Source organism: Lagopus muta, chromosome 13 (assembly GCF_023343835.1).
Source record: "Lagopus muta isolate bLagMut1 chromosome 13, bLagMut1 primary, whole genome shotgun sequence".
NCBI lineage: Eukaryota > Metazoa > Chordata > Aves > Galliformes > Phasianidae > Lagopus > Lagopus muta.
In genome coordinates this window covers 3,420,737-3,490,212 of record NC_064445.1, presented here as the reverse complement: position 1 = coordinate 3,490,212, position 69,476 = coordinate 3,420,737, and the positions used below count along the sequence as shown (strand labels likewise).

The 69,476-nt window shown below is 48.0% G+C and overlaps 3 protein-coding genes across 30 annotated transcripts in view; all 3 read left to right on the top strand.

The window, feature by feature from the left end:
- The window catches only part of MBNL3 (muscleblind like splicing regulator 3), an 89,564-nt gene extending 55,767 nt beyond the window's left edge, over positions 1-33,797 (top strand). For 16 of the 22 annotated variants that reach the window (XM_048959130.1, XM_048959113.1, XM_048959124.1 and 13 more), the window contains 7 exons: positions 7,900-8,100; positions 9,485-9,721; positions 17,369-17,519; positions 19,814-19,849; positions 22,064-22,158; positions 23,564-23,637; positions 26,051-33,797. In XM_048959130.1, the coding sequence (XP_048815087.1) occupies positions 7,900-8,100; positions 9,485-9,721; positions 17,369-17,519; positions 19,814-19,849; positions 22,064-22,158; positions 23,564-23,620 (777 nt within the window). In that variant the 3' untranslated portion in view covers positions 23,621-23,637; positions 26,051-33,797. The remainder of the gene's footprint in view (positions 1-7,899; positions 8,101-9,484; positions 9,722-17,368; positions 17,520-19,813; positions 19,850-22,063; positions 22,159-23,563; positions 23,638-26,050) is intronic. The other 6 variants (XM_048959125.1, XR_007379598.1, XM_048959127.1 and 3 more) reach the window with 6 other exon arrangements.
- Positions 33,798-43,451: 9,654 nt separating this feature from the next.
- RAP2C (RAP2C, member of RAS oncogene family) lies at positions 43,452-52,606 on the top strand. Its single transcript, XM_048959581.1, has 3 exons — positions 43,452-44,022; positions 45,681-46,000; positions 50,088-52,606. The coding sequence occupies exons 1-2, from the start codon at positions 43,750-43,752 to the stop codon at positions 45,957-45,959; spliced, it is 552 nt and encodes a 183-aa protein (XP_048815538.1). The 5' UTR covers positions 43,452-43,749; the 3' UTR covers positions 45,960-46,000; positions 50,088-52,606.
- Positions 52,607-52,942: 336 nt separating this feature from the next.
- On the top strand, positions 52,943-67,714 carry FRMD7 (FERM domain containing 7). 7 transcript variants are annotated; one of them, XM_048959575.1, is made up of 12 exons: positions 53,736-54,152; positions 61,194-61,298; positions 61,594-61,636; positions 62,772-62,805; positions 63,457-63,554; positions 63,641-63,755; positions 63,870-64,017; positions 65,050-65,145; positions 65,233-65,396; positions 65,485-65,553; positions 65,632-65,707; positions 65,824-67,714. In XM_048959575.1, exons 1-12 carry the CDS (start codon positions 54,093-54,095, stop codon positions 66,862-66,864), a joined length of 2,049 nt encoding a protein of 682 aa, XP_048815532.1. In that variant the 5' UTR covers positions 53,736-54,092; the 3' UTR covers positions 66,865-67,714. The 7 variants fall into 7 exon arrangements, with proteins under 7 accessions (XP_048815535.1, XP_048815532.1, XP_048815531.1 ...); XM_048959574.1 differs by having other exon boundaries at positions 62,727-62,805; XM_048959580.1 differs by lacking the exon at positions 53,736-54,152 and adding an exon at positions 56,415-58,775.
- The last annotated feature ends 1,762 nt before the right edge of the window (positions 67,715-69,476 follow it).

The following is a 69,476-nucleotide window of genomic DNA, read 5'->3' as shown; positions in this document are numbered from 1 at the left end:
AAGAAGGGAAACCTGTGGGAAATAGCTGTTTGCAGAGCAGTTTGGAGAAGCCTTCACTGCCTGTCCCTACTGTGGACACGTTGGTTAAAGCAGGTTTTCAGGCTGGAGAACCACGTTATGCCAGGGAGAGGATGGCTTATGTCTGCTGAGTGTTGGTCTGTCAGTATATCTTAAGAAAATGCCAGAGGTTTTGAAGTAGCTCTTCATCACTGACATCAATAAGCTGTACGTTTTTAACTGTGAGCCTAATTAGGAATTTTCCATTTCAGTCACGGGTGAATGTCTTTCCTGGGGCAATGTGTGCTTGATGTGCCGTTGCTGGGTGAGGCTCCTTGGGCTGTGCCATGCAGGAGGTCTGACTAGATCCTGAGATACACTCTTCTAGCCTCTAAGTCTATGAAGCAGTGCTTGGCTTCCTGGTGCCTCACCTCCAAAGCCCCCAGATGGGGGCAGTGCTGATAATTCTTCCCGTTTCAAAGATGGGAAAGTGAGGCAGAAGAGAAAATGAGCTGTCTGTTGGTTGCTCTGAGTCCTGAATCTGCTGTCTTTGCACCTCTTCTAGTGGAGTTTGCTTTTCACTGAAGTAAGTGTGCAAAGGAAGGAAATCCTGGATTGCCACAAAATGGTAGCGCTGGTTTCCTAGCCCTGTATCGAAAGCAAACCTTTCCTGTTTGGGGTTTTCCTCTGTGGGGAATTCACAGTGGTTCTTTGGCTGGCTATTCAAAATACCTTTGGGATTTCCTCTTTGGAAAGTTCCCATCTTCCCACTTTGCAATCTTGCAGATCCAGTTCTCTCCTACTGCAGTTTCACTGCTGCTTTTTAAATTGCCTCTGAGACTGAATCTGTTGGTTTGTCTGGTTAGTGCTCTCATTTAAGAGGTAACCTTATCTGATGAGAAAGGCCCCTGGTTTCTAAATTGTGCCATGAGGGAGACATGGGGAAAGAAGAAAAATAAGAATTGGTTCTGCGATGACTGTTCGCTTCCTGCTTTCCCAGAGCTCGGAATAAATGAGCTCTCGTTGTAATGCCTGCTGCCTGGCTTGTTCCACACCAATTTCAGGACAGACAAGAGATGGCCCTTTCACCTGCTCTTGATTTCCCAAAGATGCTGCCGGCAGAAGCAGTCTGAGAGTGTTTTTTCTCTTTAAATGGGAAGGGTGGAGCCTCCTCTCAGCTCCACGTGAAATTCTTCAAAGCAGAAAGCATTATCTCAGATGCAGCAGTGGAACAAATTCCATGTGATCAGAAAGCTGATCAACGGTACGCCTGCTTAATTGGGATACCTGCCGGAGATGAGATTTGGAGCAGCATGTTTAATAGCTCCAAACAAAAGCTGAATGCCCTGACTTTTTAAAGCGCATTTTCACCAGAAAAAATATGTGTAAAATAGTGCTTAATGTTGCAACTTCTCATCATTCTTCCTGAAATGGCATTGGATGTGTCCATTTATGAGCATATATCTTAACTTGCACCACTGCTGACATCCAGCAAGAGCTAATCTCCCTGCTGAACTAATAGCCAGGACCCTGATAATGCCAGCTTAATGAAGGCTTGCTCTGAGAAGAATTGTCCCAGGTGTGCTGCCTGCTGCTCACAGAAACCTACCAGGTGTGAATTAATGCTAGCATGAAGCTGTTTCACTGAAGTCTCAGGTTTGCCCTGTGATGTTGCTGTTAACCATCCGTGCAAAGCTGAGAATCACGCAGATGTTTGATGCCCATCATGCAGTTTTAAACAGAATGCTTCATACAGCACTTCAAAACAAGTCAGGCAAGGACACAGAACAGTGTTTGCTCTGTTTTTGTCTTAAGGGAGCCTTGAGGAGATCGTGTAGGTCCTAAAAAGGAGAGCTCTGTATTAAAACGTCAACTTTCAGAAGGCCAAATTCACCTTAGCTGCTGGCTTGGGCTGAGCTGTGCTGGGGGCTTTCCAGGATGATTTTTCTCTGTCTCTGTTGAAGACCAAGTAGAAATCTTAAAGGTGAATAGAGCTGGGCTCTGGCATCGGTATGGAAGGCCACTTGAGTCAGTGTTGAGTTTTGTTTCCCAGACACAGTCACTTTGAGTCCTTTGTGCACCAAAGCAAGCCTCCCAAAAAGCGATGCACCCTGGGCCTGATTCCCCACCCTCTGCTTTGTGTTTTACCCCTTTGCAGCAATATGAGGCTGGTTTTTGGTGCTGGCCACGGAGCTGCTTGGCACTGACTGCTGTGTGGACCCAGCAGTGCTCTGCTGTGGTTGCAAGGCACTGCCATGCTGGCACTGTGTGAGCAGGTGGCTGGGTGAAGCACTGCAGTGCTGACACACCTGCCTCCACCACTGGGAAGCTGTTTCTCTGAATTCTCTTTGCTTTCAAGCCCTTCATCTTTTCTTTCCTGTCAAGCACTTTGCTCAGTCACCTGTGCTCCTGAACATAACTAGGCCAGCACTTAATCCATCCTGGTGCTGCAGGTCTCTACTGCTGCCCCACGGTGCTGAGGAAGGAGATAAAGTACAGTGACAAGGTTGGAATAAGTGAAGGAGACTGGAGCTGGTATTTTGGGTGCATGCTTGTTCCATGCAGCAAAAATCTGATCCTCTGGATCCATAGTCACATTAGGAATGGGTAAACACAGGTATCTTTGCCCACCTGGGAGCTGGTATCCCTCAGCAGTCACTGTAGTGAGGTGTTCACACCAGACTTCTATGCAGCAGCAACTCAAAAAGGAGATGCTTTTTGAGCCAGGAGCGTCTTGGTGGTCTGACTGGTGCTAACAGGTAGCTGGGCTTTGGCCAGTGGGGTTCACTGCAACGTGCTCAGCCTTCATGCTAAAGGGATTGTCTTGCAGCAAGTCTCATGCAGTTGCATTGCATGGGAACACCAGCTTTTGCTTTTTCTGAACAGTACCACTTGTGACCGATATTGATCAGTCCTCAGCCTTGTCAGTACAAGATCTTTATCTTCTATATTTCTATCACTAGACTGTAATAAAAGCTACTGCTGTATTTTGTGTGTTTCCTTGTGCAGCTTCTTAGCCGCTCCTGTCCTCCAGGCCAACAGCACCTCTGTATCCACACCATCTCTCATTTTCAGGCTTTCTCTTTTTAGGGTCTGAGGTAACTCAGCATCAACACTTCCTGCCTGAGGCAGCGTTTGGGCTGTGCTCAACAAAACACAGCCGCTCCCCTCTTTCCTCTGCACACCCACTCTGTGTTTCTGCTGCAGCTTCAGCATGATTTCTGTTAGGCAAATTGAATGCAACTTCTGGTTTGTTAACAAAATCAGCTGTTCCAGGTAACGTGTCACGGTGGTGACAAATGGCTCTGCCTTGGACAGCCCCTTCTCTGTGCTCACACTGTCACCCAGCCATCTCTGTGCTCTGGGAAATGCCCACATCTGATAAATGTCTGCTGCAGACAGAGCTGCCTAAGTCCTTGGCAGGCATTCCTCCTTGAGATATGGTCTTACAAAAAGCCATTTGGGCTTTTTACATTCTTGCAAACATTTTAATAATCAGTAAACCAGTCTTGTGAGCTGCTGCTGGTTTGAGCCCCTCTGCCTCTATGCTGTGAGCTGTTTCCCTCTGCTCAGAAGTTAGTGGTAGTATTTGCATATGTTAAGATTATTAAAAAACAGTCGGTGAGGAAACCTGTCCCTGCATTTGCTGAATATACAAGATCTCTAAGGGGTGCAGCAAGTGAAAGTGATGTTTTCCATTAGGTTGTTTTGCCCCAGAGCATACCAGTCCAGGTTCCTAAGTCTGACATGCTTGAAGTTTCCAGGGAAAAGTATCATCCAGGTTTCCAGAGATAGATCTGGTAGTGATCCCTAATTCTGCTGCAGCTGGCCTGTGTGCTCCTAGGGGCTTCCCTCTGTCCTCAGCCAGCCTGGGGACCTGTAGTTTTCACACCTGCCTGCTCTGAAGGTGATCATCTGTGCTCCCAGTGATTAAAAGCAGCCTATTACGCAGGTCTCTTTGAACCTTCTTAATACTGTCCAAGCTGGCTGCTGCCTGTATTGTAGCAATGCGGTTCAGACCTCGCAGTGCTCCAGCAGCAGGCAGGCTGGTGGCTGTGCTGGTGGTGCCTGGCAGCTCAAGGAGCCTGAGGCTGTCCCAGCATTCCATCCTCCTCCATTGCACATGTGTTTGTGGCTGTCTGTCCCAGTCTCTTTACTCCTCCAAGGTGATCTGCTCAATTTAAACTGAGTATGAAATGAGGGTGGCAGTTTGCAGCTTCTGATAATCCTTAAGGCAAGCCACATGTTTTTGCTGTTCCCACAGAGGCAGAGCTTTTGTCCTGCTGTTCAAGAGCTTGGCCACAGTGCTTCATTAGCAGTAACGACTTCAGTGATTTGGAATTGCATTGTTGGGTTTTGCATCAAAACTTGACCTTACCAGCCCTCTGTCCAGAGCCCGCAGCATGTTTGCCTGTCTGCTGATAAGAAGGCTTTTTGTTAGAGCATGCAGTCAAAATATTGATCTCTCCAACGAATCTCCTGGCCAAATGCAATCACAAGAGGTGGTTGGGAGGCACCCTGAGGAAAGTGCTGTTTGGAGTAGAAATTACAGTTGTGTTCTGGCTGCGAGGAAGAAACTTGCTTGTATTCCCTTGGGACAGGCCTGGCAAGGGGGACCTGCACAGATGTAAAGGGAGGGAAGATTTGGCTGGCACTGTCTTTATTACTGGTACTGATGCATGAGCCAGGCTGGATTTCCCAAACCAAGACAGACAGTCAGGGTTGGCAGTGAGCACAGCCCATCTTTTTCCCTCATCAGCCTCAGTAAATACAGATCTCCCCGATGCCAGCTTGCAAAGGAGTCGTTCTCAGTGCATTTGATATGCTTCAGACTTGAAAACAGCGCTTTGAGGTTTAATGCATTGAGTGAGGTCTGCTGGTTCTTCGGTTGTTTGTCTGGGTTTTCGTACAGCCGTCCTCCAGCTAAGCTTTGCCTCTGCTCTCATGAGTTTCCTGGAAGCAGGAGCCTTGGACTGGATTCAGGCTCTTCTGTGAATCCAAGGTTTCTGGGAAGAGCTGCTGGCAGCTGTGGCCTGATGAGGTCTGGGATGGAGCATGTGGGTCTCTGGGTGGTGGTGCCTGCATGAACCCTGGGTTTCTAATTGCTGCCCCTGGGCAGGGTGTGGAGCAGAGCTGTAGCATTCAGTCAGCAGCATCAGGTACTGCTGTTCAGGCAGAAGGAATAAATGGTTATGAAACCTTGGGAATGCTGCAGCAGATGCCAGGCAGGGCATGGAGATTGGTGGATGACTAGTGCCAGCTAGAAAGCAAAAGCCATCCTGCTCCTTCAAGCGTCCCTCTGCAGGTCCCAGAGCCAAGAAGAGATTGAACTCCAACTCCTCTTCAGGGACATCTTTCCTTCATTTGCTTTAGTTAAGGTTCCTGTTCATCAGCTTGTGCTACTTGCTCCCACTGAGGAACTACTCTTGGTAGTATGGCCTTTAAGACAGGGACAGTGTTTCACAGTGCAGGACCTGTTTCCCAGTTGTATGCTGACATAATCTCTTCAGGAACATTTCAAATACACTCCTACAGGTTTCTGGTGAGTTCATCCAGTGTGAGGGGTTGCAAACCCCCAGCTTTTCTCCACAAGTTCTCCAGCATCTTCTACTGGGGCAGTGGGATGAGAGCCTCTCCAACCATCCATGCTGCTCTGCTGGGATAACTGGGATTCCTGCTGTACTAGGTGCTGGAAATGCAATGGCTAGATTTGCCCACGTATTTGTGCATGGCACACATACTGCAATGTTAGAGTTGTTGTGGACGCGTAAAAGAAGTGCTGGCAGCATGTGTCAGGCCTCGGCACAGCCCTGCAAAGACTGTCCAGGCTGAAGAAGATCCTCAAAATAGAATTAACAGTTTGAACGATGACAGAAGTTCAGCAGATGTCACTGTAATTACTAGTACTCATACAAAAGAAAATAGTCTTAATGGATGCTGCCTTCTCACTGAAGTGTTCAGGGAGTCACAGTGTTTGAAGATCCTTAAAGAGCTTTTCTACCTGCAGAAGGTGTAACGTGTCCGTGAGCCAACGAGTACCAAAAGAGAGAGCAAAATGATTTAATAGAGGGCTATAGACTGAAGGATCTCTGGGTTTAATAGTCAAAATCTCCTATCAGCTGAAGCGGGGTTTGGATCAGGCTCAAAAGAAGGAAAATTGGAAATCCCTCCTAGAGGATTATTTGGTTCACTGCACTTAAAGCACCAAAGTCCACTGATTCAGCAGGCTGTGTCTTGTCATTGTGGAGGAGAAAGTGTATGCTGGATGTGGCCTGTCCCCTTTCCCATCAGCTCAGGTGCTGTTACTATCCCTCTGACCCTAAGAAGAGGGCATCATTAAGCTGGAGATAGGTTAGGACAGCTTAGCTGTTGTTGCTGTGGGCTGCTTTATTCCAGATCACAGCTAGCAAGGTGTTTCCTAGTGTATCAAATTACTGGGGTGAGGATGCTGTCAAGAAACAAACTATTCATGTGCAGTTTCCTACAGAAAGCCATGAGATTCGAAGTACAAAAATAAAAGCTAGGAAGGGGTGATGTGAGTGGCCAAAGAACTGCCTAAGGGCTCTTTGTAAGCACACTTGTGTTTCTTGCTGAGCAGAGGCTCTAGCTGCTGAGGGCAGTGTCATATGTGCCAGCGAATGTGAGCAAGCTTTAACTGTAACCCAGAGTTTCCAGCGGAACAGGTGACAGAAGGAAAAATAAAAAGGGCTGCGAGTCACAGGTTACTTTCCCTGAGGGCTTGTCAAGCTGCTGTTACAGGAGTAGAACTGCTTCCTTGCAGGCTTCGGCCATCTGGGAGGAAAGGAGGGTGTTTGATGTCACCTGGTGCTTTAAGGTTTCACAGGCTCTTTGATTAGGGGCTGTTCTTAGGCTTAACATTCTGTCGCTACTTAGGAGTTCAGTTTAGGAGTTTGCTTATCCAGAAAGAATGAAATTCTAATAAACTGTAGCTGCTGAAGAAGTTCAGGCAGGGGAAGCTGGTCGGCCCACCTGTGTTCTTCACTGCTCTTCCTGCAGGGCCTGCCTAAGGCAATTCAAGTTTCAAAAGCAGTCCAGGTCTTCGTGGTCTGCTCTTCTGTCCCTCCTGGGAACATCACTCCTCACAGGATGGATGGGGTCCTGAGTGTGGTACTGACCTACCTGAACATCATCTGGCACACTCTGTCCATGTCTCTTTCAAGCCAGAGAGCTGTCTGCTCTTGCAAATCTGTGAGGTCTAGCATATTGTGTTACTGGGTGTTCTCTTGTCTCCATTCCCATGGAAAACAGGCTCAGGGTGTTTCTGCAAAATGGCTTCTGCCTGGAGGACGTTGACAGTCCTGAACAAATTCCTCAGTGTGCAGGATGCTAGACCTTGAAGGGCACCAGAGCAGAAATGCTTCTCATGACTCTAAATCATCCAATTTGTCTACCCGAGCCAGACTGTCCATGGTAACATGAAGCACAGTGCAAGTTGGTAGTAAATTCAACCATGAAGCTAACTGTGGTACGTGCTTCTAGATCCTGAAGCTTCCATTTACCTTGAGGTCTCTGTACAGCATTGCAGTGTAGACATGCAAAAGCTGAGGCGTTTCTTTGGGAGTGAGAAGTCTGTTTAATTTGAACCTGCCTTAATTGCTGGCATGAAATCCTTAATTGTGTCATTAAACTATAAAGATCATCAATATACTTTGATCTGACAAATAAAGATGCCTTATGTTCAGGATGAGTCATGAATTTGTGACTCAGGAGAAACGAATGGATCGCAAGTAAATGGCAATAAATGAATAGATTGAAGAGCACAGAGTTTTAATGTTGCTTATCGATTTGCTTAAAAGGATTGAAGTGCTGTAAGGCTTTGACTGGGTAATCCAAGACAGGGCTCTTTGACTAATATTTTGTTTCTCCTTTTTCTATGCACAGACAACATTTCCTGTGACTCCATCGCTTGCAACAAGCCCCACAATGGCTTTTAGTCCCTACCTGAGTCACGTTTCTCCTGGGATGGGCTTGGTTCCTGCGGAGCTTTTACCAAATACTCCTGTCCTGGTTTCTGGAAATCCAACTGTTACGGTACCAGGAAGCTCTGCTGGGCAGAAACTGATGCGTACGGACAAACTGGAGGTATTTGGATGTCTGTTTTCATACTGCTAAAGGGAATGAGCAGGGTGCATTGGCCCAACTGCTGCACTCTGCCACAATGATCTGGTGCAGCGCAGTGCAGAGTTGCAGTTCTGTCACAGGGCTGCTGCTCTCTGCTGGAGCAGACTCATGTGGGGACTTTGAAATCACTGGAAATACAAAATAAATAAAAGCAAGCAGATAGTCTGCCCTTTCACCGAGTTGAGTGGGAGATGTTTTGGAATGAGAACAGTAGGGTGGAAGGAACAGACACTTCTGTTGTCTTGAGATAAGCTTGCTAAGTTCTTACAGAAGGCCGCAAGCCTTGGACTGTTGGGGCTGCTGAGTGTGAGGCACTGGAAGCACATTCCCCCACCAGGATTGCTATGGCACTTGCTGGGCATGCTGGGACCTAGCATTCAAGGAGTGTAAATGTCTTTCAGACCCTTGGTAGAAGCTCTGCAGGAAATAAGGGCTGAGGACTTGAATTCAGAGACTCCTGCAGGTGTAAATTATAACACTGGAAGACAGTGGAAAAGGGTATAATTTGAAACCAGATTGTTTTGTGTTACGTGCTTCTTACTGCTTTGCTGATTGCTTCCATTCTCACGTGATGTCTTACCTTTCCCTGCACAGTCTGATGGTGTATGTGATTTACACCACTGACTATGGGCATAATAATTTTTCTTAGTTCCTTCATACCTTCAGACAAGGAAGCTCCATTTTGTGAAACTTTTTTTCTCTGCTTTTGATGCTTCAGTGCTTGTAATGTATGAGGAGCTGCAAGATATTTTTAAAGCCAGCAGTTTGGGCAGCACCTTAGAATGGATGGCAGTGTAATTAAATGCACTGTCATGTAACCCTAAGGTCAGAGGTTTATTATGGAGGGCAGTGAGACTATTTGCATGCAAGAGGCTCCTCATTTAAGAATAAGTACCTGTTGTGAATACAGCAGCTTGCAGCATGGAGAATTAAAAGTCCTACCCAAGAGTGTGCTCTGTAAAAGAGGCATAATCCCCCTGAGACATAAAATTATTAAAATCTAAGCTTTAGAGACAGGGGAAGGATACTGAGATCTATACATACTGGCAAAATACCATTGACTTACCAGATTTGGGATTCAGGTCACTTTCCATTTCACACAGATTCTGTGCTTTCCTTGCACTTGCATTACTGTGGTAATTGACCTTGGTAACACTGGGTTTCCCTCATCCTGAGCCAGTTGTGAGTGGCACCAGTTGCCCTGTGACTGCGTAAGTGGTGCCCAAATTCAGCATGGATCTAGAATATGCGTGTCATTTAATGCAGCCACCCAAACTCATATGCAGTGCTGAGAACACTGAAGAGTAGCACGATGTCTTTTTCAACAATGTGACTTTCTTCTAAGGTTTGTCGAGAGTTTCAGCGTGGAAATTGCACACGTGGTGAGAACGACTGCCGCTACGCTCACCCTATAGATATTGCGATGATAGACACAAATGAAAACACTGTTACAGTTTGCATGGATTACATCAAAGGTCGATGCTCTAGGGAGAAATGCAAGTACTTTCATCCCCCTGCACACCTGCAAGCCAAAATCAAGGCAGCTCAACATCAGGTGAACCAGACAGCTGCAGCTGCAATGGTAAGTAGAGCTCTTATCAAGCTGTATTTCGATTGCTAAGAGATTTTATTTGTGCCATGTGTGTCATTTGTGGAAAAGTAGATTATTTTGTAAATGGCTGATTGGAGAGCTGAGAGCATGTGCAGTGTGAATCCCACCTCTCCATCCTTTGTATGCACGTGCTGTAGCATGAAGCACTGAGTGATGCAGCGCAGCTCAGCAGTTAGGGACGCAGTGGCAAACCTTGTTACTTTCTGACACTACATCATGAGGTGACATGCGTCATGAAAGCAAGCTGAGCTGCACACAAAACAAACACCTTCCTAGCTAAGTCACAGGTGTCAGTTCAGCTTCTTCAGCACTTGATGAAAGGACAGAATGCTCATCTCGTAATAAATCCTTTACAGGGAAAACCTGGCTCCTTGAAGTCAGTAGCAAAATTTCCACTTACTTCAGAGCAAACAAGATATCAGTTGTTCTAGTCTAGCAAACAGAGGAAACTCATGCCTGTTACCTTTGTCAAGGCTTAGTGAAATGACAATTCTCCAGTCAAGGAGGGCTTCTGACCCTTTTGATTCTCTGGTAAGGATGGTCCCACTTGCACTTTAATTTGCAGTGTGATTTCTAATACCTAGAATTATGAAAACAACTCACGGGAAACTTAGCAGGATGGATGAGATTCCTAGATGGAGTAAATGTTGTTCTATTGACTGCACTTTAATGGCATCTATGTATTCTAGTTGGAAATTTGCATCCGACATTGTGTTATGAAAATCTAATTGTAGTGTTTAAATTGTCCAGAGTGGGGACAGTATTGTCATGATAAATGTTTCTTGTGCCCTCATGGCAAAGATGGCCACCAGCATCCTGGGCTGCGTTAGGAAGAGCAGTGTCAGCAAATCAAGGGAGAGGTGGATCCTTCTCTTCTGAATTCTGCTGAGGCCACAGCTGGAGTGCTGTGTCATTGCTGGGCTCCCCGGTGCCAGACAGACGTGGATGTACTGGAGTGAGTCCAGCAAAGGGCTGTTTAGATGATGAAGAGCTTGGAGCATCTGACACACATGGTGAAATTGAGGCTGAGAGAGCTGGGACTGTTCAGCCTAAGGAAGAAGAGACCCAGGGGGATTGTACCCATATGTAAGATGTATAAATTCCTGATGGGAAAGTAAAGAAGATAGAGGCAGACAGCGCTCAGTGAAAGGACAAGAGGCAGTGGGCACAAATTGAAGTACAGGGAAAAAACCAACTTCAACTGTGAGGGGTTTTCAATGACCAGAATAGGTCACTCTGTCCTTGGAGATACTCAAACCTGTGTGGATGCAGTCCTGAGCGAGGCACCCTGGCTGCCCCTGCTTTGAGCTGGTGGTTGGACCTCCCAGCCTCTTCTGTTCTGTGATTACTTGAATAACTAATCTGAAGAAGGTTCGTGCCCCCTGTATGATTTAGCAGTAAGGCTACTAAAAGTGTTCTGAATAAGACAGTAAATGAGGTTGGGTTTCATTCACGGCAAAACAGAACACAAAAAAAGGGAAGGATTACAGAAATTAAACAGCTGCCTTCCTGGCAACTTCAGTATTACCTGGAATGTAATTTGAAGAACCAATTTATGCTGCAATATTTCTCTGTCCTGCATGGTTTATGTGCTGTATTTCTTACTGTTTCTGGTATGTTGAAACAACAGGCAAGGTCTGTTGAAAAAGGACCTTGTGACATGAAACCCTTGTGTTTTTTGCAATTGCCATTTTGCTTTTTCACTAATTATCCAGGACACTGCTACTTAACCAAAGCCAATGCATGTTTTATTCATGCTGCTGGCTTCTCTTAAAAACGTAATTAACCTTATTTGTATGCTGTTAACTAGAACCTTTAAAATATTTATTGATGGCTTGTTGCATCACCCTTGCCACCAAAACAGCTTACATTATTCATCGACTTCTCAAGGTTTGATGCATTTGCTATACCTGTTGAGGAATAAGATCTTATTCAAGGGAAAACTGGTACCCAGTCTCCTTAGGTAAAAACAAAGAAAGAAAAGAAACCATGCCAGACAAATGGGTGTAATAAGTCCTCCTAAAACAGGTCTGGACTGATTTCAAATCCAGATTCAGCAGACGTTTCTGAAGGACGCAGTCCTGCGGTGACTTGACACGCGAGCAGTAGCTTCACTCACAGCTGCTTGGCTGCAGTCTGTGCAGCGCAGCTGAATGAATTGGGTCAGGCTCAGTCCCTGCTTTGGGATCACACTTCTGTAGTGCCTGAGCATGCTTTACCTCTTCTTGCCACCAGCCCTCGTGCTGACCTCTGTGCAGAGCTGCAGGGTTGGGGCTGGTCCCCGTGCCCATCTGCCTGCAGTTAATCCCTGAGCTGTAGTGACAGTACTCTAGTGCACACACTGCTGATACTTCTGTAGTTTTGAGGTGTACTGAGGCTAAAAGCTGACTAGCCACTAGGCCAGGTAGTCACCTAGGCACCCCATGTTGTGCATGCCTCGTCTTTTTAATATATTGTGTAATGCATTCATTTTATTTTTTTTTTCTCTTCGCCTCCCCAAACTCTTCTCTCTTGACACACCTCTGCTCGCTGTTTTGTTACTGTGCTTGACCCCCCCCCCCCCTCCCTGGCCCATTGCCATCATGTGCTCGCTGCCTGCTAATTAAGACTCAACCAGCTGTCAGATCACTGAAGCGACCGCTGGAGGCAACCTTTGACCTGGTACTTGGACCTTTCACCTTCTCGCTTTGCACGTAACCATCTGCATGAAAGCCTTCCTCGCTTATCTGTCGTGGTAGTGCCTGGGAGACTGCCCATCCCACCAGGAATGTTGGTGTCCCTTCAGACATGCCGTCCTGCATCCCCACGCCACCCGTTAACCTACTGAGCTTTTCCTCTTGAAGCTGCCTTTTGGAATTGCTCAGTATTCCTGGGGGCTTTTCTGTTGCAGCTTGGGGTTTTCAGGTGGTTTTCCAACTGCAGCAGCAGTCTGCCTCTTTGTGATACACTAGGTCAGAAGCCTGCTAAGACAATTCCCTCCCATTCACCTCCATGCGAGGGATTAACTATGTCCTGAAAATATCTCGTGTCCCTCAGATGTAAGGAGAAAGGGAACAGTGAACACAGAGGGTTGTTGCTCTCCATTCCCAGTGTTGGGAAGCAGAAGTGTCAGTGGGATGAATGCTCCCTCCAGTGCCAGTGAATGTATGGTCAGGCCAGAGAGGCTGCTTTTCCCAGAATGAGGATGTTTCTTTAAGCTCTTGGGGCAAATTTAAATGAAAAAAGATAACTGCATTGAGTTTGGCCAGAGGCAAAACCCCTGGGGCAACTCAGCAAGACTGGTGTTGTGTGTTGTTTGTTGTTGTTGTTTTTTAAGTAGTCCACAGGCTTTCCTGTTGGAGCTTTAGACAGCAGCATGAGGAAGTCTTGTTAGGGACCAGCTTCCGCCAGCAGGCTGGAATTATACCCTGCCTGACACCAAATGACTGACATAACAGTGCCTGACACAATAGCCTCCCGTGCTCACTGCTGGTACAGCACAGCCCCAAAGCCCACAGGCAGTGACCCATGCGGTGCCTGGCTGCCCTCTGGGGAGCCACCCCTCCAACAGGACTCCATCTGGCTGATGTTGGGAAAACTCTGTAGCTCTCCTGCCCTTCTGACCTTCTCGATGAACAAAACCTGATCAGATAAGTGATTTTTAATAGTCTTCCTGCCTTGGAACATCTGAATGCTTTCAGCCACATTGTTGGAATATGTCACCTCCTCTGAACCTTTTGTGGAAGCTGTGCTGGAGAACAATTTATGGTACTGATAAGAGCATACGTAGTCTTCAGAGGAAACTGCTTGGATTGACTCTGCTGCTTGCCAGGGAATGGGTGCAACCTCTGCCCTCTTTCAAAGCATTCTGTGTGTTGTGACTTGGGCTGAAACAGCAAGTCAGGTACAGACCCAGCCCTCCCGGCTAAGTGCAGAGGAGGGAAAGTGTGAGGGAAAGTGTGATCTGCTCCCAGGAGATACTGATCAGAAGGGAACTTGGAGGAGCAATTAAATTGTTTGTTGCAAAGATTTAATCCAGTTCCTGCCTTGCAAAAAATGTTATTAACCTGCACGTGGGAAATCTTGACTTAGGCATGCATTGCATTTTTGTCTGTCATTCATGGCAAAGGATTTATTTCTATGCCATGCAGAGAAGGGACTGAAATCTTTATGTTCAGATGCTCCAATTCCAGCAGGAATGTCGCTTTCCCAGCCCAAAAAGAAGGGACTGCCTGGCATTTTTTTAGTGGGAATTGTTCACTGGGATCAGTGTGGGTTATCACATGGGTACCAAGCAGAAGAAATTAACCCTTTCACCAGAGCACATGGTATGATCATGTTGCAAGGGTTGCTTACCCCTGTGCACACAGAAAAGGCTACTGTCCACTCTCAAAGGTTACTGCTACTTCTGTCATGACTGAAGTTTGTCCAGGGTGAAAAGGCAAGCAGCAGGATGAGGTAAAGTTATGAAGTTCTGTACTGCACTGATCTAGCTCCTGTCCTGCAGGAGGAAGGCACTGCTACAGAATTCAGCAAGGTCAAAAAGTGTTGAGGAGCCTCCTATTGCCTTTTGTAGGTTCCACAGGACACATCTGGGGAATTCCTTTGGAACCAGGACATGGTGCCAGGCAGAAATGTATCCCCACAAGCTGTTAGATTTCTGCATAATGGTCCCGAGACCATTAAAGAAATGCTGTCCCGTTTCACATGCAACACAGTTGTTTGCTGCAGTGTCTAGATTTGGTTAGAATTTCTCTTTGCATCCAAACAGCATTGCTTTGTGCTGTACTTCATCCGTAGGGACTGCCATATGTTGCTTGGAAGCCAAAAGTAATTCCTAACCCCAAGCACTCTGGCTTTGTAGCAAACCTGGGGAATGTGTCAAACAGCAGGGCAGGTGCAGAGCCATCTCTCGCCCATCCTCAGCAATCACAGTGCTGGCCAAGCCAAGGATTAGGTAGGTGGATAGCAAGGATGTGACAGTTTGGTGGCTGGAGTTTGTGTGCAGGGCGTGCTGTGGTACGGATAACTGCCCCAGCACCAAGAATGGGAACAGGTGACCAGAAGGCTGTGTCCAGAGCCGGACCGAGATGGGCACTGCGTCCTGTTCTACAAAGCTGGCCTCCAGGCTGCTTGCTTCTCTAGAAGACTGTGGAAATGTTGCATATACTGGGGCTTTTCCAATCCAGCTCATGTGTTTGCATTTCCCAGAGGTGCTGTTCAGGCAAAAGAAATGGGATTGCCATAGCTCTTTTCTTTCCCATGCCCCCAAGGGCTTTAAAGTTAGGAGGAATGGTGATGTTAGAGGTTTAGAGGTTGGACCGTTGTGCTTTGACACCCCTTGGGCATGTTGGTGTTTGTATGCTCCCTGTAACAGTGGGCTCAAGAATTGTCCCTTGTGTAGAGAGCCAAGACATCATAGTGAAGTCCCAAAGCCTTCATCTGTTCTGCTTTTGGCACTGCCATTATGGGATGAAGGACTTTCTGGGGAAGTGACAGCCTTTGGCCAAGAAGTAAGGAGTCAGAAGTCCATTACATGCTTGGCGCAGTTGCTTTGCTATAATTAGCAATTTTTATTTTTTTCTGAGGCAGATTTTGGAAGCATCTGAAAAAGCGTGCTTTGCAATCAGGCACAGTAAGGAGCATGAATTTAAGCAGCAAGTTATTTACTGTAGATCTGTAAAACACCTCTGATGTGAGCAGAGCTACTCCAGTCTCTACAAGCTACAAATCTGTTCTGCGCCGGAGGAACATTTATGGAACTATCATTAAATAGTAGATACAGATTTAGCATAGATACCAGTGGAGGCTGCCCTAAAAATGGAAACACATCTTCACCTGAAAGACCTCATCCTGAAATGGAGATCTTAAGCAAGAGATTTTGGTGTCTGAGTGTTGGCTCATGTTTGACTGCTGTCTCTTGGTACTAGCCAGAAGAAATCTGGAAAGGTACCATGAAGTCCTAATGCTGGCACTGGCTGTCTGCTGACATTAGCAGAGGACGTGTGCATGTCTGAGGGCAGTTTTGCAAATGCAATTTCTTCTTTTATTTTTTGTGGTTTTTTAAATAATATTAAAGCCATCCAAAAGCCACTATGTGAATAGCAATAGGTTGGAGTAATATTTTGCCTGAAAGTGTCTTGCTTAACATTTCTCAGATGAGCAGTCTCCTATAGCAAATTAAATTTGAAGTGAAACCCATTTCTGAATGGTGACAAACTGTTGCAAGCTTTAGGCTGTATTCTGTTGTGCGTTGATTTTCATGACACTTTAAATGCTCTTTTCTTGTGTCCTTTCTTACAAGTACTGTGTGTTTGTAGCCTTAACCCTTCATTTGCTAAGCTTTCTCCATTACCCATCCTTCACTGTCATTTATTCGAACAAACAAAAGTACTCAGCCTGTTTTTCAGCCATTGCTTTGCTGCATGATATGGAACACAACTAGGCAGAAATGACCTGATTCTGCGTGACTTCCACGTGCGTGAAGCTGACTGACGTCAATGGCAGTGTTACGTGCAAAAGGACTGCAGGGCATAATTAAAAAGGACCCTTTTCTATCACAACGTGGAAAAAAATGTGGTTTCTGCTTGGGTACAAGGCAAAGCTGTAAATCATTAGACACATTCCTGTTTCTTAAGAACCTGACATACAACTTTGCTGTTGAGACACGCTTTGTAAATGATGAGTACCTTACTGAGAGAAGTTTCTGAGTCCAGTTAATGCTTTTTACCAAGTCTTGTCATGAAACAGGTTTGACGGGCTGGAAGAAGTGCTGTGGTGTGATAGAACAAAAAGAGCGGATTTGCCTGATAGCAAGACCCACCCAAATCTTGTTCGAACAGCAGATTTGTCAATGGCTTTTTCCACTGCTAATAATGAGCAGGAGGTATTTAACTGTTGGAGGCCTTCTAGCACTGCACTACTAGAAATTGGGAGCAAGCCCAAATCTGCTGTTTGTGAGCTGTGCAGCTGTTGCAAGCAGTGGAGAATCGGTCCTCGTTTTCACCGTGTTGTTGCTCAGCTTCTCTGAAAATGAGGGAAAGTGCGTTTTACTACGAATGTGATATTGTATGTGCCACCCACAGCTACCATTTTAACCACTGGAACAAGTGGGACATCTGCATACAAGTGTAGGCAACCACAACCGTACACATAGGTACATGTAGTCAGGTGTTGAAATAGGCAGAGGCAAGCATCCCTTATTTTTCCACGGCACTTGCAGCTTATACTGATCTTTCCATCTTTAAATAGTCACCAGTGCTTCTCTCAGCTGCTATGTTCTTGTTTAAATGCCCATTGCCTGCTTTGTGGTATCCTGTCCTGATCAGCTCTCCCCTTCCTCCTCCCCAAGCTTTTCCTCCTGTGTGCCCAGCTGAATCCTACTCCCATCTCCCATAGTGTTTCCTCTTTCTGCACTCTGCCCCTTTCTCCTGCTGTGTTTACTAACTGCTTTCCTAGAGAAGCTGTAAGCTCACCTACAACTGTCACTATGATACAGCTGCTCTTCTGTTTCCTGTCTGTTGTGTTGATACGGTTTCAGGTAACTTGCAGGCAAGACCCCTGTTATTTCTTGCATGCTTTACCAACTTTGGGTCCCTTTTTTATTCCACTTGTCTTTAATGACTCCCTTATCCACAGGCCCTGCCGCCTGGTGCACTTCAACCTTTACCAAAGAGGCCAGCACTTGAAAAAAACAATGGTGCCACCACAGTCTTTAACCCAAGCGTTTTCCACTACCAACAGGCTCTAGCCAACATGCAGTTGCAACAGCCTACGTTCATCCCCACAGGTAAGCGTCCTTGCTTTCTCCATCGTGGTTTTCTTTGTGTGACCTAGACATTGAGCTAATAAGCAGATCTGTAAGAGTCCTTAGCAAAAGAATATTAGTGTATAAAGTTTCGTGTTAAAAATCGATGGAATGTTAATGTATGTTGTTTGACTTTTTTTTCCTTCACCTAATGCAATCCAGAGCTTTTCACTTAAAAGGGCCCTTCTTAGCCTTTCCTTTCTTTTAAGCAGTCCAACTAAGAAAACTGTCTGCATGTTTCTTGAATTCATACTTCCTGGTTTTCCTTCTTATGGTTCAACTGGATAATCCCAAATTAATTCTTTGACTCTTGTGTAGCTATATTATAGGCTCATGTTAAAATATCTGGTGGACCTGTATTTAGAGCTGCCTGCTCAGTCCAAGCTGCAGGTTTCCTTCTAACCTTCTATCTCAGTGACCTACATATTCCAGCAGCCGTTTTGTTTGCAGAGGGAATGGCTCATCTTCAGTAAACACAAATTACGTAATTGCCTTTAAAGGCATATTTTTCCCTTTTGCTTGTCTTTTGACCGGTATGATAGCCTGAGATTTTTAAAAGCAATTTAACTCCCAGCTTTTATTGTACCTTTAAGGTCTCAGAGTAAAATTGAAAGATGCAGCTCAGTAATTCATACAGAAATCGAAACATTGACGTGGCAGATGTGACTGCTGCCTCGCCAATTAACCTCTGTTCGCTGCAGCCAAATGGAAAACAAAACCTGCTTAGAGTAGTAAGTACTGCAAGTGGCTGAATTGGGAACGTTTCAAGAGTTGGTAGCTTAGTTTTAGTATCATTATTTTCATTGCAGAGCATTATATGGAAACAAATGCCTGAAGCTTTTAACGTTTAACACTGTATTCATTTGCCAAGTGATATTTATAAAAATATACAAAGCTTTTCCATGAGTAGACTTAAGCATGCAGTGGACCTGGACCTCAGCCATGCCATTCTTTGGAGTCAGGAAAAGCTTTAAGAGAGCCTAGTATTGAGACTAAACTGTGTCTCAGCTGTGAACGTGATCCAGAGAGTCAAGACCTAAATTTTGTTTTCTCGTGGTCTTCATGAGAGTATTGGAGATGCTCAGAATTCAGCAGGATGTTTTCCCAGGGAAGGAGTGTCTTATATGGAGAGGAAGGGAGGGACTAAGGAGGAGTCTTGTGGCCTGCACAGTGCTTCTGGAGGGGATGGGCTGAGCTGACCTTACTGCAGCTCTTTCAGATGCCAAGTGAAATACAACTTCAGGAAACATTCACACTTTCTAGAATGCCAGGTCTGTGAGCCAGCTACACGCTTTCCTTCCCCGAGTTTGCAGTCTCCAAAGCTGACATAAAGATACATATTTCTGATGCAAGCACTGTAAATTAGCTTTCATCCAGAACTCTCATGATACTGCTGTGCACTGTCTCTCAGCAATGGGATTGTGCACAGGCTGATGCATAACAGATCTGTTTGCTGACACAGGCTCTTGTCTGAGGACATTAATGCTGATCAGAGGAGTAAATTTCCAGTCAGAGAATGAATCTCTGATGAGTTTACACATCCACATGTTTCGTTACTCATGCATCAGGCTGTAAATTTGATCTAAGCCATTGCAGTGCTCTTGGCAGCAGAGCAGAGAGGTGGCATGTAGCAGCTTACATCCTTTTGAGTGGTAGAGTTACTTTTGTTAGTGTCTGCTATTGAGTCCTTGAAGTGCCAGTTTTCCCTCTGTGATAAGCCATGATCTCTCAGCATCATGGTTTGCCATGGAGATGGGGAGATCAGGGTGAACACTGAAAATAATGTCGTCACTGCAACTGTTTCAAGTCTAAAAGAACTGCCTCTTTCAGCTTTAAACTAGAGACCTTGAATCCCAATCCCTGCTTACAGGAGTAAATTGCTTTTAGAAAGCTGGTTTTAACATGAGTGTGATGTTCCTATAAGGCAGTCTTGTCTGCTTCTGTGATTGGAAAGAAATCAATACACCTGATAATAAAAAAAAACAACAAAGCAACCGATCAGTAGAATAGATCACATCATTTAATACCAGGGTGGAAAAAGAAATTACATTTTCTACTACCCAAGAATGCAAGAATTAATTTGTTTTGCTACTATCTCTTAAAACTGAGTTTAAACTACTTATGTATCAATATGCAGAATGTTTTGCATGTGCTTAAATATTGAATGCTGCAAAGAGAATACCTGCTTTTTAGTTAAAGTGATTTCTAACACTGAAGCTTCACTAATGAAATATCCCTTTTGTTCATCTTTCCACGCTTCAATGCATGGTGCGCAGGGTCAGTTCTGTGCATGACACCCACTGCAAGCGTTGGTAGGTTTTTCTACACAAACTTCTCAACTTTTTCCTAATCTGAAAGAGACAGCAAGTCAGTATGCATCAGTGAGAACCTGGGTGGCTGAGTGGTGTGACTGTCTATCCGCTGTCTTCTTTGAGGCTTAAATGGTTGTACCCCTTTTAATTTCTGTGCAGTGCAGTGTTTCGTGTGACTAATACGAGAATCCAAGGCAATGCATTCCCACCCCTATTTAGTTCTGCTGCAGGAAGAAAAATTTGTCAACATGAATGTCTTTACAACCCATTTAAGTTGTCCAACAAAGGAATAGCAGTGGGAGAATCCTGTTGGTTTGCTATTTTTGTATCAGGTATATTAGAGTTCAGGTTTTTGGTTGTCCTGAGGACATTTTAAGAGACTGGTTTAATAAAGGCTCTGAGAAGGAACGGATCTAGAGGCAGGCCCTTTGCCAGAGCAGGGTGCCAATGGTACAGTGAGTGAAGCAGGGCTAATACTGTGGACCAGTTGAAGATTCATTTCGTTAGGGACTTTTTAGCAGCGCAGGCTCAAGGAACTGTGAACAGGGGACCAGGGATGCAATCAGGCAGCAGGGCTGAGAAGACGCTCTCTGCTTCTGCAGGGATCCAGAATGCTCAGTCTCAGGATCTGGGTCATGCTTGGAGCTTGTGTGGGTCTTTGAGGGACCCCCACCTCTATGTACAGCTGCTGGGCACAGCAGCGTGAGTGAAATCTGAGCTTTCAACCGCCAGCCAAGGTTATGCAAGTCAACAGCCATCCTGGATAGGAGTGTGCCTGCTTCGGGCAGAGTGAGAGGGGGGAGCAGGAGCCCTGGGGAGCAGTTTGGGGAAGTCTGAAAGCCAGCAGCTTTGGCAGAAACAGCTAAGCGCTCTGCTCTTGAAGCTCCCCGTCCTACAGGCTGCTTCTTCCACCTGAAGGCAACCCACTGGAGCAGGGGGCCCTGTGGGCACACAGTTACCCTGCTGCTGAACCCTGAGAGCGCTCCTGCAGGCTCCAGCTTCCAGCTCTGCTGGACTTTGCTGAATCCCACACGTGTGCTGAGATGGGCCGGGGGGGAGCACACACACAGACAGCCGGGGCTGTGGGTATTCCCGGTTGACACCCTAGGTGTGGCTCCTGGCATTCAGGTTGCCCACAGATTCACCCAGCCCCTTGGAGAAGGAGTTGCCAAGGGCTGCTGGCTCCTCCGTGCTGCCTGCTGCTCCGCTCCCAGCTCCTGCCTGGCCAGAAAGAGTTATCTCCAGGTTGGAGCGGTCCAGGGCAGCATCCTTCCCCTGCTTCCTAGATCTGCGGGTGCCCCAGAGCATCCCCTCTGGCTCCTCGCAGCTTGGAGAGGCTGCTGAGCTCCCCGCTGCCGCACTGCCCTTCTGGATGCTCTCCCGCCAGTTGTGAGCGTCGGATGCACTCTTGTGTTTCTCCTTCTTGGCCTCCTCCCCTTTCCATCCCCTCCTATCTTGCAAGGAGGGAATCCCATCAAATCCTCTAGAATTAGCACAGTGAGGAAGCACGCTGGAATCGTGGGGAGAGAGCTCGGGCTGCCAGCCATCTCCTGCAGTGCCCTCACCCCGTACTGTGCCGAAACGTCCCTGCAGCAGAGACAACAAAACATGGCAAAGGGCTGCTGCAGCTGCGGCCTAGCAGGATGGCGGCCAGACTGCAGCTGTGCCACAGGCCCCAGCCGTGCAACGCGCTGCCATGGCTCGCAGAGTTCCCCTGAGTTCCCCTGGTTCCTGGCGGGGACGGGGAGGGGAGGGAAGGGGATGAGCTTCCCAAGGCGGGCGGGAGGGTGCGCTTGCCAAAATGTCCCCAGCCAAAGGAACGTGCACTGGCTGCGTCTAACTCCCCAGGGGTGCGAGCTGACGTGGGCTTTTGCTAGCACACCCTCCTCCCCCCCCCCTTTGGAAATTTGGCCTTTGGAGTCTAATACATCATTGTTCTGCTTATAAATGTACTAAGTGTTGAGAATGTTTTGGTTTTTTCCTTAATTATAATTGTAATTGGCTTTTCCCCTTCTCTCTTGTTTATTTTTTTTCCCAACGCTGTCTTGCTTTGCACTGTGATTGCATGCCGCGCCCCGATGTGTCCTTCATGACGATGTCACATGGCTTGTTGCTGTGATTCCTGCCACGCCCCCAAATCCACCACATGTTGCCATGGTTACATAAAAACGCTCCACCCTCCCGTATGTCGCTTCCATGGTTCCCTTCCGAAAGTGCCCATGATGCACGGTGCTACGCCCACCACTGTGTCTGCAGCAACAACTCCTGCCACCAGCGTCCCCTTCGCTGCAACAGCTACCGCCAATCAGGTTTGGCCCTTTCAATGGCTTTCTTTCACGTGTGTTCAGATCTGGAGGACCGGGGCGAGGGCTCCCAGTCCCGCCCGGCTCGGTGCAGGCTCGGGCGCGCAGAGGCAGCGCAGTTTGTCTGGGGATCGGTGAGGGGGCACCGGCTGGAACCGCTGCGGCGGCAGCGTAGGGATGGGCGACTGGCAGGGCACGGCCCCGCAGCTCTGGGTGCTTCGCTGCCTTCTCCAAAGTGCCCCGGGACTCAGAACTCGGGCTGCAAAACTCCTCTGTTGCACTTGGACCTGCAGCACTTCTGCTTTCAGTCTCAAGCAGAAATACCACCCCGAGCATCCTTCCCTGTGGTATTTTGGCATGTCCTCTCCCGGCTGGAAAGTGGAAGTGGAAACACAAAGCGGCCTCCCCCCATATTGCGAAATTGGACTCTAAAAACAGCTCTAAAAACCAACCAAACAAAAAAAAAAACGGGGTTGAGGCGATGAAGTCTGAAGCTTATTTACACCAGTAATGTCACCCATCCCTACAGAAATGACTCTGGATGTGCAGTACGTGCCGTTGCAGCACTGCCATAAGTGTCCAGGACTCCATGCATGTCTGCCGAGCCATAACTCTTTCCAAAACTTTCCTCTGAAGATACTGAGTTGTGATGGCTGCTTCTGCACCCGTCCCGAACTGTATACGCACAACCTGTCCTAGTGATGCTTCCTGACAATTTGGTGTGCCACAACTTTTTCCACTGAGGCCAGAGAAGTGTCAAGTGCTTCCCCCCGACTCCCCAAAACAAGTTGTAACTTTCTTAGTTCTTCGTCGTGCTCAGGTTTAGAGCTATTGCAGAGAAAATGGGGCATCGCTTTGTTCAGTAGGATGCTGTTAGCCATGCTGAATGTCGTTATGATCTCAGGGCGTTTCCTGCAGTCTTTTGTTAGGTTATAAAGCTTTCAGGAGAAGTTTTACCCGTGTTAAGTCCTCGGCAGTGCTTTGCTGCTTGCAGTAGGTATTGCTGTTCTTTCTCCATGCTGTGTTGTAGTTGTCAGGTAGAGAAGGTCTTACTCATACTCGTATTGGTCATGAGAAGAAAGCAGAAATTTCTGTGCAGTGTTGCTCTGTGGCTGTATGAGTCTGGACAAAGCTATGCTCCTTATGTCTCAGCCAGCTAATTTCAGAGCATTTGTCTTACTTGTAGTCCATGGAGCTAAAATCCCAGTACGATCACCTCATAGTCCACGAGGCATCAGTAGTGATGCAGCTATGTCGTACTTAATGTGTGGCGAAGTAAAGACAACTTGGGAGTGGATCCTGTTTTATAAGACGCTGATGTATTTGCTAACCTGAAACTGAAGACAGAATGAAGAGACGGATTTCAAAGCAATGTTTTAATGTGTTGTGTTCTTTGTTTTCTTTGCTGTAGATATCCCAGTTATCAGTAGATGAACTGAGTAGCAGCATGTTTGTTTCACAGATGTAGAAGTTCCCGATAGAACAGTAAGTTGCTTTTCAGTATTTCTCTTTACAGTGGATTGCTTTGTTACAAGGGTGCTGCGTCCCCCAAAAGGGGCTGCTTTGGGCAGTGGGTCTCAGCCTGCGGGACCCCGGTGGCTCTGCTCTCTACCAAGTTAACAGCAATTCAGCAGCTGCAGCACAGATACAGACCAGCCCTGTGGCTTACAACAAGCAGTGTTCTGTTGTGTCTAAAATAGCTGTTTTGTGTGGTTTGCAGCCTCCCTTTCTTGCATCCCCCTGAGTCTGACAGTTATGTTTGCAAGTTGCTCTTGCTCTGCACAGCTCCCAGCAGCCTGCAGGTGCCTCAGGGGTTCATGCTATTGCTGGTAAAGACTGCTCTGGTAATGAGTCAGCTGAAAAGGTGAAACTTGTGTTTTGCTGTTAGTGGTGTATTCCTTTTCCTGAGGTAAGCAGGACTGGGTCATCCTCAGCTGCTGTGCATCAGCAGGACAGGCTGGGGTTGGGCAGAGATCTGTTAACCACAGTGGAGCATGGCCCGTGGTGCTTTTCTTCACAGGTCCACAAGCAGCATAGCCTTCATGACACATGCAGATCCTGGGCTGCTGGGCTTTTATGACTGACAATAATGAAGTTTATCCTTTCCTTTGAATTACAGAGCATTTTGCAGCCTTAGCAGCAGTGTTATTTTTTCCATTTCTTCTATTTGTAAGAGTTAGCTAATATTCATGAGAGAGAATCCCTTGAGGATTTTAGTTCATCACTTTATTTTTCACCCCAGGAGATGAACGAGCAGTTCAGCCCCTTCAACAAGAATTCACCAGATTTTCCCAACGCGGGCCGCAGATATGCAACCCATTTCTTCTTTAGATCCTGTATTACAAGCAAGTACTTAAATGCTGGAAATTAATTTGGCAAGCCATTCTCTAATTATATCTTTAGCAGCTGACAGAAGTCACTCGTGTCAGTGGTGTCCCTTATCTCTGGTGACCTACATAAGCTGTCGTACGTATAAACTGCCTGCTGACGGTGGCCGTGGAGCCCAGTTAGTGTAGGTGAGCAATGAGGTATCTGTGTCAGTGAAAACATTCTGTGCTGTGCAGTACATTGCTCTCCTAAACAACAGACAGACGTGACACCTGACATGTTCCACGATTTCCATAACACATGCAAAACAGTCTGTTCCACCCGATAAGGAGATCATTTGCATTGGAAGAACCTCATTACTGAACTCTTTGAGATTGATTTCTCTATTTATTTCAGGAAATTTCTTTTTTTTCTGGATTCTTTTCGCTTCTGTGTGTGTGCTTAAACTCACACTGACAGTTACTAATGATTTCAGAGTAGGAAAGGAAATTCCATGAAATAGCTTCATTTAGCAAACAGTGAGCATGGTACAGTCTGTCGAGTCAGCCATGCTTTTAAGGACAGTGAAAACCCTTGCCTGAAAGAAGTAGGGTCAAACACTTTATATTGGGTTGGATCTCCTGTGGACCAGCCTACTGGGCTTGCACCAGACAAGCAGCCTGTTCTTCACCAGGGAGCTGTGACCACATGCCTGACCAGATGCACTCTGCCAGATGTGCTTGTCCTCTCACCACCTTGCAGCTATGGGACATAGCTCTTTTCTACCAGTCTGTAAATGTGATTGATTTCTTCCAGTGTCCCCAGTGCTCGCAGGCCCACTAGTGACCATTCCCACACAGGAGCCTTTGTATTTGGATCCTGTTTCATGCAGCCACCCGAGCATGTGAAGTTGTCCGTGTGCTCCTGGTTTTTTGCCAGATAAGGATCTTAGTTGGCATTCTGCAGTGCCAGAAGGTGAATTCCCAAAGCTGCTGTGAGTGGGAGTTTGGTAATAGAATCTGCTGTGGCAGATGTTTTTCTCCACGGTTGACCAGGTCCTGGTAGCCAGGCCGGCTAGCCTAGCACTTTGCAGGGAGGATTTTCACAAGTACATCCCAGGAGAGGAGATTTTCTCCCAGAGGAGGGCCGCCTGAGCACAAGGTTTTTGTGTCTGATTCACCTCTGGCTCTCTGGGGTTAGATTTTAATGTAAGTATCTTCACAGTGAACAGGAGGCAGCAGCAGTCAGGGATTCCTCTGGCCCTCTCATCAGCCGCTCTCTACCTGCCATCTTGTCTCACCAACAAGATCGTTATTCTCCCACCTTCCCATTCCACAAATTGTTTTGCCAGCATGTGTGAAGCATGCTGGAAATGGAAAGCCTTAAGTGCTGATTAAAGAGGATGCCAAGTGTGTTATTAGCAATTTCACCCTATGTCAGAAAATTAAGGGAATAAACCATTTTCTCTCCACGACGTGCTAATAGCAACCTCAGAGGCGATGCGGTGAGGATGCAGATGCATCTTAATAGAATGACTTCTACAGAAAAAAATATCTGACGTCTCACTCTCTGTTTTCTCTTTCCCTTGCAGCAGACCATGTTGAAATTCTGAACCATAAAATTATGGAGCACCAGGACTTCTTGGTGGGAAGCTGCGCATGGCCTTTCTGTATATATCCCCTCTTCCCTTCTATCGTTCTTTACCACCTCTACAGTAAGCCTGTTGCAGCCTACATGTTAACCAAAAACTGATCAATGGGAATGTCAAAAAAAAGAAAAAAAAAGAAAAAAAAGAAAAAAAAAAAGCACTATAGAAACAATTAACAAACAGCGCTCTGTTATATGAGATATACAAGTAGAAAATTATAATAGACTTTTATAACACATTACTTTAACACACTTAATCATTTTATGACTACCATCCTGATAAGTGCATCTGCACAGCGGACTGTTGGTTTACTGTATACTATCGATGGATAAATGTTTGTCTTGTTTTTAAAGTGTTATCTTACTGTTTTGTTTACATCATAGTCTATTGATTTGTTTTAAAGTGTACATCATTATCAAGTATACTCAATACCATTTTTTCATTATTGTTATGTCTTAAGTTTTCATATACTGTAGGTTTTATGGAGTTTTGTTTGTTTTTCACTAAAAATGTTATCGTGGGAAACAGGAATTATGTGCTTGAAAAACACGACGCAGGAATGTTCTGCCCTTGTCTGGATATTGCTGTTCATGTCAGCTGTTTGTGTTAAAGGCTCCTTTTATCGTTTAAAATTTGCCTTCAGATAGTCTCCAAATTTTTAGTACCAATGATGTGCAAGGCCAGCTGTGATTTCAGTCCACTTCAGAGTATTTCTTTAAATGGAGTGAGCTGATTCTGGAAACTGGAGGGGAAAAAACAAAAGAGAAAGACAAAAACCCACTCTCAGTTAAGGGGATAGGAAAGATTTGGTCAGAATTTCTGCAGTTCTGTTGTATGTTGAAGTGCATTCTCAGCTGCAAATGGCGCACAATCTTTCTTGATGTTCTCGTGCTGCAGTGGAAAGCAATAGGTGGATGAGTGAGATGTTTTCCTTTGGGCGTTTGCATTGGAGAGGAACAACTGCCAACTGTTAGCTACAAAGCTGGATTAGGCCCATCATCGTGGCTTGGCCCCAGCTGGGTAATCCTGTGCCCATGAGCATCTCTTCACTGAGCCTGCTGAAACATCTCAGCCTGAAATCTGGTGACCCTTCCTGAAATTCTGTCAGCGTGCACCAGTTCTTTAATCACATTGACCATGACTTGGTGATTTTTCCCCTAATTTCTGGCCCTATAAAGCAAACACAGCATAATAAACCAGGAGAAATTCTACCGTACATAAACATCCATTTTTATCATGTTCCTAGAGGTTGGTGGATGTGGTCTGGCACCTTCTACTTGATGAAGACCAATGTTTGTCACACAACAAGGGCTAGTTCTCAATACCTCCTTGTCATGCGCATGAATAAAGCAGCTCCTTGCCCACACACGCACCCTGGGCAGCACTGCCTGGTGTTGTGCTGCCTTGCTGAACGATCTGGCTACACAGAATACGTTTTAATTTGAGAATGCAGCTAAATTTGTCCCTGTCACAGCTCTACTGCTGTACTATTGCTGGCATCATGGAAGAGATGGATTTGATCCCTCGACTTCATAGAAGTATGAAGTGCTAGGAGAAAGAGAATCATTTTTAAAGCCAGGGGATGGGCGAATTGTTAGTGTCCTGCTGCCCTGAGCTTGCAGTGATTTTGTGGGGTGCCAAGAAGATTCCTTTTTTTTCTTTCCTTAATCTTGGGTAGAGAATGTCCTCTGTGGCTGCAGATGTACTAATAGCCATGCATCTGCGTGGACCACAAGGGACAAAGGGGCAGGCTGGGCACAACAGGTATGGCCCAGGACAGGCTGCAACCACCTGTGTGTGGAGATGCATTCATAGCAAGCACCTTTGAAGAGTCCGGTTCAGAAAAGCCTCAAGCCAGAAGGAATCTTCCCATTCATTTCAGCAGGCTTTGAACCTAACCCTAAAAGAGGGGAGAAACCCACGCAGCCCCAACCCTCAGCCATGCACCTCATGTTCTGGCAGTCCCTCGTGTCCATGAATGCTTCCCAGCCGCCAGCATTCAAAAGCAGGCAGTGTTGCCTGCAATTAGTGGCTGTCATTTATGTTGGCTACCGCCTACCTGTTCTTTTAACCACTGAGTTTCTGTTTCCCAAAACCATAACATTGTTAGTGGAAAAAGTGGATTTGAGTACTTCCTGTTTGAAATTATTTGTGTATCAAAATGGGTTTTGCACAACCTGTGCCAGTGCCTCAACAAAGAACAGAGCTGATCTTCTTAAGCCAGAAAGGATGCATTCAAGCTTGTATGGCTTTATGAGTTAAAGGAGGTTGGAACTTTTTCAGTGCTAAATGGATTTTTGTATATCTTGACACTTTGATGTAACCTCCTATTTTATTTATCTACTTAAACATCTGGCATAGATGTGCATAGAATGTAAACCTAGAATACAGCTGTTTTCACGTCACATTTAAAGCACTGAAAAAAGAAAAGCGTTTAAGGATTATTTTTTATTAAAGAGGTCCGATGAGGGATGTTCAGGGTAGTTATATTAGGTGCCACAACAGTTTTTATATTGCTGGCAAATTTAGCGTTAATTTGTAAATGAGTTTAAGGAAAGAAAAGCTTGAAGCACTAAACTTCACCAAATTCAAAACAATCTCGGCAAAAATGCCATTTGAGGTAGCACTATTGAAACTAGTTGTGCAATGACTTGCTCTAATTTTCTTTGTTCAAGAAAGAAAAAAAATGAAAAAAGAAAAAAAAAAAAAAACCAGTCGCCAGACTATAAATTTCCTAAATAGACTCTTACAAAGTCACCGAGCTCGTTAGTGACTCTAAACAAATGTCATAAAAGCATGAATATCATCCTTTATTTGACAAGAGATGTATGTAAGTTTGTTTAAATCAATATAATTTTAGTGACATTTTTATAAGCTTCCCACTTTCCATGAACCTATATTTTTTATTTATCCAAAGTGATTTCTCTTTGTCCATTTCTCTCAGCCTTATGCAAACAATATGCAAGAAATGCTGAAACTTGGATAAAACGGGTCATGCAGAGGGAAAATGAAAGCTGAGATTGATCATTTTCACGCAAAAGGTTGTTAGTAGTTTCAATAAAAGTACTACTACTAAACTGTAACATAAGCAGACAATAAAAGAGGGATTTAAAATAAAACGGATTCATAAAACTATTAAGATTATTTTTGTTAAATGCAGTGTTGTTAGTAATTCGGAACACGATTTCACAATCAATGTTGTTGGTTTGGTTTTTTTTTTGGTTTCTTTCTGTTTTTTGGGTTTTTTTTTAGTTGCAAGTTTCTAGCTGATGATGTTTTTGACTTTGTATTTTTGCATCGTGATGTCCTACAAACCATTCCCTCCCAGGGCAGCCCACGCCGGCCCCCCGCTCCTGGATGCTGTGTGGAGCGGCCTGGCCGTGCTCCCAGCATCCCGAAGGCAAGGCCGCACAGCCGCTCAGCCCCGCTGCCGGCGCCTCCCGGCCCGCTGGGCAGCCGCAGCTGTGGGAGGAGCATCGGGGCGGCAGCGGAGCTGGCTGTGAGCCTGCGCTGGGTGCCGGTGGGACGAGGAGCCGCGTGTGTCGGATGAGGAATCTGCTCCAGCCTCGTGGGCCCCTTGCTGGCGCCGCAGGGCAGCTCTGGGACACGCAGTGAGTGAGAAACTGGATCCTCGTTGGGTTTTGGTTCTGATCCCTTGTACATTTCACACGCGCGAGAACGGAAGAAGGTGAAATCTATGAGGAAAATCTAATTTCCCATTCCTGTTGAATGGATTTAGTTTGATATTGACCTGATTTTACCACGTGCCTGTTGAAGGCCTTAGAGTATATACTGTATGTTAAAGACTGTAATAACTTTCATAGTTGCTAGCCTAATCCCAATGTAAATACAGCTCCAACACATTGTTACTGGGCTACAACGCATTAACCCGCGTCATGTATTTCCATTTCTTTACCATTAGTTCGTAAGGTTTTTCACTATTGCTTTTTTGATACCTTTAGTAACGAATGAATTTAATTTTGAAGGAGAGCTAGAGAAAGTTGAAAGCTTTTCATACATCCGTTCAGCCCGTTTAGTTCTCTTCTAAACCAACACTGAAGCATGGTAAGGTGTAGAACGCAGTCCATAACTTGTCTGTATAGTTTACAGTTTAAGAACAAAATTAACTTTGTATGTAACTCCTACAATGATAGATTCATTGTTAACTAATTATATTAAGTTGTTGTTGCTATGGCAACAAAACTACAACATGGCTACCTTTGTATACGTTATTTGTGAGATTTTCACATGTAAATTAAAAGTGATGTGTAACAGTATGAGCTTGTGAAAGGTACAGTTCGATACTGTCAGATAAAGAGATGACTGAATATTTTTAAAATCCCAAAGTCCCATGTGAACGCTGAATCGGTGTCTCTACGTCACTTTTTCAGTCGAGAAGTTTACAACACATGGATTTAGAGTCAGGTTTTATAGCTTGTAGAAAATTGTTGTGTGGCAAGGGTTATTCCACAGTATTTTAACTCCGACAGCACGACGGGCTGCGTGGGGACGTAGTGATGGTCGTTCCTTCATTTCACACTCACCGCCATTGTGGGAATTCCGAACCCATCCCTCTCAGTACTGTAGCTCTGCTTGCAGTTTTCTGTTGGGTTTGCTTTTTTTGTTTTTAAATTCTTTTTTTTCTTTTATTTTTCCTGAAATTGAACACTCGTGTGATTATGTTACGATCAGGGCTAAATGATGAAAAAACGTGTAACTATTTTAATACTAATTTATATCAGCAAAAACTGTACATAAGAAAAAGAAAAATATTGTGGAATGACCCCGTAACAGTGTTGAAGATACCAATATGCTGCAGTTAAACTGATTCAGTTAGTGTACGAATGTGTGAGACACACCTTTTTTGCACTTATGTACATAGTCCACGAAAGAAATCCTTGGAACTTATTTTGAATATAAAAAAAAAAAAGTCTGTAATAATACAGGAAAAGTTTGTAAAAGAGATAGGTATTACTAAGGCTTTGAAAAGGAGGAGTTTTTTGCTATAAAACTTATCTGAAAGCATGATGTTGCTTTGCTGTTGTAAAAGCTTTGTAGTTTGCCATAGCTTATTATACAGCAGACTGATACCAGGTCAGCTCCAACCTGCAGCACGGAGAAATGGGAAACAGTGCTTAATGAATTAGTAAGGTCACTAGCAAAGATTTTGTTTTGAATCAGCCTGCATTTCCACACACAGCCGAGGTCATGTTTGTGGTGCTTTGTGTTCTCAGTGAGTCCCATTGGGGCCGATACGGCGGCGGTGGCACACAGCCATTCTGCCCAGCGCCTCGTCCCTGTTTCTGTCTGGAAGTGTTTCTCTGTTGTAGGTGACTGTTGTTGAGGTGCTTGAAATCCCAGAGAGGGTTTGAACCGTTGCCGTTTGCTGGGTTTTGTGTGGTTTTGTGTTTTCTCACCGTTACGGGCCAAGCCAACTAAACGGAGCAGCTGAAAAGCAGTGGAGGGCTGGGAGTTGTTTCAGATGGGCTTGGGATGGATTGGGACTTTCCCCTCCAGTGCCACTGTTTTAGTGCTCTTCTGAGAGAGTGAGAGGGCCTGGCAGCAGAGCGTGGTGCAGCTGTGGGCTGGGTGCTGGGTGCTGGGCAGGGAAGGCGGTGCCGCTGTGCTGGGTGGCAGCACGGTGCCTCTGGCTGGGTGCAGCCCTGCTGCCCTGCCATGCAAAGGGAGCACAGCCCTGTCCCCAGCCAGGGAGGCACCGTGCTTCCAGGAGCTGCTGGCCATGTGCTCCCACACAGCCCCGGCTTCCCCTGCTTCTCCAGGGCTGCCAGGCTGCACGGAGGTGGTGGGAATCCTGGGCAAAGCCCTGTGCCCATGCAGGACCAGGAGATGCTCTCATACGCAAGCTAGGTTGTCTGCATGTTGCTTTCCCAAATGGAATGTTAGCTGTGACAGAGAAAACAGAAGATGAATGATGTAGAATATCCGTTCTCTGCAGCAGATTGCTGATTCCCAGCAATCTGGGTCCCCAGGCTCTTGATTCCCTTCCCACTCCTGCTCTGTTGCTTGCACCGCAATGCTCTGCAGCACTGAGGGAGGTGTGGGGAAGCTGGGAGGCCTGCATCGAGCTGCTTATTTTTTGATCAGAGCTAGTACTTTTGTTGCAACCTCACCCCTCAGATTCGCTTTGGTAAGGCCCCCATGTCCCTCTATCCCTCCCCTGCCCATCCTAGTGCTCTGGGCACTGCTGCTGGCCTCCCAGAGATTGCTCCCTTCACGTTGTCCATGAATGTCCCCTGCCCAGCCCATAATTCACCACGTGATCCATTGAAACGCACGCTTTGCTGAATCAGAGCCTTAGCATCATGTGGTCCCAGCGTCTGTAAGGGGAAAAAAAAAATCAGATGTTGTCTCTTTCCGTGTGCGTTACAATAATGTCGATTTTAATATGAAATAATCAGCAAATTCTGGCCACTGTGCTCTTAAAGCTTCCCTTTACTGTAATCAATTTTTGTAATCAAGCTCCTCATTTCTAGGATTACAAGAAAAAAACTGTTTTGCACTATGTGAAATGAATCCGAGACGGTAAACTTCTTTTGCTTGGGGATACGAAAACGATCACAACAACAACACTGCTAAAATCTTTGCTAGTGATCTCTACTGACATCTCTATATCAAAAATAACTCTGCCTCTCAGACGAGATAATTAAACATGCAAAAATAACACAACTGTTAAATAACACAAAGTTCTTTTTCCAAACACACAACAGAGAGAATTACCTGACACTGAATTACAAGGTTCCAGTTCCTTATTACTGTACACAGATGCTATTTGATAGTGGTGGAAGCCAAATGATTTTGTTGCCATGGCTTTTGTATCCTAGCAGATGAGGGGATGATAAGACCATTCTTAGATTGGGTTATGGGATTTATTCGCTTTGTTTTGTTTTTCCTTTTCCGATTAGCTTTCTTTTAATTCTGTTTCTATTTTACATCATGAAAATGAGACGAAACTCCCCGTGCTCCTGATCATGTCACCTGACAGCAGGTCGCTTTCTTCTTCCGTAGAAGTAGAGAATTGTACTCTAGGCAATCACAGAAATCAGAGAATGTTCTCCAAAATGGTCGACTTCTAATTTAGGTCTATACAAACACTTATACCGTACTGTGTGAAGTAGATATTTGAAGCAATTCTTCTTTTCATAGGCATTTCTGGTACAAGAGAAACATTAGGTATCAATTTAATGGTATAGTTTAGCATATATACAAACAACTACAGTTAGCCCTGTGGCATTGTAAGAAACAACATACCATCAGATTCAGGCAGGCATAGGCTATTGCAGTGGTTCAGTTCCATAACACGATAGTTCATTCCCTCAACTGCTACCAACAGGGTGTACGCTTGGAAGTTCTTTTTCTTTTTGCCACGTTATATTGCTGTAGTGCCTGTATGTGCTTTAGAGATGTGCATAATGCTACTCATTTTAGTATGTTACTTCTATATTGTTATTGTTTATTTTTTTGATCTTTTAATAAAGTGTATAAAATTCTTGGTTATGTTTTTTATGGATCCATATCTACGCATTAATAGGAGTTGAAGAACTTTTCGAGTTCTGGTTTATTAGTCCCGATCTTTAAAGGTTCCGATGTAAAAAATAATGACGAATGGATTTGATTCAATGTTATATCTTAAAGTGTAGAACAACAGAATAAATTTCTTTCCAGAAAATACCTTCAGTATTTTGAATTCTGTAGTCGGTGCCTCCTCTTTCCTGGATGCATCGGGCCTGTCCTATTGAAGTTACTAACGCAAGAAAGAAGTTTGTATTTTAGAAAAATAAAAGCAAAACTTTGCAGATGCTGCCTGCTGGTTTCTCTTGTGCCTCAGCCCCTCTGAGCCACGTGTGGTGTGCTGTGTTTGCTTCGTGTTTGCCCACGCTTCCCTTCTAACCCTGTCTGTCTGAGATCAGGGAGATCACAGCTGCGTGTTTGAAGGTAACCGGGAAGAAGGAACTGAATGTAATCCTTTTGTGCAGCTCTTGTAGCACAGTGATCTGTGTCCGTTTTTCTCTTTCAGCAGTTGTGTCAGGTACCATTTTGAACGTCCCAGTGCAGTAACACAGCAGTCATCTCCCTTTGGCAGTGCTGGGTTCCCAGAGTCTCCTCCAAGTGCTCTGCTGGGTGCTGTGCTGCCTGTGGGGCAGTCTGGCTGTTCTCTTGGCAGAGGTGCTGCTTGCTGACCCCCTCTGCTTGTTTGTCCCTTCTGAACGCTGAGCAGAGCTCAAGGTGAGAGCGTTGTTCGGTGGTGCCTTTGCTCTGTGGTCACCACCTGCCTGCTGGCAGCACTGCTGGAAGGGAGCTTTTAGCCCAGCCCTGGCTCCGTGACACCACGTGCTTCCTGGAAATATTAATCTCCGTGTGCCTGGGGTCCCCTCTGCAAGCTCGGTGCCATCGGGGTCATGTCCTCCTGTGCTGCTCAGCAGGAGCTGCTCCGCACCCACTGCAAGGGCCTCTTCCTCAGCCACCATCCAACGCAGCCTCAGCCTTGGCCAGGGATGGCACCAGGTGTGGGACGGGGCTGCAGGGCTGCTGTGTGGCTGTGAGCTCTGCCCTGCACCAGCAGGTTTCACACACGCTGGTTGGGCCTGGCTGGAGGCACTGAGCTCTGCAGAGAGGCTTTGGCAGGATGGGCGCTCAGCAGCAGCAGGAGGTGTCAGGAATTCCCTGAGGATGCAGAAAACATCTTTCAAATCTGTCCTATTTTGGCCTCAGCACCCAGGCTGCTGCAAGACCTGAAATTATGGCAGTCAAGATGTGTGCAACAGGAGGTTGCAGTGCCAACACGAGGCAGTGCAGCCATGGATTGTTGGCCATTTGGTTCCTTGGCTGACTGAATGAGATCCAAAGCAGGTTTGTTGCAGCTCCTGGGCAGTGTGTGTGTGTGCAGGCCCAGCCTGGGACAGCATCTGGTGTCCTGCATCATAGCATGGGAGAGCAAAGCGTTCCTGCATTTCACATGCAACATGCATGCTGCCTGGACAACAAGGATCTCCATTCCCAAAGGTGTTCAAGAATCCAGGGAAAGGTAGGAGCTTCCAAACGAACATTAGGCTCCTGGTCTGTTGGGGCAGTGCTCCCCATTGCCTTTAGTAGGACATGCTGTTGACTTTGAGAGAAGGCATACTGAGACTGGGACAAATTATATAACTGTTCCTTTTTCATCAGCCTGTTTCCCTGTCTTCTCTTTGCAGGTTAATTGAGACTATTTGTGTGTCAGGGCCACGCAGGTTTTTTTCTATAAATGCCTCCTTCCTAAACTGATGGCACAGTTAAATGTCTGAATTGTTTCTGAAAGCAAAGAAGAAGGGGGAAAACCGAAATGTCTAAGCAGTGATTGTTTTGGTGTTCCAGTAATGGTGTGGGACCCTTTCCTAATGTTTTCTGTTTTCATTCCCAACTTTCCTCTGCTTTTCTTTTGCTGCTTGCCAACACTTTCCAGTCAGAGAAGCTCAGGACTTCGGGCTGAAAAACCTTGCTGGGTGTATGGTCCCATCTGTCAGAGAGGGTGATGCATCCACAGCTCTTCAAGGAGCCCAAACATCTCATCTCAGGGCTCCCAGCCCTGCAGGAGGGAGCTGCACTGCTGCACTGCAGCCTGGCTGGGGAAGGCACATCGTGCGCATTGTGCCTCCTGCTGACAGCAGCCCAGCACAGCTCGTCCCTGCCAGCTCAGGTACAGCAGCGCTGGGATTTGGGATGGGAAGGAGGGAGAAGGAGGCCAGGAGAAGAGAGCAGGCGGTGCTCCTTGCTGGTGAGCCCTGCTCAAGATTGTCTTCAGCTAGGACAGCGCTTTATGGATGGAGTTGGATTAAAGAACACAAGCACATCATCCATGATGCTGTATTTATGGCAGATGTCATTTGGAAATATAGCAGCACCCAGCCTATCTGTCTTCCTCTCCGCTGGGGCATGTTTGTGTGGGAAAGCCAAGTTTAATAAAAATCTCCATTTAGTTCTTTGGCTGTCAAAGCTTCAGTGGGAAACATGGGGAAAATAGTTATTTGTCAGGGTTTGCTCCATATTCAGATGAGCCTCTGTGGTCCAAAGGCAGACAGTTCTTACTCAATCTGGACTTAGTGCTGGATAAATAGATCACTTTGATCTATTTGTTAGAAGGAAGAGGAGGACGGAGAAAGAAACATTTGGCTAATCCCCAGTGAGTTGTGGATTTAAAATATCCTCTCCAGTAAAAGCAGCCAGTTAACCCTTCCACTCAGAGCAAGCTGCAGCCCAACAAACAGCCCCATGCTCTCAATTTTACACTGATTTTATGCAGTGATTGCTGTCACTGAACCAGTTTGTCCCTTCTAGCCCACGTGGGTTCCTCCCTGGAGAGCATCTCCCCAAAAGCCGATCCTTGTGAAAGGTCCAGAAAGGCTCTGGGCTGTGTGAGGGCAGGGGGACGTTCCTGGAGAAAGAAAGAGGTCCAAAGGCCGTGTGGATGGGCTTGGATAAGCGGGTGCTCCTTCAGGCTGGGCAGGATTGGGCTGGGAGATCTTTGCTGCAAATACCTTTGCCCTTTTCTCCTCGCTGTGCCTTTTGCAGGGTGTTTTCTGCTGGTCGGTGCAGCAACAGCAGCTGTCCTCTCCCTGCCGTTGCTGCTGCCCTTGTCCAGGATCTGGAGGTGTAAATCCAGCCCGGAGTGATGGCACAGTGGCTGCCGCAGTGAGGAGCACTGCTGCCATGCAGGAGGGTACAGTGCTGCACCGAGGATTTCTTCAGAGCCACACCTGGGTTGCGCAGAGGTATTTCTGCTTCGCTCCATGGTGCATGTGAATTATTTGCTCGTAAATGTTGTCTGCGCCGTCCCAAAGGAGCTGCTCCTGCCTTCCTGTCCTCTGTAGCCACCGTGTTCTTGAATCCTGTGTTTATAATCAATGCAGCTACTGCTTTAATGCTGTATGCCACCATAATTCAGCTGATCTCAGTGGTGTGGTTTCTGCTGCAGCGCCTTTGTGCAGGCAGCGGCTCTGGCTGGCCCAGGCTCCCCTGCTATGTGCCATGTCCCTGCAGCTGCCCTCTTTCTGCCCCACATCTGCAGTGCCTGGAAGGGCTCCCATTGTGAGCAGCTCCTGGCAAAAGCCCTGAGATGCAGGGAGGGATCAGCATTTGTGCCCCCCCTCCCCCAGGGCAGCAGTTGGACCCTTCCCTCAGCCAGACCAGGGCTCAGGGGCTTGCTTTGTGCCAGGGCATTTGCCACTGCCCCACTGGCCCCAGGCCCTGCTCCATCACCTCTTCTACTTTCTTCCCTCTGTTTGATAGGAAGCATCTCTGTTTCCTCTGTGACCTCAGGTTGTGAGGTCTGTACCTCTGCCCTCTGTACCAATGCCAAAGCAGCACCTCTCCCTCCTCAGGGAGAATGGGGCAGGCTGGGGGACTTGGAGTGGCAAGGGAATGGCAATGACAGCTCAGGACTCAGGGCTCATCCAGGAAAGACCAGCCCTGCTCACACCATATTAGAGCATCCCAGCTGCCAAGGGCACTCCTGCTCCATGCAGCTGCAGAGGCTGCTGTGAGTATTTAATTGATTGCATCATTCAAATGGGGTCACCCAGCTTGTGTCAAAGCCTGGAGTGGGGAATTTAAGAGCCTGCCTAGAGCAGGGCAGCTAATTGCAGGGGCTGACCCCTTGTAAAGCAGCGGGCCCCGTGCACATCACTCTGTGCCCCTTGTTCCTGCTCAGCTAAGCTGAACAAGAGGCAGCAGCCCCCACCTGGCCATGCTTCAGGCTGCCTCTCACGGTGAGGATGAGTCCTTGGAAGATTTTTTCATTCCCACTCTCAGGGTGGGGCTGTGGCTGGGTTTGGACAGCATGGGCAGTGCTGGGGGGAAAGTGGACTGCAATCACCCTCCCATGCTCTTGCCCCTCTGCCAGCTTTGCTCAATTATGGGAAATCCTTTAAGCTTTTGCATTAGTGCTGTATTTAGGTCTCAACTGTATTAAGACTTGGTACAGGGGAAGCAGAGTCAGATTTCTCACTTAATATAGAATGTTTTAAAGGTGTTTGTCATTATGGCCCCACTGCTGCCAGCCCGGTGGCTGGGGCACAGTGGGTACTGCAGGAGGGGAAGGTGCTTGCTGCCTCCTCGGCTGACTGTGTCTGGCTCTGGCAGAGCCAGCCTTCCTCTCTCCCTCCCTTCTGCAAGGCTGGCGGGCTGGCAGGAGGCCCATCCTGCTGGCAATAAATGTGTCATCAGGATGCAAGCAGAGATAATGAGTCACGAACACCCACCACTAGGCAGCCCAGTCCTGGCACAGGGCTGCAAGGCAGGAGCAGAGGGAACAGGGCTGCTCCAGCCCACACTGCTTCTTCCAACCTTTGTGCTGCGGTGATCAGGCAGGAAGGATTTCCTCTTTGCAGCATTATAGATCTGCACCACGACGACACAAAACGAGGGCCTGCTGTGAGGCTCCTGGCAGTGCTGTCCTGGGGCTGGGGAGGCAGCTCTACTTCCCTTGTGCAGTGTGGAGACGTGGCAGCTCCCCAGTATCCTTCCTGCAGGTGCCACCTCAGCCCTACCTGCTGTGAGTAGACAGCTAGGCAAGGATGGGACCATGTGTCCCACATGTGCAAGTGGCTGGGTCAGCTCAGGGCATGATGGCAGCAGCAGCAGAAGCCTCCCAGGCTCCCATGCTCACTAGGCTGGGCTTTTTTGCAAGAAGAGCAGGCGACAAGTTGTGCCTGCAAAAGCAACCTCAGCATGCTCCCAAAACTTCCCCAGACTCCTCAGAGATGGACCAAGCCCAGGGCAGAGAAGCTTTGATGGAAGCTTGATGGAAGCTTTGGTTTTCCATCCACTTAGGAGGCACACAGGGACAAACTCCCTTCACCCCATCTCACTGACCACCAACTTCAGCCAGGTTGCAGAGTTTGGGCAACAAGGCATGGGTGGATAATGGCACCAAACTCAAAGCAAAGCTGCTAACTGCCTTTTATCCGCCTCTAATCACTACTGGAGCTGCTGCCGCTCTTGGTGTGATGTCCATTCCCACTGGCTGCAAAGTACTGGATAATAGAGGATAATTTTCTTCCCAGGGAACATGCAAGAATTTATGTCAAACAGGTGTAATGTGCAAAGAACTCATGTTTAAATAATCAGAGCATGGTGGCAGAGCAAGGTATGAAGTCATGAGACAGAGAGATTAGAAAACCTTCACAGAAAAAAAATAAAAAGAGAGAGAGGGACTTGCAAAATTTTAAGAGAATGAGGAAGAATTTAACATGGGATTAACTGGGGAAAAAAAATAGGGAAATGAAAAGCAGGAGATAAGAGTTGGCGATGAGGCAGGTGCCACATCAAGGAGAGCTTTCAGTCCATGGACAAGGATGAGCCTCAGTGCTCTCCCTCAACATCTCAGATCTGCATCCCCAAACCACTTGGGGCACAGGGCTGGACTAGCAGATGGACCCCACTGGGACAAGGGAAATGCGAGTGTTTTGGGGCAGGAGTGGGGGCTCAGACTCAGCAGGGACAGGGGTTCAAGATCTGCACCTGCTTCCAGGTCTGCTGCAACACCAGGCAGAGACAAGAGCATCCTTTCCCTGGTGCCTGGGCTCACCTGGGGGCTGCCTACACACTGCCCATGGGCCCCTGGCCACAGCTGTTTTCCTACAGGGCTTTGTGTGTCCACCTGCAGGGCCAGACAGGGTCAGACTGCTGGCTTTTATCCCCAAAATGAACCTGAGCAAGTTCACAAAGCACAGAACACAAGACTCATGACCATGGGTGATTACCACAGAGACCCAGCGAGCCCTCAGCTGCACAGCTTTTCCCATTGAGCCTATTGATGGTCCCTGCTGCTCTTCAGCCCTGGCTGACAAATATTAACTCCATTTTTTAAGTCAAGAAATGAGTTGTTTTGCAACTCCATCCCATTTGAATTCTCCAATGAGGCTTCAAGGAGCTTCCTCGTTTTTGAGCCCAGGGCTCCAGGCCAGGCTCTTGATAGCAGCAGGGCTCTGAGGCCAGGGCTCCCAACCCCACGCCTGGTGCCACCAGCTCTCCAGCAATTGCTGTCAAGGCATTGTACAGCTCCTGGATGTTGCCTGGCTTGTCTCCAGGCAGGCAGGTGCAGCTTCCAGGGGAGCTGACAGTTTTGGCAAGGAGGAGCTCTGCGCCATCGCCCTCCCATGGCAGGAAGGCTGATAAAATGTCTCATAATGAGATTGCCGTGTTCTCACTTTGCAGGCAGTTTTGTTAGCTTTTGCAAATGCAGTCTGGGGAGAATCTCTGTCTGTCCAGACATTGCTTGCAGCTCTGCCAATACACTTAGAATTGTAGAATCATATTAGCCTGCATTGGAAGGGACCCACAAGGATTATCTAGCCCCATGTCTGGCCCCACAAAGGCCACCCAAAATTCAAGCCCCACATCTGAGAGCATTGTGCAAACACTTCTCAAATTCCAGCAACTCAGTGCCACCACCACTTCCTTTGGGAGCCTGTTCCACGTCTGACCATCCTCTCACCAAAGAATACCCAACCTGAACCTCCTCCCTCTCTTGGGATTGCATGAAGAAGAAATGCTGCTTCTTCACGAGGACGGGAGGATGGGAAAGAAGAGCTTACATCCCAGCCTCCGCCCTCCAGAGAGCCACACGCAGTGTGCTGACCCAGAGACATGCACAAGAACTCTCTGCTCACTCTGTTGCACGTGCACATCCTCAGCTGTGGCTGCAAAAAGTGGTGAGTGTGAAGAAGAGTGCACAGGGATGGGGCATGGCACGCAGTGCTTTCACAGATCCCCATTTGGGGTGAATTTTAGGTTTTATTCTCCCCCTGAAATGGGAATAAACTGGAGAGTATCACTCTAATTGATTGTTAGCTGCTTCATTCTGCTATTGCATTTCATGCACAAGTTTGCACACTGCTGCAGCATTTGAATTGTAATTGCTGAGGGAATATGATTAAAAAGGGAAACCCGTGGAATTTTGAAAGAACTCTTCTCTTAGGTGTCAGTTTTAAATTGCCTTATTTTCACAAGTCTTCAGTATATCTTGACAGCATGTTTACCTTCCTCCACCTTTCTTTTCAGTTAGGGTTTAAAACAACAGGTTTGGTTTATTTGTTCGTTGTTACCTTCAGGCTTTTGAGCCTTAGAGAGGCGTATTTTCAGCTTTACTCCATGACAGCACTGGCTGGAAGCCTCTATGTATGCAGAAAGAGAGAGGCTGTCACATGCGTTGGTGATTTGCCATGGGAAAGTTTGAGGCCATTTCCATCCCATCAGGTTTGGGGACGTTGGTGGAAGCTGGTGTCATTGAGAGCGAGCTGTGCTGGTATCACAAGATATGTGAGGTTCTGGGGAGGTGAGCAGCACTGGGATTGTCCTCCCCAGAAATTCCAGTTACCTTCTTGTACCAGCTGTAACTCAGTGCATCCCCAGAATCAGTAACTGCTTCGGAGGAATCTTTTTAGGTGCAAGCAAAGTAATAGGCTTGAGCACCCCAGCAGAAACAAGAAATTTCAGAGAAAAGTCCTCAGAACTTGCCTCTGAGTCATCTCCACGTTGGCAGGAGAAACTGGCAAAGAACAAAAGTGTCTCTGCAGGTAGTGCTGCTGCGAAGGCCCAGAATTAAGAGGCTCAGCCAGGTGAACACCTCCAGCCCCCAAGACACCTCACTGCACTCTGAAGGAGCTGAAACAGAAAGCTGTTTTTGTGATTACGGGGTTGGTGAAGAAATAACATAAAATGTCTTAAGCTTGTCTATATTCACACATACTATGTACTCGGCTAGTGTGTAACTTAGGTGAAATCCTGGCCATCTCTGCTGGAGCAGCCTCCACTCAGTCACCTGCTGCAGACTCGCTGGCAATGGCCTGCTGCAGAGCTTGGGCAGAGGCAATGAGTCACAGCCACCTCTGCTCGGTAACTGCAGCCTGCAGAGGCAGCAGCAGCAGTCGGTGCACTGCTCACGCTTTGTCTGGTGAGGAAGTAGCTGTACCCCTACCAGCAGAGCTGCTCCCTCCCTCCAGAGCCTGGGCTGCTCCTCTCTGGGCTTCAGGACAGGGCAGGGCTCTTCAGCACTGCACAGGAGCCGCCTCTCACCTTCGTGAGATGGGGATTGCAATTAGTCCTGGCCCTTTGCTTGTGCCATCTGTCTGCTCCCCGAACATCCCTGCAGGATCTGTGTCTTAGCAGGTTAATTTAATAACTGCCTGCTTTATTGTTGCTGGCCGCGGGCACGGCACGGAGCAGCTGAGTACATCAACAGCACAGACCAGGAATCAAACGCTGCCCAGATGCTCATTTAGGAGGTTTGTTTTGCCGAGGGAGCACAAACCCTCCCATGGGATGAGCACTGCATCGTTCTCCTTGGCAAGAGATGGGTAAACAGCAATGGAGATGAAACCAGGTCACAGACCCAGGGCGTGCTACACCTCAGAGGTACGGCGAGGTGAGGACAGCATGGGGGCAGCTGAAAGGTGTTGTTGGCTGGAGGTGAGCGCGTGGCACGGGGCTTGGCCATTGACAGAAGCAGCAGCCGTTCCCATCTGGAGCATCAGCAGCAATTTCTGTGGCTGCAGACCACGGCAGCACACAGCCCAGTGAGACAGCCGTGTGCTGATGTAGGGAACGACTGCCCTGTGACCTCCACCTCCTGCACAGACACCATAAAGCACCAAGTGCTGGGAGCTGGGAAGGAAATCTGACAGACCCCAAACTGATCTCCATTAACAGGACCTGCAGGAAGAACCCAAGCCGTGCCGGCCGTCGCTTTGTGCCGGCCGCTTTGTGCCGCCCAGCTGCGCTCTTTGCCCCCAGCCCCGCTTCCTGCTCATTCCTCCACCCATCGCACAAAGGCCCGGCAGCGCCACAAAGCCGCGCGCACAAGGAACCAAAGCGGCCGTGTAATCTCATTATTGTAACCCTCATCCTCCCTTTCCCCTTTTCTCCCTCCCCCATTTGTCGCCGATTAGAACCGGCCGGCAGCTTTCAGCCGGTGAACAAATAACGCTATTTATGCACACGGCCGGGCTGCCTCCCGGGCTGGGCGCGAAGCTCCCCCGCTGACCCCCGGCGCCCGCAGCCCAGCGGGAGCCGCAGCCGAGCACAGAACGCAGCGCCCCAGGCCGAAAACCTCCGCGCTGCGGCCGAGGGGCGGCGCGGCGCCACAGCGACCGCGCGCGCGGCCCCGGGCGGCCCCGCCCACGAGGCGAAGCCCGGCCCCGAGCGCCCCGCCGCCATCTTGGGGCGGTGCCGCGGTGCCGCACGCGAAGCGGTCCCCCGGGCGGAGAGCGAGGCGCCTCGGTGCCGCACCCAAACCCGTCCCCTTCGGCGCGGCGACGTCAGACGCAGAAGGGCGGTGCGCGCGCGGCCGGAAGTGACCCGCACAGAGCGGCGGGGAGGGGCGCGCTTCCGGTGCCGCAGCGTAACCCTTCCGGGCGGGGCTGGCCGCTGCCGGGCGGTTCCCGCGGCGCGATGGAGTGAGGCGCGGCGGTAAGCGGCGGGCCCTGGCCGCAGCGCGCAGCACCGGGCCCTAACGGCCGTCTCTCCTCCTCGGGCCGGCGCGGGAGCGACGGGGCCTCGCCCTTCTCCTCAGGCGGGCCGGGGCTATGCGAGGGCCGCGCTGCCGCCTGCCCTAGGCCCGGGCCCGGCGGGGGAGCGGCGAGCGGGGCCCGATGCGGGAGTACAAGGTGGTGGTGCTGGGCAGCGGGGGGGTGGGGAAGTCCGCCCTGACGGTGCAGTTCGTCACCGGGACCTTCATCGAGAAGTACGACCCGACCATCGAGGACTTCTACCGCAAAGAGATCGAGGTGGACTCGTCCCCCTCGGTGCTGGAGATCCTGGACACGGCGGGCACCGAGCAGTTCGCCTCCATGCGCGACCTCTATATCAAAAACGGGCAGGGCTTCATCCTCGTCTACAGCCTGGTCAATCAGCAGTCCTTCCAGGTAAGCGGGCCGGGGCTCTGCAGGAAGCGTGGGCTCGGCCTTCCTCTGAGGGCCGAAGTGAGCACGGCCGGGGCCCCGCGCTGTGCGGGTGCCGGTCGGGGTGCCTGCGTTGTGGAGGCCCACGCAGCGCTGGAGAACAATGACCCGCTCCCACTTCCCTGTTAGAAACATGTTGGCAGTCCCCTTTTGTGAGAAGATCACTCGATATTAAAACCAACGCTTCCTCTTTTTTTTTTTTCCCCCTCTTCTTAAAAGGAGTTTTTTTTTTTTTTTTCGGTTTCTTTTGAAGAGAAAATTATTGCTCTTCGGTTAAGACTTGCTAAATCAGCTGCTGTTTTCCGCCCCCTCCCCCCAGAATCTCGTTCCTGTCCAGCATGAGCTCGGTGCTCTGGAACACTGGGTGGTGTGCTGAAGAGAAGTCGTATGGGATAACGTGTGGCTCTGGATCTCTTTCCTACTATTAAAACTCTCTAGAAATGGAAGCGTCTCAGCCAGCACCTGGGCTAAGCTGCCTGGAGGATCGAGGCTTTATTTGAAGGGAAACATTCGTTTAGCAGCGCTGCATACAATGCAGGGATTTGCATCTGCTGTGTTGGCTTTGGGTTTGGAACTGGGCGTTTTCCAGCTGCTTGGAGAAACCTCGCACACCCCCACTGAAGCAGAACGTCTGCTTCTACTGAGGGCTCAGTTTTACCTTAACAGAGGGTTCCGTGTAGCTGAATACAAGCTGCAGATGTGCTCCCTTTGGAAAACAAGGGCGTTGGGATGCTTCTCCCTTTATTTTCACATATTTTGGGGACTGCTGACTCCCCATTATTCAAGCAATGGCCATACAGTTAGCAATCCACCCTGTTAATAATTAGTTATTCTTATCTGTTTACAGCATGTTTACTGCAAAGCCTGTAGGTGTAAACCACTCTGCAGGTCTTTTACACAGTACTGACTTCAGACACTTAATTGCTTTGTCTCAGAACTATGCAAGAATTTGCAGAACTTAGTGGCTGGCACTGATAGTGACTTAAAACAGTCAGGGGACAGGGGAGGCTGACTCAGACTTGAAAGTGTAAACTCCTGATGTTAGCTCAGGCTTGAATAAATGCGTCTCTAGGTAATGCAATCTTCTTGCAGCATCTAATTTGGTTACTTACAAGTGATTTAAACGTGTTCACAATGAATTATTTTAAGCCTTCCACAAGTGAGAAGGCTATTTAAATTATTGGCTTTCTCGAGCTGCAAACTGAACACAAACAGCCTCATGGGTTGTGTGGTGGTGTGATATTGCTCATGTTACAGGTTTGCTGTCATCAGACCTGAGACCATTTGTTTTAGAAAACTGAAATCAACCTTTCCAAAGCAGCTGCACTGTGTCTTCCTCCAGCTGAACTGAAAGGCTATCTGAGATTTATGTTTGTATGGTTATGTTTGATAAAATGTAAGAATAGCTGGTGTGTAAAATTAGAAAAAAACCAAACATTATTAAAGGTGGGTGTAGAACTTGTTGTGAGTTCTAGTTCCACATGGGTATGAGTGTAATAAAGCTTTGAAACGTTTTCAGTGTTCAGTAGCATGTGATGTTGGTTAAACGTGCTCCTGTAGTGGTTATACAATGATTTCATGTGATTGCTTGCACTCACTAACTGCTTGGATTGTTTGATCAGGACATCAAGCCGATGAGGGACCAGATTGTCCGGGTGAAGAGATACGAGAAAGTCCCTCTGATCCTAGTGGGGAATAAAGTGGATCTGGAGTCGGAGAGAGAGGTCTTGTCTGCAGAAGGCAGAGCTCTGGCTCAGGAGTGGGGCTGTCCCTTCATGGAGACGTCAGCCAAGAGCAAAACAATGGTGGATGAACTGTTTGCTGAGATCGTCAGGCAAATGAACTATGCCTCCCTGCCTGAAAAACAAGATCAGTGTTGTACAACTTGCATCGTCCAGTGAGAGAAGTTAAGGAAAACCTCAGTCATGGCCATACAGAGCAGGTTGGTTGAACAGCTGTAACTAACTGAAGCGTAGAAGCATACTGTTTAAACGTGATAAAATGTGCCAAGGAGTCCGAAACCAAGTAGTGTAGCTTTGGAGGTAGTTTTCCTCTGGAAGAGCTGGAGGTTCGTGGGTTCCGTTGCACGTAATTACTTGAGTCACACAGACTTCTTGCCTTACTGCACTATTGGTGGTTCAGGGAACGCTGCCCTTGCTTGTAGCAATTTTGTAGTGCAGCAGAGTTCATCATCTCACCTCCACCTGCTTTGACTGTCAGCACTGTATTGGACATTATTGTATCCTTAATGATGTTTTTCTGATGTTTCATTGTGTTTGGTATCGGAATTATTTTCAAGTTAATGTGAGTTACCTTGGACTTGAATAGCATTATATTTGCCAAGCTTCCCACTAATTGTACCGAGAAGACTTGGAGCTTGCTTTTAAAAAAAACAAAGCTGTACAGAAACTGAATGTACTTAGAGGACATTTCTGTCTTATCAGTGGAATAAGTTTAAGAGAGCTACCCTGAGCTGTGAGGAGTGGCTAGAAGCCCACATGTACTTGTCAAGGACACGTACAAAGTGTTCTTCATCTAAAGACTCCTGAGCAGAGAATACTGTTGATAAAATGGCCTCCCAAGGCCTGACTCTGCTTTCCCAGTGACTCATAAGAGGTGTGGCAAGAGTGCAGTGTTCAGAAGGGACCCTGAAGTCAAGCTTCACTGGTCTTGGGTATTGCTTCCAGTCTTCTGCAAGGCCCTTTGCCCCCAAGGTCATCTTCCTGTACCACACCTTGCCTTTCACCCAGCTGTGTAAGAGGCTCTGCACCTGCCATGCAAGCAGCAGCAGTGTTATTCCTGCACAAGGTGCTTCTGTGACCCCCTCCTGTTTTCCTCGTTGCTGCTGTGGGTGTGGTTTCAGTACCAGCTCAAACCCCTGCTTTGGAAGAGGCCCTTTCTGTGCAGCCAGCTGGTCTGTGACAGACCCACAGTTGTTGTTTGCAGAGTCAGATGCGACAGACTTGATGTAATCTGTAAGGGCAAGTGCAGAGATGAAGGAGGACTTGAAAACGCAAGGGAAAGAACTGCCTCACTTGACAGCTACACTGATTAAAGCTTAAATTCTGACTGCTGTGTTAGTAACTCCAGTCAAAGGAGCTTCTTATGTCTGAGTGACAAGAGTGAAAACAGGTTATTACTGGAGGCTTTGGACTATGTATCCTCTTTAATCTTGAGCGTAAGGTCAGAGAGTGAAGTCTCAAAGCTTGTCTTTGAGATTGTTATCAAGTGCTTTGTGGATGTAAAATTTTAGGTACTCATGGCCCTGGTACTGTCATACTAAAGATAGCATGGTATTTTATCTCCAGTGCTGTGGAGTAAGGAAGGGCTGCTGTCACCATATAAGACGTGTTCAGGTTCAAGGTTTGCTTGGCTGAAAGGTGAGCAAACTGTACTGGAGCAGAGAAAAATAGAAATGAATGCTGCAGGGTTAATATCTTGGACCACTCGTAGTAATGCAGTTTCAGCAGGTTCTAGGACAGTTTCACAAATAAAAGCATCTCTTATGATACTGGGCCAGAAGTTACAGCAATCTGTTGAGTTACCAGTGGTTTATCTTGTGCAGATTGCTGTCTTCAGCCCTGACAGAACAAGGCCTGTCATCCATGAAATTTGTACTGCCAGAGTTGGTTACTTCTAAGAGGAGCCTCTGAGTAATCCAGCCAGTTTGGAACATGACTTCAGATATGAAAGTGGTAGGGAACAGAGCCGTGTGTGATCCCTTTGAATCCTTCTAAGTTATGCCGAATCAGGATGAGTTTTCTAAGCAGAGCATGCTCTTGCTTCAGAAGAAACATCTGGGTTCTTATGTCTTTGTGGTCTCTTGAAGCACAAGATTCTGAGTTTCAGTGGTATGGCTTCTGCATTCTGCCATGCTCAAGGAGTCACGTAAAACCTTGAGCATCAAAATACTTCCTTGCTTCTGGGAGATGCTGCTCCTGTCCAATATCTCTCACTTCAGCCTCACACTTTTTGGATGTTTTCTTATTCCTGGCTCCCATTCGATCCCTTCCCTTTGATTGAATTAGGGGTAGGACCTCGTTAGCTCTGCTGCCTGGTAATAAAGGTCTCGTGTGCTCTGGTGGAGGAGAGCTGCTGATGGGGTTTTCTGATAGCTGTAATCTGCTCTCTAGGGGAAAATGTTCTTATCTGTGATCCAGGGGACAAGTACTGCTTCTCAAACATCTGCTTGAGCAGTGGCCCTTCCTCAGTAAAGTGAAACCAGGGCAGTTAAAACTGCTGTCTTAAAAAAACAACAAACCATGCGTGTGTGAAATGGAGTTGAGCTGTAGCTCCGTCCTGTCATCACCTCTGCAGTGTGTGAGCTGTCTGTGTCTGGGAGCTGCCTTTGGTGTGGACCAGTTAGTCAGCTTGGGGTAAAGTGCACAGAGACTGGCAGTGCTTCTATGTTTTTGAGAAGCTTAAGGGAGGGCTGAGAGTGTGTGTGTTGCTCCTGGTCACATCTAAGGCTGTTTCAGAATCAGTTTTAAGTAGCGGTTATCGCTTACGTCTTTCTGGTTGGTAGCTCAACCTACCTGCTGAGGTATCCACAGGACACTGTGTCGGTTCTTTAACAATATTTCTGGAGTAATATGACTTTGAGTTACTGTTCCAGGCAGCCTTTGGTGAGATGAAGGCTGGAACATGTGCATAATCAGAATAAACCACACTTCCTTTTAAAATATGTTTCCCTCCCTGTCCTGTTTCTGCAGTGGTCTTCTGTCAGCTCATTCTTGCATTCAGAGATGTGAGATTCCCAGTAGCTGCTCCCCATTGCTCAGTCCAGCCTTTCTCTTGTATTTTCAGTGTGGCAGTGTTTCATCTTTTACATCTTTGAAATACAGTGCCTGTTGTTGAAGGTCTTCTTTAGAGGCACTGAACAGGTTGAGAACACTTTTGGCTGGCCCTGGTTGGTGATTTCTGCTCCCTTCATTCATGGCTAACTGACATCAGCAAGTGCTGAAGGAAAAGTGCTCCTTAGGGATTGAACCTGAACGTATGCTGTCTTCTGTGTGTGACTGTGACACAGACAAATTTGTCTTACCAGGTTTTCTAACATCCCCCACCCCCCTTCAGCCTGCTTACAGGAGGGTAGGAACGTCCTGGGTGAGGAAGGCCAGCCTGGTGGTGCTCACTGTAGTAAATAAAGTCAAATGGCAAGATCAGAAATCTACACTGGGTGTTCCCTGATATGCAAACACATGGATGCTGAAAGAGCATTTTGAGGAAGCTGTTGCTTCTGTGATTACTGTGCCATGTGACTCTGTGCTGGCCACAGCTCTGGGTGCTGCGTGTAGGTGAAGTTTTGGGATGGATCAAATCTGGTAGGATGAAGAGCTGCCCTGTAAATGGTTTGCCTCCTGTGCTCCAAGCAAAGATGGAAGGTGTATTAAGTAGGTCTAATGCATCACTACTGAAAGCTAAATGCTGTTGGCTTTGTTTTGGTTTGAATTCTTTTCCAACAGTGCAGGGACCCTTCACATCCGTAACCCATGAACATCAGAGATACAGAAATGTCCTGGGCAGTGCTGATAAAGGTTACGTTTTTGTGCATGATGAAGAACAGCAGCACACGATGCTGCCCTGCTGTGAAGCTGAGAAACATTAAGGGCTTTTTTGGTGGTAATGTAGGGGATCAGAGTGCTGAGAACTCAGATGTCAAAGCACCTTGGTTGGCTCACCTGCCTGTTCCCAGGCCTTGTGTTCTGTGCCTTTGCTTTGCTCAGTGGTGAAGGGCCTCCGTGCCACCAATGTGAAGCCCATCATCACTCCAGAGGAGCACTGAAGTTCCCTCAGCTGTTGGACATCCTCAGAAACAGTTGAGTGTCCCTTAGGGGCAGCTGTTAGGAGGTGAATGGTTGTTACCTATTTGCCTCTTACAGTACCAGGATTAGAGGAAAAGAGCTTCAAGTGTGCCACTGTGTGTAAAGTCCTGCTTTGGAGCTTAGTTCCACGCTGTGGAAGCAGCTGAGTTTGCTTTGAATATGTACTGCATGTGATTTTCATTGCTTATTTTGTTTACATTTCAGATAAAACTCAGAGGAAACTTGCACAGATGCTGCTTTGGAGAACTTTCAGCCCAGGTTGCAGAGCTGAGCCTTGGTAAACCTGTCTCTATTACAGCACATTGCCATACATCTAAGTGCATAAGGTTGGTGGCCTCCAGGATCCACACACCTTACTCAGAATGCTTAGCATGTTTACCATAAGTTTAAAATCTGTTCTTTATCTATCAGTCCTTTTATAGCTTTCTAAGTTCATATAATGGCTAATATGCAAGAGTTCATTTTTAATATTTTAATTGATTTCTTTAATCAATTTCTGAACTTGTATTTATTAAATACTTAAACTCAGTATTACCTACTCAATGCCTTTTAAAAGAGAGTTTTAATGGAGAATAAATTGAGCCTTAAACAAATGGTTACTTCTGTATATTACCTCGCATCAGTGCTTCTTTCTCTTGGCAAAGTTTTCTCCTCCGATGCAGCCGGTCGTTCTTTGAGACTTTGTGTTTACGTGTGCCAGTGTCATGGAGAGATACTGAAGGCACCTCTGTTGTGTGGATGCAGTATCCCTTTTCTTGGCAAGTGCAGCTGTGGTGCTGCTTGTAACTGGTCTGATTGGGCAGCAGGGATCTGTTAGAACGGGGCCTGAAGTCTCCAGCTGATGTTTTTTGGGCAATCGTGGGTTTCTTAAACTCCCTTAATCAGAAAACAACCATTGTAGCATTGAAAAATGGCAGCGTTCTGTTCTGTCTACTGAGTTTCTCGACTTGCTTGTTTACATGCAGCTTCTCAATGCCTCTGGAAAGGGATAATGTGTCCTTCAGAATGGGCTGTGTGCCTGGTCGGGGCAGCTCAGCTTTGCCTGGCACAGCAAGCGACATCTGGTAGACCTCTGCACATGTAAATCTAATGCAAATAAGATCACTTTACATTTTGTAGTTCCTAATATTTGTCTTTCTGAATAATATTTTAAAGCAATATTTGTTAAAAGTTTTTCTTGCACTGTCACAAATTGCTTTTTAGGTTTGTTTGTTTGTTTTTTTTCCCAATAAACAAGTTTTAATTTTAGAGACAAGTTGGTGTAACAAGGGGAAAAGCACCAGGTTTCAGTGATACTAACTGCAAGCGTGCTTTAAACAGCCATTGCCTTCCATATTGTTTACCTGATCAACATTTTCTCTGAATACTTGAAAATCTTAACAATAACACAGGTATAAAGAGCAGAATGGAAATGTACAAAGGACAGATGAAATCGTTTTGTTCAGTTTTAGTCACACGTTGCATCCATGAGAGCTTTTTTTTTTTTAGCAGTGGTTTAAAATGTGTGATTTTTTTTTCTTTGCAGAAGTTTAATAACTGCAGCTCACCTACTGCACCAAAGTTCTAGGTTTTTAGGAGCCCAGCTTTAGTCATTTGAACATGCTTCTAGAAATGTACATTCTTGCCCTGTAATAGCTAAATACCTTGGAGAAAAGCTCCAGTGAAAGCAGTGATGGATATGTGAGGTTAAGCAGTTTCGAACTCACGAAATGTATTGTGGATGATGGCATTTGAAACAATAAAGGATCACCAGTATCTCAACATTAATGTGTTTCATTGGTAATAACAAGCTGACTTCAGCGTGTAGCAGAAATACAGATTCTGAGTCTACATTCAGCACTGAGTTTGAATCCTGATGAGAAGAGAAGAGCAGGTTTCCTGCTTGGGTATCAAAACACCTGATATTTTCTTGTGGGGTTACTTGAAATGTTGTCTGTTTGTTTTTTTTTCCCCTGTTTGTACAAACTTTATCAACAGGCTGAGGCTAATATTTAGGTTTGCACTTTAATATCAAAATTAAACCAAACCTTGTACTCAGAGTAGGGTTTTTTGTTTTTTTAAGTGGTGGTTGTTGATCTTTTTTGTAGGTTGTAAGGAAGTAATAGGAAATAAAAGTCATTCCTGAAGATCTTAGTTTTCCTTTGTCTGAGGGTGGAAAAAGTTGGTTGGTATTAATCAGTGCTTCATTCCTATGGGTAGTTATCAAAGCAGTGTTCATTTTCATGGTCCTCAGCCAAAAAAAAAAGAAAAAAAAAAAAAGAAAAAAAAAAGAGAAACTTAAAACTTGAACTAGCTTAGAGTGACAGGACTGGGAGAACGAGACATGGTTGCTTCAGCACACTTTGGGGGGAAAAAGGGACCAAAAGTTATTTTAGGCTTCCTCAATAGATTGCATGTGAAGTTGCTTATTAGATTAAGAGGCTAATAAATGAGATATGTATCGTCTTTACTATGGCATCTGTTTAGGAGTTGTTCAAATCACTGCAGTAGGGCTCTACAAATACAAATGTAACCTAACATCATGTATCTAATGTACTGTATCTTTATCAGTGATAGGTGAAATCTGGAATAACAAGTGCAAAAAAACGGAACAATTACCTATAATGCTTTGTAAAAGAGTTTTTTCCAGTAGAAATCATACTTGTCATTTTGTAAGACAACCCTACAGCCCACCTGTTTGTAACTTTTTTTAATAAAATAGATACCTGTATTACCAAACTGGCCTCAGCTGGTCTGTGTTCCATTTCTTCTGCAGTGGGCCGAACAAGCAAGTCTCTTACTTAAGTATATATATATATATATACATAGAATTATTTTTTCTGGTTTGAGCATTTATGTTTGCCTTGTCCAAATCTGTAATGGCCTTATTTTTCCATGCAGGCGGCAGTGGGGGCAGGTCCTGCTGCTGTCATCTTGCTGTGTCTCCTGGTAACCCTGTGCTGGGCTCTCCACCTCCTCCAGACGAGCACATGTGGAGCCCTGCTTCAGAGAGGCAGATTTCTCTGGGAAACCTTTCAGCTGTTTGCTGGCTGTTACCTTAAATGCTCGGTGAAGCCTTATGTTTGCTATGTGATTGAGTCATCTGGGCCCTGTAACAAGAACTGCTTCTTCCTCAGAGCTTACGGCTTGGTGCTTGACCTTCTGTATTGCTTTTGTAACTAAAGATGTCTGTTAATGTGAGATGTGTTTGGAACTTTCAAAAACAGCCTTGCTGTCTCAGCAGCACTTCTGGTTGGGTGGGCAGGCTGTCGCCTCCCAGACTTAATGCCCCTCCTCCTGTAGGACAGCGTGAGCCTTATCTTGTTGGTAGGCTTCCGCTTCCTCTCTGAGATGGGGAAATCATTTCCATCTCAAAGGAGGATGGCAGGGAGGAAGGGCAGGCTCCCATCCTCAGTCAGCCTGCAGTAAATGAGTGCTTTCTCCGGGCTGTTGTGACCGGCAACGATGTGTCAGCGGGTGCATCTGCTGACAGAGACCGCTGTGCTTTGAGATGGACCTGGCTGCTTCTCGTCTGTCTGATTTCTCTTGCAGTTAAAAAAACAATCATTGAACAGTAATGTTCCTGCTCTGTGTGGCACTGAGCTGCTGCGTTCCTGCTCAGACCTGGAGCTGTGTGTGAGTGCAGCCAGGAGGTCCCGGTGCCCTCACCTCCAGTTCGTGCAGTCATCAGGGTTGGGGGCTTTAAGGAACCAGGTAAGATTTGTGTGCAGGGCCGTTCTATCTCTAAGGTCTTGGTGCTGAGATTCAGCTCAGCTGCTGCTGCACAAAGTGTCTTTGGCAAAATAGGCGTGACAGCTTTGTGCTGCTGTAAGCTGGGTTAGAGGGCACGCAGGTGGGGCTTCCCAGGCCTTGGTTTTCACAGTTCCTGCTACCAAAGCGCCGTGCAGAAAGCTCCCCGGCCTGCTTCTCGCACAGGTTTGACCCCCGCTGTGTGTGAACGGCACTCACCCAAACCTGGAGGACAATTCTTCGCCGTCCTGCACAGCCCTGTGACACGTCAATGAATTGCTAACGAGGGCAGAGCTGGCCTTGCAGCTCCGTGTGAAGGGAGGAAGTGCCGCAGATAGCGGCGTGGGTGGGGTGCGATGCGGCCGCCGCACCTCCTGGCGGGTGTGAGCTGTTATCTGCCGTCAGCTCTGCTGTAATTACAGCTGTGAGCGAGGTGCGAGTGTCTGGTCTTCATTAAAATGAGATACGGCTTCTAAAACAATGCGCTTTCATCGGTTTGAGTTCTCCCTGCTGGCCAGTCAGCAGTCCTGCGGTGCAGAGGTGGGCATTTTGGCTGTGCATTGGGGTGGCAGCTGAGGAGGCCATGGGCAGACAGGGTTGCTCCGCTGTGCTCCACGCGGTGCGAAAGTGAAATCATTGGCTTTTATTTTACAAGTAGCCGTTTTTGGCTCTGCCCGGTCCGTAGAGCTGCAAGGAGCAGAGGTGAACTTTCAGCTGTGTATCAGCAACAGCAGCGCTGGATTCGAAGGTTAAATCCCGCTGTAGTTATTTGTTGGCTCTGTTGAGGGCAGCCTTGAGCTTATAATAGCTTTGCTGGCAGCGATGATGCAGTTTAATTACGGAATTGTAGAGAGTGAAGTGCGTTGCTCTTCTCAGGACTTGTACATTTAGTATGGAATCAACGCTTGAAATTTGCCTCTGGTCCTCTCTCAAAGCTGTGGTTCTCTTCGTGCTCTGCAAAAATCTGGAGCTATCTGCAGTAATTGGTGGGGGAGGGTCTCTTGTGATGCAGGAACCTGAACTAATCCTCACTGAAGGGACATGTGTGCTTTTAATGTTTGGTTTGTGATACGCCTGTGCTCCTTGGTGTTTGTGGCGTTCCTTAAGGGCTACCTGTCCTTTTGGGAACTGCCAGGCAGGATCGTTGTCAGCCTGGGATTCATCCTGCCACTGTGAGAGACCTTAGACACTTATTCTTAAATGCAAATTAGCAATGGCTGTGGTCACTGCGGAAAAGCAAGAAGCAATAAACTGAATTTTGGGTGAAACTGTTGGAAATGAGAGAAAGCTGTCAGGATGGCTGAAGTGCTGGGGTGATGTGCGTTTGGAGGTGATGGGGCATTTTTGAAGATAACAGTGGATGAGCATTGGCTGGATGAAGGAGCATGTGTGGTGTGCCCAGCCCTGCCTGCCTGTGCTGGGTTGCTGTGCAGGGTCTCTCCAGGTCCCCTGATGCCCTGTGTCCCTACGACCCCAGTCACCATACTGATCCTGGCACTGGTTTCCATTGGATTGAATTAGCATGGACAAGCCAAATGCACTGTGTTTAAGCTCAGAAATGCAAATGTAGCTTTAAAATAGGTTTGAATAAAGATTTTAGCTTCAGGGCTTTTCCCTGTGGTCAGGCTGTTTGGAAGTGTATTGCAGTTCGCCTTTGAGTGGCTCCTTTTGGGGAAAGTCTGTTAGTTACCTCTCCAAACAAGTGTTTTAACTACCTCAGCTGTTTGTCACCCATCAGAACGCTGAATTGTTTTTATGAAGCCAAAAAGACAAACTTAGAAAGGTTTTATGAACATCCCGTTGGAACCTTTTGCCAGTCATGGTGTGTGAAAGTTTCCTGTTCTTTAAATCATGTCTGCCTTGCAGCTAGCACGCTCTGCTGGAAGGCCCTGGAAGAGGAACCGTGGGATAGAGGATGCTTTGGATCACTACAAAAGCAGCAAGCTCCCAGCTTCAGGTGGATGCTGCTCTGCTGTCTTCTCCTTCCTGCTGTAAAGAATGACTTCCACTCAACTGCAGCTCTGAATTGAGCTGTATGCTTGGAATTTGGTGGGTCTTGATAAAGCTAGTAGAGGTCTTTAAAGGAAGGGAGCTGTAGATGAGAGGCTACCAGGGGGGAAAACATTACCAAGATGCAAGGTCGATGCCTGTGTGGTGGAGGTGGGTCTGATCCATTAGCCTGGAGGCTCCTTGTCAACACGTGTGTTTCTTTGCCTAGATGTAATCAAGGCTTACTCAACTAGAGATGATTGTCTCAAGCCAAGAGGGAAACCACATCTGTCATGAAAGTAAGCAGTATAGTTCCTTAGAAGTCCATATTTTCTTCTAGCACTCATTCTCTTCTTCAGCTGTTGGAGAGTCAATTTGACAGCTTCCTCAGCATCAGCCTTTGGCCATAGGATCATTCTTGACGATGCTCAGCAGAGGCTTCCACCATCCTGGCCTTTAATTCCCTGCTGAGCAGTTGCTGCTGCTTATGATCTCGTAACTGTATTGCCAGAGCTATGTGAGCAGAGAGCAGGCACTGCCCCGCTGTCATTCAGGTTTCTGCGGTGTAGCACCTGCATGGTGTGAGTTCCAATATGAGTTCCTAGCTGGCATCTGATGCTTTCTGCCTTGGAGCATAAGGTGGGAAGCTCTGCACGTGACTCAGAGAGCCGTACAGAACGGGTTGATGGCTTCATCTGACAGCACTGAGGAGGACAGTGTGGGCACTGTGACCTCATGGCAGTGCTGACTGCAGGTGAACCTGCACTGCTTTGCCTTGTTGGGGTCGGGCTGTGTTGGGTGGGCCTGGAAGAGTTCAGGCTTGGTGCAAACTGAGGACAGCCAAGCCAAGTCCTGGGGTTTTTCTGCTGCTACAAAAGATGTAGGGAGCTGCATCCCCCTATAGAAATGACTGAATGTCAAACAATGCCTGAGTAACAGTGCCTGAGTCTATAGAAGCATCTGTGTTCCTCTGGCTTGAGAGGCTTTGCTTTTTCTGTATAAATCGCTTTCTTGTGTCTTGGAAGTGATCTATCAAAATTAAACCTCACCAAGTACAACTGTCCTATTAAAAATGAGATACTGTCGTATTCTGAATAACAGCTGAGTAGGGCTATTTAGGATTCTTATATACCATCTGCATTTCCTTAAAGCAAATTCTGCTTTGCTTCCTGATAGTACTTCATAGAATCATAGAATCGCAAGGTTGGAAAGGACCTGCAAGATCATCTAGTCCAACCATCCTTCTTCTGTGACACGTGAAATCTGAAGGGAAAAAACCAACAAAGAGCTGGCAGTGCTTCAGTGCACGGTGGGTGGTGGTGCTGCTGTGCTCCAGTGTTCAGCCCTGCAGGCACCAAGTTTGGGAATGGGGCTCTGAGCACCTGGTGGAGCTCCGGATGCCCCTGCTCAGTGCAGGGAGTTGGACCGGATGGCCTTTAAGGTCCCTTCCAACTCCATCGATTTTGATTTAAGCCTTATTGCTACCTGCAGCATCTTGTTGTCAGCCACAGCCACGAGAGGGAGCCTGGCTGCAAGCACAGCTTTGTAGGGATAGAGAACAAAAGATAAACGGAGAGACGCTGGTTTTTCAGCGCGGTCGCAGCGCGTCTTATGAAGTGTTCCCAGGAAGTTTTGTGTTTGCAGTTAATTTCTCTATCAGCCATCTGGGATTGCAGGTGACACTGGGTGACTTTCTGTGGGAGATCAGGGGTTGTCGCTCCTCCAGGTGACTGTCATTGTGTCACGGTGTCATTGCTGTGCTGGCACCGCCCGGGGTGACGCTGCTCAGCTCTCCCTTACGCTCAGCACGGCACCTTCTGGGGAGAACTGGGGCAAACTGGAGCGAGAAGGGTTGCTGCAGTGTCACCTTCTGGTGGCAAAGCGCAGGTGGCTCATAGCTGATGATCCTGCACCTAAAGCACAGAATTGACAATGCGACCACTTCTATTTCCCAGCAATGACTTCTGAGAATAACATCAAACTATTTTGCTGATGCTGAGCTAGTGAAGTTTGATGGAAATGCAAACACATCATTATTGTGCTCAATCCATAGGGTGGTTCTGGGTCAGAAGTTTCAGGAAGGGCAGATCTTTTGGCTGAGTCGATTGAGATGTGCTCAAACCAAAATGACTTGTGGCATCAGTGAGAAATAATTGTCCTTGTTAAAGAGTTAAGGAACTTCTCTTAGTCAGGGCCAGTTGTTGGTGCTTTTCAGCCCTGTCAGACGACTGTACTCTTCTCCCAACAACAAATTGATGAGGTGTTTGTGTATAACAGCACTCACTGGCAGCCGCCTGCTGAGTTAGCCTGGAGGAAAGCCTTTCCTTTTGCTTCCTCTTTCTTCCCCTGCCCACAGGGGTCCCCAGCTGCCACCAGCAGCAATCCAGGAACTGGCAGTCCAGGAATCCTTCCCTGGAGCTGGGAAGGTCCTTGCTGGCAGGAGGTGGCTGTGCTCGCACACAGAGTCAGCACAGCAGCAGGAGGGGGTTTGCCTGGACCTCCTGTCCCAGTATTTCTCTGTATTGCAGTTATAGGGTCATGGCTCCTGTGCCCGGGATGCAACTCAGAGCTTTCAGATGGTACTGGGGATAAGGCCCAAGCTCTGCTCTGCATCCCCAAGAAGGGCTCCACAGGGTTTGGTTCAGCACGAAGCAGTATGGGGGCTCAGGTGAGCTCCCCCAGTGCTGCTGGCCGGCTGGTTGCTTGCAGTGAGGCAGAGCAAAGCACAGTGCTGCTCAGCCACTTTTGCAGCAGAACCCTTTCTCCTGACCCAGCTGTGTGACTCCTGCCCTCGCTTCGCCTTCCCATTTCTCACCAGTATCTGTAAAACTCTGTGTTACTGGCCTCTGTGCCAGCCCCATCAGCACGCAGCGTCGGCGCTCAGCCTTCTCCCATAGCAAGAGACGCACAGTTCACAGGGGGAAGAATCCTCCAGCACAGCGATGCCGTTCAGCCCTCTCTCAGGCATTCTGTGCCCTTGCTGCAGCCTCCCCTGCCCATCTGTGCGTGCAGCCCTGCACCCAGCTGTGGGGAGGATGCAGTGTGAGCGAGCAGAGGGGGCTCTCTGCCCTGCACGCCGCTCGCAGCAATAGGGCTCTGCACCCGCCTGGCTCCAGGATGCTGCATCTGAAGGTCCAGTTCCTGGATGACTCCCAGAAGATCTTTGTAGTGGACGTAAGTGTGTCTTATAGACTCTTATAGAGAAAGAGGAATGGCTTTTGCTTCTCTGGTGTTATCCTTTGGATACTGGGGAAGGTGAGGTGATGCTCTGGGCGGGGGTGGGGTGCTCTCGTTTCTCTGGCTGCTGTGTTAGCATCCAACAAGCAAAAATAAGTCTGAGAACAGCATGAAAATTGCAGCTTGAACCACACAACCTGTGGTGAGAAACGTCTGTGTGCATCTCTCCTTAGGCATCGGGATGAAAAAGACAAGTATGTGATTTTGGGAATAGCTAAGGAACAAGCTGACTGCATCTTGTTTTTACATGGCAGTGTCCCAAGGCACACTGTCACTGATAATTCACAGGTAACGAGTATCAGCTCTGAACATCCACTGCTGGAATACTTTTTGTATGTCAGACATTGATCTCAGAGGTGTTAGATTGGGGTGTGTGTGTACATGGATGACTGAAACTGAAGGTGATCGATGCCCTGTCTGTGTGCTGGAAGTGGGACTGAGCTGTTGGTTGGGCTTTGTTAATCACAGCAGCTGATTGAATGAGATAATCCAAGTGAATCTGTTCTAACCTTTACCTGCATCCATTATGGGACTGCTGTGTTTAATATTAAAGTCATTTTTTAATGTTCAGTTGCAGTTCTTAGGCTCTTGTGTTCTCTTTATAGACCACTGCTCAGTCTGGATGCGCTGTTCGGTTGCTTTGTGACAGCAATTCTGCACAAAGAGGGTTGCAAAGTAATTCCATCATTTGGGATGACACAGAGGTCGTCTGATTTGGTTTCTTTGATGCATTTTAGACCTGAGTTTTTCTTAAAAATGAGAGTGGTCACTTACAGATGTTTGCCAGGGATTCGTATTGATTAGATCAGAGCACGGTGAGAGACCATTGGAAAGATGCTGCTGTTACAATATTGCTGCATTTTATCCATCTCTGCTCTCTTTGCTCAAAACAGTCCTGTGCCTCTGCTCACTATAGTGGAACAAATAGGTTCCATTAGAGGGACTCGGAGCCATTTCCTTTTTTAGCGTGGTAGGGTCCTGGAAATCCCTTTGGGGCCCTTTGTGTGTTTCATGCTGTGTGGTTCAGATGAATGAGAACTGGATTAGAGACTTCTCCATTAGAAAGGGACCGCTTTGGGCTAAATCTTGAGCACGCATTTCGAGACACTCATCCTAAGCCCTTCCGAGTTTGGAAAGCTTTTTTCAATGGAGAGCACTTCAGTATAATGGGAGGAGAAGGACAGCAGAGAAAAAACATGGCAGGGCTGGTTACAAATCAGCCTAACACAGCGCTCCAGGGCAGGGGAAGGTATCAGTGAGTGGGTGCCTGGCTCTGGGTGAGCACAGGGCTGCTCTGCTGCTTGCAACGCTGCGAAGGAGGGCGAGCACAGCCTCTCCTTCCCACCATCCCCGCCGCTGTGCCCTGCAGCAGCCCCACAGGCAGCACCGAGGGCACATTTAGGGGACGTGGGCTGCAGCCCAGCCCTGTGCAGCAGCTGTGTGCAATGCACGCAGCCCAGCCAGCAGCTTGCTGCCCACACACGGGTGGGGAGCAACCCGCTGGGACGTGCCTGCCTTCCCCGCACGCCTGACAAAGGCCAAGGCCTTTCATGCTGGAAAATTCTAGCTTAGAAATCAACCATTATAATTGTTTTTAATTAGCCTTGCGATCTTGTAATTTCAAGGAGAACCGGGTGTGCTGCAGAGCAAATGCTGTTATTAGGCTATCACTGTGCAGCAGGCTGACAGTGCAGAGCTGGCAGCGGCTGTGACAGGTGCTCATTACTGAGCCCTGAGCCACCCACAGCACCCCCCCCCCCCCCCCCAGAACCCTGAGCTGCCCCTCTGCCGACCTGTCTGTGTTCCTGGTGTCTCTGCCCAAGTTGGTAACTTAGGAATTGAGTTTTTGCTGGTTTTTCTCTCTGCCCTGTTTAGTTTTGGTGCTTTCTGGCCTCCCGTGTCACAGCGTGGTGCTACTTCATTAGCACTTTGCTGACCCAGGGTGCAGGATCTGGTGTTGTTAATTACCACTAATTGCAGCTTATCGTGCCTAGCTATGGGGCAGCCAGGTAGTGTCTGTCTGCAGCTCCAATCCCAACAGCGGTGACTGCAACAGGTGTCCTGAGACTGAGAGATCTCTCCCGGTTTATCAAGTTCCTAAAGAAAGGTGAGAAGTGATGGGGAGAAATCTGACCTCCACGAGCCAAGCTAAGTGGCATAAAGCTGCAATTGTCCCATCCCATCTAACAAAGACATTTACTGAGTAAGGTTTTGCTGTGGCACAGTAACAAAGCAACCCACAGCCCACCTCAGCGGAAGGGAAGGGAATGAACAACTTCCCAACCTCCCTGAATCCCCCTCCCCCATGCTGTCAGCACTGCTAACCTGTTGCTTCTCCATGTATTTGCTCACCAGCAAAAGTCCTGCGGGAAGGGGCTGTTCAACCTCACCTGCAGCCACCTCAACCTGGTGGAGAAGGAATACTTTGGGCTGGAGTTCTGCACCCAGGCTGGGAACCACGTGAGTGCGTGCGCTGTGCCCACAGCATGGCAGCAGCGTCCTGCATCGGGGCACCAGGTGGAAAATGGAGGTGGGAACACCTTGAAAATGGGAGCTGCAGGTCAGAGCCAGGCTGACGAAGCCCTGGGGACAACCACAGCTTGCTCATGGGGTTTACCCATAGCCACCTGTGGCAATGCAGGATAGCCCCACACTGGCCAGTGCTCCTTTATGGCATCCCACCATGGTGCTGCTGCTTTCATTTCTGCTGGCCTCGTGCTGTTTGCTGACTTAACTCTTTGTTGTCTTGTTTCAGGTCTGGTTGGAGCCTCTAAAGCCCATAACAAAGCAGATTAAAAGTAAGTATTGCCAGAATTAGGTTCTTCTCAATCATTGTGGAGCCAGACAGCACTGCACTCTGCTGTCCTTTGTGCTTGGGGATGGGAGCTCTGCCTTCTGGCGTTTACCTGCCCTCCCTTAATGGGTTGAGGCTGGGCAGGGTTGTTTGCAAAGACACATGAACCCTTGCAGGAATGTTTCTGCAAAGTGCTAGCTGCATGTTTTAGGCTTGAGCTGTTCGTATCCCAACAGCTGGGGTGGCTGTGTGTGTGCATTGCTGTGCTGGCAGAGCAGTGGGATCGTTTTCTGAATGCCCTCCTTTCCCATCTGCAGCTCTTTGCAGCCCAGGTGCCCAGCTGTAAGGCATTCAGCACACAGTGACCCCGCTCCCTCCCATACCCAAGGCCCCACTGCTGCATGGTGATGCTGCACAGCCCGACCTGAATGCATGAGCAGTGCTAACACAGCCCCTCCTTCAGCCTGTTCCTGCCCCTGCAATGAACCAAATGATATTTGCCACAAATACACGTTGGTTAGGAGGTGGTCAAAAGCATAGAGCCTGTGTTTCTATCGGGAGTCCTGGAGCTGTCCTGCAGTGGCTCTCTTGGTGCCCACAGAGTTGGCTTCATACCTCCATATGCTTTGCCTTGGGTTTGGCTGCTTGCTCTTGCTTGTCTCACAGAACAGCTCTGCCCAGTTGGAATCCCCTGAAGCTGGTGCATCCCAAGGGCTCAAAGGGCCAGGGAAACCCCATGGGTTTTGCTGAGGGTTTAACATGCAGCCCCAATGGCAGCTGCACCACTCCAGGGCAACACCCAGAGCATTGCTCCCATAGGGACCCCTTCCTGATGCAGAAATCCCCTTCCTGACCCTTAACAATTTCAAGTAATTTGGGGTCATGTTTTCTGTAATGCTATTGAGGAGTTCACCTCCTTGTTTATTTCCATCCATGGTGGTGGGGTCTGGGCAGGATGGCGGCCCTAGCGCTCAGAGCTTCTGCTCCAGACCTGTAAGGGGCAGAGTAACATAAGGAGAGGTGTGTGTGAAGAGAGTTGTGAATGTTCTCCAGAGCCACGTGAAAGAAAACTTATGAAGGTGTTGTGTTTTAAGATCCTAAGGAGGTTCTTTTCAAATTTATGGTGAAATTTTTCCCAGTGGACCCTGGACACCTGCGAGAGGAGCTGACGAGGTACCGTGTTTGTTCTGTGCTCCCTCACTGCCCTGTCACCTTGTTTCTGCAGTCACTACGCATGTGTTTATTTCCTTACCATCATCCAACCCAACCTGTCTGTTTGCTGTGGTAATCCCAAATATTGACAGAGCCCCGTGCTGTACAAAACAAGACGCCAATGCGTATCTTTTCTCGATGCTCTGTTCTTATACAAAATCCACTCGATGGCAATGCAATGTGCTTGCTGCCAAATGTCTGAGCAGTTGGGCTCTCAGTCGTCTGGCTGTTGCCTCAAGCTGTGTTCTGAAAGAAGGACCTCCATTTTATTTTTGAAATGGACAGGGCGAGCTCTTAAGTTTCACAGAAAGCACTGCAAACAGGAACTAAGGATAAAACCAATGCAGTGCTTCTGCAGAACATTATCCCTGAGAGACACAGATGCCCTCCGAAGCATAAAGGAGTGTTAGCTCTGAAACCTACTAATGGCCATATGAGCAGCGGGGGCACGCTGCTCAAGGTGTCACCAGATGGATCTTCCTTGGGGGGCCTGCATGCTCCTCCCGTGCTCCCCCCTCCAGCCCTCCATCCTTTGGGCAGGGGCACAGGTGCACCTGGCTCTGTGTCCCATAGAAATATCCATGCTCAGGGCAGTTCCTGTCCCCCCTGCAGGTACCTCTTCACCCTGCAGATCAAGAAGGACCTGGCACTGGCGAGGCTGCCCTGCAGTGACAAGAGTGCAGCGCTGCTCGTCTCCCACCTGCTGCAGTGTAAGGGCAGCGGGGCTGCAGGGCTTTGCCTCAGCCGCGCAGCACAGGGTGCCCCCAACCCTGCTCTCCTTGTGTCCTCCCTACAGCCGAGCTGGGTGACTTCCACGAGGAGACAGACCAGCAGCACCTGGCCACACACAGATACCTGCCCAACCAGGAGTACCTGGACAACAAGATCATGCACTACCACCGGCGGCACAGGTGAGGACTGCTCTGCCTCTCCATCAGTGCTACAGCTTCTCAGTACCCTGGCATGCCTGCATCCTAAAACCTTTTATTAATTCCTTCCATTTCCTGGTGTATTTGGGATTCCAGGGGGAAGACGCCGGCTGAGTCAGATGCCCAGCTGCTGGATGTGGCCAGGAAGCTGGAGATGTATGGGATTCGCCCACACCCTGCCAGCGACGGCGAGGGAACGCAGATCAACCTGGCGGTGACACACATGGGGGTGCTGGTGCTGCGGGTGAGCACCACCTCCTATCCTCCTATCTCCCCCTCTCCCCCTGCCAGCTCCAAGTCCTTCCCAGTCCCACACAGCTTGGGACCTTGGAGCTGCTCTGGGCACCGCCCCAGGCTCAGCCTCTGTGCTTTGCCAGCTCGGGCTGCACGCTGCAGTGCGTGCCCATGCAGAGCCCTTGTCATTGCATGCACGGCTGTGTAAGCACCAAAGGTTACAGGGCTGCGTCATGCACGCTCACCGTGTAATCTTCCAGCAAAAATAGCCATCTACTGTCTGTGCAATTACATAATGCTGTAATCACAGTGTAGCAGCAGAGTAAATACAGACTTCCTCGCAGCCGGTGTGAAACAGCACTCGCCTCCCACACCAACTAACTTCAACCTGGGAACATCTTGCCAGCACAGAAAAAATCCTAACTGTGGGTCTGCAGTTGGCAATTAGTGCTGCCAGACCCCATGATTTATTGAGAGCCGTAAACACCCCCTGTGTGCAGGCATGATTGGAGCATCTGTGAGCTCATGGCAGCCTGGGCTCTCCCAGAAAGCCAAGAGGAGAATCAGTGCTGTAGTACAGCGTGGCACCAATTCCATCTGCTCCCACTGTGTGGCTGTGTCCAAATCAATGTGTAATGATAAGAAAAGTGAGGTGTGCTTGCAGTCTATCCAAGCTGGCATTAAGGGCATGGAGGTGAGCTGAGCACTTCTTTCAAGAGCAGATTCTGCATTAACTCACCTGCCCCGTGGGCTGGAAAAGATGGGGTGCTGCTGTGACTTCTGTGAGTTTTCTCTTGGACTGTTGCAGTTTCAGCTTTAGGAGGCAGCATTCAGTCCTGAACATCAATTCCCACTCTTGGAACCAACTGATAAATCAGAACCGAACACCAGACCCCTGGAGCCCTTTGCCTAGAGCCAGGGAGGAGCACTGAGTGCTGCAGCAGCAGCTTGTGCAGAACCTGCTAGCTGAGCTCTGGCCCAGTTGTATTTCTGTATTCTCTGCTCGTCCTGTCCCACAGTAAAGCTCTGTCCTTCCTTGCAGGGCAATACGAAGATTAACACGTTCAACTGGTCCAAAATTCGCAAACTGAGCTTCAAGAGGAAGCATTTTCTCATCAAGCTCCATGCAAACATTGCTGTAAGTGCTGTGCTGGGGCTTGGATGGGTAAGCAGCCAAACAGAGCCCTGCACCCTGAGCCCCGTGTGTTTGTCCGCTGCCATGCAGACTCTGTGCAAGGACACGTTGGAATTCACTATGGCGAGCAGGGATGCCTGCAAGGCTTTCTGGAAGACATGTGTGGAGTACCATGCCTTCTTCCGGCTGTCCGAGGAGCCCAAGTCAAAGCCCAAAGCCCTTCTGTGCAGCAAGGGCTCGAGTTTCCGCTACAGGTAAGGGCCCAGGGGAAAACCTTGGTGTGAGGCTGCCCAGGGCTGGGCTGAGGGCACTGCTCACACCTTTCCATCCTCACTGCTGTAGTGGGAGGACGCAGAGGCAGCTGCTGGAGCATGGGAAGAAGGCGAAGATAAAAAGCTTACCCTTTGAGAGGTACTGGGAGGTGGTTGGGGATGGGGTGGCAGGGCCAAGGTGAGGGCCATGCACCCATCCATGCAATCGGCCTTGCAGGAAGCACTATGCGTCCCACTATGATGAGAGGCAGTGCCGCTCCTCCCCGGACCTCCTGACAGATGTGTCCAAGCAGGTATGACCCTATGGGAGGGAGTGGGGAGCAGCTGGAGGCCAAGCCAACACCTGGCTCTTCATCCTACTGCTGGTCCTGCTTTGCCCCTGGGCTCCCACCCACCTCTCATCCCACAGGTGGAGGAGCTGCGCTTGGCCTATGGCAGCTGTGGCTCCTTCCGCACCACCAGTGGGGTGCACACCTCAGAGCCCACACTGGACAGCCGCCACAGCGGATCTGCCACAGCAATGATGTTTGCTGCCGAGCTGGAGCGCTCCAGGCCCGAAGTGATCCCAGCCTTCCTGCCCCACTCCAAGAGCAGCTCCGCCTTCCCCCTGCTTTACACCCAGCTGGAGCTGGAGCGGGCATGGGAGCCCACCGACCCCTTCAGCAGCAGGAACCCCCTGACGTCCTTCCGCCCCCACCACAAATTTGCTGGGAGCAGCAGAAGCCCCTCAGTGGGCAACATGCGGGAGGTCAGCGTCAGGCCGCTGGTGTACATGGACGTGCCATGCCCTCCGCTGCCACCCGCCCCGGCCTCCCAGCTCCTCTTCTATGTAGACAGGCCACCGCCGGCCCCATGCCATGAGTCCAGCGAGGAGGCAGAGGGAGCGGCCGGTGGGTGCATCCCCATGGCCACAAAAATGGCCAACTGGGGCCCCGGCAGCACCTGGATGGGGGAACTGCAGCACGAAGCCTCACACAGGGCTGTGGGTGCCGGCGTGGGCCCGGCCAGGGAGAGAAGGCAGCCGGCTCGCTCCTTTGATTACAGCCTTCAGGAGCAGCCTCCCAAGCGCTCCTGGAGTCAGTCGGACATGAAAGCCATCCGCTTCCCCTACAGCTCTGAGTTCAGGCCCCTGGGTCCGTGCCCAGCCCTGAGCAGCCGGCAGGCTGGCATACTGCAGCACATGCTGGCCCAGCAGCATGCAGTGCCAGGGCTGCGGCGTGCTGCTGAGCGCTACGTGGGCAGCAGCACTGAGTCCAGCGACTCCGATTGCGACCTCCTGGCTGCTGACTATTGCTCCCTGTATGGCAGAGTGCTGCGGGCACCCAGGGCCCGTGTGCGGCTGTCCTCGGGCAGCCTGCAGCTGGAGGAGGAGGAGGATGAAGAGGTGTCCTTGGCCACTGGTGCTGCTGAAGAGAGGACTTGCAGGGGGGCCTCCAGGTATTTCACGTAGGTGCCTCTTGCCTGCCGAAAGGAGAGGCCGGGCAGAGCCAAGGCTGCCGAAGGATCGCGGTCCTGCTTGTTGTTTGTGAAACCAGGTGGTTGGCTTGTATTGTGTGAGTGATGGTAGTTGTAGAGGATGTGTTAACAGATAGCTGAGGGCGTCCAGAAGTACCCATCTCCTGTGGCACACAAGGAAGATGGCACATTGCTGTCACCAGGTTGTTCCCATGCTAGGGATCCAACACCATGCAGAAGAGCTAGGGCTCTCCCAAAGCCCCACAGCCACCATCTCCAGTCCTCGCAAGGCTGGCTCAGAGCTCAGCCCCTGCTGTCATTATCAGTACACTGGGTGGAAAGAAAAAGGCAGCTGCATCCCATCAAAGTTCATAAACATCTTGTTTTCCCAGCCCCGGGGAAGCACACGCTTCCCCATCAGAAGGGAGCAGCATGGGCACAGAGCTGCCACTGTCCCAGCATAGAGCTTGCCTGCTACCTCACCTTGCAATCGTGCTCCCAGCCCTTGAGAGCAGCTGCACACATTTTTTTTCTTTTTCTTTTTTCCTGTGTAATAAAAAGACCATTACCCTACACCTACAGGCCATCTGCCAACAGGAGAATGGTGCTACAGAGGTACGATGTTAGAGGAAGATCTTTCTACTTTTTGTTTGATTTTTAATAACTCCATGAGGCTGTAGGACATGACTACAATTGGGACAGTATATCTATGAGATACTGGAATAGATTTCAGGAACACAGGAGCTGAAGCAAGGACCAAATAGATTAAGAAGTACAAAGAACTAGGTTTATGGTTACTGTCTCACACTGAGCGTCATTGTCTTTTGTTTTAGAAGCTGGACAATAAAAAGCAGTTGTTCACAGCTGAAATTTGGTTTCCTTTTTGCCTTATCTGATTGTGACCCACCTTCCCCTGCACCTCAGAGCTCCCTGGTAGCCCGCAGTGCTCCACAGGGCTGCTGGTCTCAGTTCCCTCTGTGCCTTCATTGTCTCAGCAACCACTAAGGCTCAATGTGTGCTGCTGAAAACAGCCACATTCTTGGTCAGCTGCCCAAAGAAACATGCTAGATCAATAGCAGAGCAGAGTTTACTTTTGCTCTAGATTCTTCCATGCTGGAGCTGTGAACTACCTTCACCCTCCATGCTGCTTTGGGATTGCTCTATTAAAGAAAGAGAAAACTTGAAGAGTTGTTTCTTCCCTTTCCCACACTGTACGTCAGAAACAGCATTTAGGTGTTATGCAGTTCACATGCATAACAGGGTAGGGAAAAAGTAAGCTACTACAAAGTTTATACACGGTCCCTAAAGAATACCCCTTAAATATTTGTCATACCTTAAGAACACAGGGAAATCTGCAGTCACTGCTAGGTCCTGAGCATGTGGAGCTGTGCAAAGGCAGGCCAAGATGAGCCTTGCCTTGGGTGCTGCCCAGAGTCCCACCAAAAGACATCATCCTCATCCAACTACAGTGCACAAACCTTCAGGAACTGTCAGCTCTGGCATGCAAGACTATGCTGGGAAAACTACATTGAGATGGAGAAACAAGGACTTGGAGGCTATTTTTGGATTTTTCCATTGAGCACAGAGCTCTGGGACACAGCATGCACACTGTAACTCAGCACATCATACATGACGACCAGCAAACCCAGCGGAGGAACAAAGGAGAAAGTGATAGAAATGTTAATTTCAACATCTCACACTAAATTCATCACATGAACAGCTTTCCTGGAACCAGGTAAGATAAAGAAACGATCACAGTAAGCACAAATGCAAAGTGATAACCAAGAAAATCCTTAACCATGGGATTAATATGGGGTGTATGGGACAGTATGGGACGCTGTCTCTTCTTAGCCCCATTCACCAAAAAAAGGAAAGAATATCAACTGAGCACACTTTTACTAGTAAAAGAAAACCAGGGTATGGGGGATGACAGAAGGATTTGAACGGCTGATGGTGGAAGATATCAGTACACAGGAAAAGGCAAAGGTACTCATTAAGCAAGCAAGCAGTGCTACCTGTGTGTATTAGGGTATAAAACATCAGAACGTACACAGTACAGGAAGAACATCACTCAGGAGGAGCACTAAGGTTTCAGCCTAACTCACTTCTGTGTTAAGTGTAACTTTGTTCCTTGGAACAGTGTGAAATAAGGCCAGCCAGCAGACACACCAACACAACTTTGCAACGAAAATAATTTTATTCCAGCGTTAAGTCATGAAACAGTGTGATAAAAACCAGGCTTTTAACAAATACTAAGCTTTGTGCAAACATTAAGAATCTATATACTCTCCTACCCAACTACAGACACCCAACTGAGTGCAAGAACAGGCTTTCACTATACCACATGCTTACCACACAGAAGAGTATCAGAGAAATCAGCTGGGGTTTCATCAAGATATATACTTCAATACCAATTCTTCTCAATGTGCAGTTGGACAACTAACAAACCAACCAAGATGGCTCTTGCCTGAGTATTTTGGTACCTTTTCCCATTGGTTATCTGCTAGCAGCAGAACAGTGTTAAGTTACACAGTCCATACTAATACTAATACACATACTAATACATAATGGGGAAAAAGTCAACTGTCCTCTAAAAACCAGTAGCAC

Bases quoted from the DNA above. Each gene is read 5' to 3' on its own strand.
- RAP2C (XM_048959581.1), top strand. From the start codon at position 43,750: ATGCGGGAGTACAAGGTGGTGGTGCTGGGCAGCGGGGGGGTGGGGAAG. The intron at 44,023-45,680 runs GTAAGCGGGCCG...TTGTTTGATCAG, and splicing joins TCAATCAGCAGTCCTTCCAG to GACATCAAGCCGATGAGGGA.
- FRMD7 (XM_048959574.1), top strand. From the start codon at position 54,093: ATGCGCTTTCATCGGTTTGAGTTCTCCCTGCTGGCCAGTCAGCAGTCC. The intron at 61,299-61,593 runs GTGAGTGCGTGC...GTCTTGTTTCAG, and splicing joins GCACCCAGGCTGGGAACCAC to GTCTGGTTGGAGCCTCTAAA. The intron at 65,708-65,823 runs GTATGACCCTAT...CTCATCCCACAG, and splicing joins TGACAGATGTGTCCAAGCAG to GTGGAGGAGCTGCGCTTGGC.